Source organism: Athene cunicularia (genome assembly GCF_003259725.1).
Source record: "Athene cunicularia isolate RWA chromosome 8 unlocalized genomic scaffold, athCun1 chr8_part1, whole genome shotgun sequence".
Taxonomy (NCBI): domain Eukaryota; kingdom Metazoa; phylum Chordata; class Aves; order Strigiformes; family Strigidae; genus Athene; species Athene cunicularia.
The window spans coordinates 17,407,018-17,478,655 of NW_020799109.1; the positions used below are offsets into that span (position 1 = coordinate 17,407,018).

Below are 71,638 nucleotides of genomic sequence, written 5' to 3' on the forward strand. Positions count from 1 at the left end.
ACTGGCTAGGGGGGGGGAAGGCCTGAAAATATGGTGCAGAAATAAAGAATATGAAGTGATTACATGTTTTCAAAGTTCTTATGGTGCTGTATTCATTTTCAGAATTAACAATTCTTTCTCCTCCTTGTACGCAGTGGCAAATTCTGGGTGTGTTACCTTCATAACAGCTATGCCTTTAGAATCTGGAACTTTTTTTTAAAAAAAAAAAGTGCTGTTGGGGTGCAGGATTATCTTTAGAATAAACAAGGAGGGTGGTTTTGGTGATTCCAGATGTTCCAGAGCTCTCTGCTAACAACTGGCTTATTTATGTAATGTGGGCAAGAAACTTTATGCCAGTCCTTAGATAAATGGGAAAAACTTGCTTAGTTCTGTTCTGCATACCATTCTTATTTCTCTTCCCCAGAAAGAGGAACATAACCCCTTTTATGATAGATTTTTTAAGACCTAAACTGTTTACATCACTTACATTATTAGATCTGAGATTGAATTTGCTCTTTCATCATTGTGATGCATATTATCTTATCACTTCAGTTTTTAAGTAACATAAATCCAAAAGCCTCTGAAACTATTGTTGAGAATTTAGGAGGAATGCAAATTTACTGTGTGGCCTGTTGCTTTTTTACAAGCATAATATGTAAAAACATCCACTGCTTTTCTACTTCGTGTGTTTATTTATTTGGGAAGACTTTGCAAAACAATTAAGTGGAGTATGTTTTAAGAGGATGTTCTCTTCTTAGACAGATCTGCATATGACATGACTAGATTATTTCTTCGCTAATTCTCAAGTAGTGTAGGCTAAAATTATAAGACAAATGATGACAAAGAAGTGTCAGCTTTTCTTAAAACTAAAAGACAAAAGTACATTATTAACCTCTGAAGTTGTAAGCATGTATGCTGCTCACAACCTGTCCGGAGCACATGGGGAACTATATTTGCATAATGAGGTGGGGAGCCGGAATACAGCAAATTAGATTCTAGCAAAAGATTATAGAAGACAGTCAGACTGAAGGCAGTGTTTCAAAGACTTGTGTTGAAAAGTACCAAAATAAGCATACTACACAACATTTTAAAATCAGCAAGGCCTTTTTGTAGGACATGTTCTAAACTTAGTGGCAGCAGTAGAAAAGTAAAAATACTGTAAATTGTACATGCCTGACTACTAGTGTAGCATTCTTGAACTGCTGCCCATTTAGGACTCTGCAATCTCCTTTAATGGAAGCATGTTTTCTTCAATATTTGAATTTGTTTGTTGTTTATTTATAAGCTCATATGAAACTGGTGTTTTAGGCTGAGAATGACTAGATGTTAAAAGTTATCATTTGCAAATTATAATATCTGTATAATTAGAGATCCTCAGGAAGATTATTTAAATTTTGATCTTGAAACTTAACCCATTATTTAATGATTTTTCTTCAGGTTGCTAGGATTTGTGTCTTTGGTCTCTCCTCTCCTGAAGAGATGGAAACATGACGTTTTGCTATCTAAAACAGATAGTGCTTTAACATCAGAACAAAATAATTTATTTCAGAAGTTTTTTTTAATTGTTGTTCTCTACTTCTTTACTCATGCCATTTAGTCTGAGTCAAACTAAGTATTTGCCTGTTGGAAAAAATGTAATCAGTTTTAACTATTCATCTTTATCAAGTTGATTCAAATACGAGCCTCTACACACAGGCCACTTCACAAAGTAATATCTAAATCAGACTTTTTTCCTTTTCATTTTGTATGTGCATTTTCAAATAAAATTAGTATCTATGGCAAGGTGCATGGCATTCAGCAGCAGCTAATTTTTGTTTTGGGGGTCAAGCTCCTTTCTTGAATTCTGTCTTTTGTTGTAACATACTGCAAAATGCAGAAACTTTTTACGACTGTTAATTTAAATGCTTAAGAAACTGGTGTTTACCTGTGTCAAGATTCTGTACAAGACAATTAGTGAATATATTCTCAAGCTTTAATGGAACTAATTCTAACAGACTTTTAAAAAATCAAAGCCCTTAGAAGTTTACCTGCAGGAGGAAAAGGAACATCATTCTGCTGTAGAGTAGTATTCAGTATCATCGTCTGTTTTTCATATTAGCAGCCAGCACTAATATTAAAGTGTTCTTTTTTTGAAGTCTTTCTTTTTGATGGGAATAACTCAGTGACACAGTCAGGGCAGCAGCTGCCATGCATGTGGGAACTGGTTTCTATAACTCCAATTTGAATCTTGAACCAGATGACCTTCATTATGGAAAAAAAGGCAAGGGAGATGCAAGTGGTCTCCCATTTTTGTAACTCTTTCATTTCTGTAATATTCAATACTGGTTTATGGACTCAAAAGTAACATTTCATTTCTGTAGCATTTATCTGCCTTCCCATCTGTTGCATTTACTTGAATTAATTTAAGGTTTATATAGTACTTCAAGAAAACAGATTTTTAACTTACCAACAGGCATCCATATTCTGAATTTATTCACATGCATTTTCAAAACTATGCAGGTGAACTATTTTCTTCTTGAATTCCATCTAGCATACAATATTTTCTGCAAATTTCCTTCACTAATTTTTGTCTTGGACTTTACTAACCATATATGTTGAAAATATCTGATGTTTCTAATTACTTGTATTAATTTTTCCACTGTTACAAAATGAGCTGCCTACTGTTCTGAACTATTTAAGTGTTTCTTTATGGTAGTGAATATACTTTAAGCTTAGTACATAGTCAAGTACGTCTACTGGGAATTCTTGCAAATCTGAATTACAGCAGCAATGACTGGGAATGATCAGAGATGCCACTTCCTCCCTCAGAGTTAGCAAAAGGAGAAGGAAAGGGCTGGCTGTGGCTCTGACATCTTCAGAAAATGGGGAGAACCTGTGTCTAGGCAGAAGCATTGACTGTACCCTAGAACGTTTATAATAATGCCAGTTCATTGCATTCTGGCTAGGTAAAACAGTAGGGAGGGTGTGAAAAAGAAACCAGTAATGCTTAGAGAAGTCAGTGTACAGTTGAGAGGATGCTAGACTGAGTTAACTATAGTATCTTATATTGGAAGATGGTGTAGACAGATGGAGACTGTAATTTTGTGTAGTTTAATTTCTTTTTCTATTATAGAGACTGATTTTTAGTTTTCTCCTGTGACTCTTGACATCTCTAATAGAATACTTGAGAGAACCTTAAAAAACACACCCACACCACCACCCTTTTCAAATACATCTAGGAAATAGCCACGATCCCCTAAAATTTAAGTTTCTGTCAGAATATGCTAGTCTTTTTGATCAAGTAGAAGAAGCTTGCCTGCTGGTATTTTTCAGTCAAAAGTTAAGTTTGTCTATTTTTCTCCTAAGGATGACATGCTTTAGATTAGATAGCTCATTATAGAGGAACACATAGTAGATACTCTTGGGAATGCAACAGGTTAAACTTCATCCATAAATAGCTTCTGACTGCAGTAATTTCTTTCTTTAGCTTAAAGGACTTCTTCATGAAGGTTTTGCTGAATGTCATATCTAGAGTATTTTTTCCAGCTCTTGGTTATTAATAAAGCAGAATAGTCTACTTCTGTTTATCATAATTTTCATGCTACAATTTTGATTACTAACAAAAGGTTCTTCTCAGCCTGCTGACTAAAATGCTTCTGAACTGGAATGATATGGAAAACTTTTAGCTTTGAATAAGTGTCTCAAAAGTTCTGAGCATATCAAAATCAGTTACACTGGAATATTGGCCATAAATAATTTCTAGAATGTTTTAAAATTGTAAATGTGTGTATGTGAAAACTGCTGTGTATATATGCCCTGTAAAATAGGGTGAGGCTTTTAACATTTAAAAAATTGATTGATTTGGGATAGACGGAGGTTAGTACCATGTTCAAGATTCCATTCACATGATTGGTGCTGGAAAACTCATAGAATGCATGTGTAATCTTACCCACTCTGAAAAGGAAGGGCATTGAAATCTCTAACAAGTATGCCTCACTGTGGGCTTTCTGAGTACTCAGCAGTATAAAAAGCAAAGTATCATTCCCCTAGTTTAACGTAGTTGTAAGGTGAGAACTTTTGACCATTCTTGTGTAAACTTGGGTTTATAGCATATCCTTTAAGATTTACTTTTATAGACACACCTATACATGATGCATTGAAAAGCTCTTTTATGCTGCTTTATTTCTGTTTTGTTACAGGTCTCATTGGTGCATTGGTTATTTGGAAACTGATGCTTCCTATTTTCAATTTAGCTGATAATGAAACTGTGCCAGTAACCAGAACTAGATGGAAGACAGTCCTACACAAAACAGAAAACAGCTTACTTGGGAGATGGTACTGAGACTGGACATAAAGAGTAAAACATAAATGAGCGTTAAGAAATCCTTCAGCTAAATTCCTAGACTTTCATTCAACACTTCTCACTGGCAACTTCATCTAAATGGCAAGAGGTTTATTTTGGGTCATAAGAAGGCAGATTTGGATTACTGCGGGTCAGTGGGGGATCAGGGCTACTAAAGGCTTAAGAAAATATAGAAAGTTTTTAAAAACAAAAGATTTAAGCAGATTTGTATTTTGAAATGTAAATGCATTAAGAATTTTTTGTAGTCCACATAATCAGTAAGTGAAATCACCTGCCTCTCTTTCATTGTTATTGCATATAAAGCAGTAAAGTCAGGAAGTTTTTCTTTTTGCTTTTGTTGTAATTTAGGACAGGCTTCTGTTTCTTCATGACTTCTCTAATACCTAGGGAGTTCGTAAATAGAAAATGGACATTAAAAGCCAGTGAGAAATTTCCTACCATATTTTAAGGGTCAGAGAAAGAAGGGTTGCAAAAGCTCTATTGAGATGTATCATAGCATGTATTAGTGATGCTCCCTAAAAGTCTCAGACAAATGGGGATGTGAAGTAATGCTTCTATAAATAACTCTGTGTTCATCCATAAACTTTTACTGGAAAGGCATGGAATGAGATGCCTGCATCTCTGCAAGTGGAATTTTAGGTGTGGCAACACTTATCCCCAATAGTGAAAAGTGATATTTTCTACTGACCACCTGTACAGATGAGGAAAGGATTTAAGGAGCTTTTCCATCTTTCTTTTACTGCTGGAGATGAAAACAGCAACCGCATTCCCAGCTGGTTGGATTGAGGGTGTGAACTTAAGTAACTTCAGATCTAATAGCCAAAACTACTGTGAAAGAGTTCTCAGTCCTAGAGTATAAAGACATAGTCCCTTGGTATATCTATAATACAAACATACATCCATTTCCTCTGTTAACAGATTCAGCCACCAAGCTGGGCAGCCTATAAGCTGTGGTGAAGGCACTGTTGCACGGTCCTAGAAAGCAAAAAAAAATTGGTTCCTTCACCAAGATCTAGTATGTAGCCACTTGGCCTGTTGCCTCATAAAACAGATGTTGGTATTATCTCTGATATGTATTGCTGCATTTATAATGTACAAAATAGTTGGCTGCTAAAGATGATGTCTTAATTAGAGTGGAATGCGGACTCTCAGCTCTTCCATTAGTTTTGCAATGGCTAAAAATAGCTCCTGTAAAATACAGTAATGTTAAATGGACTAACATATCAGTTGTCTGTGCTGTAAACTGGAATTGCCAGAACCATAGAGATACTTTTTTTTTTTTTTTCAAATCAATAATTATCCATCTTAGAAAGGGAGATTCTCATATATGGAGCACTTTGTTGTGCTTTTCAGATTAAAGAATTAGTGTATTGTTCTTTAACAGTGTCCTGACACTTACAGAAATCCCTGTTTACTAGCTGAGGATTTCTTTAACATCATTTCAATGATGTAAAATTTTTAACCTGCACTGAAAGAACAGAGAAGGCCCAAATTGTAGTGACTTGTTTTTGTATTAAGGCATTTTAGCATTCTTCTGCAGTTTAGTTAGAATGTATTACACTTTGAGTACCACCACTTACAGATCTGGCAATAGCTGATACTGTAATTTGTGGATGAGCAGAATAGTCAATCAGTTGCATTATCTGAGACATATTAATGCCTCTTAATTAGGTAATAATAGCTATTACTAACTCATTTTTATAATAGAAGTAAATCACCTTACAAATGGGAGAGGACCTTTTTGTCATTAAGTATTAATAACTGTGGTTTGGGTTCCTTGGTGTTTTGATATTTCTGCATAGTGATTAAAACTTCTTCACAAGGAGAAATTTAACCACACATGTTTGTCTTCATTTTAACATTATGACTGTTGAAAATGTATAGTTGCAACGTTAACTTTACATTAAGGTAAGTATGTTTTTTGGATACATGCCCAACAAACTTATCACCTTTGTACAGTGTGCATTGTGTTCTAGGAGGAGTTATCAAAGTCCTAAGGCATGATTGTGACTCATGTCTGTTGACTTGACCTTTTTACCTTTTGAAAATCTCTTCTACCAAATTAAATATCATATCCTGTAGCTTGGATAATATAGCAGTATTATTTTTTCCAACATCTTAAGATATATGTGTAATATTATTCTGCTCTGAATGTTAGACAAAATTACATAAATATTTTATATGAAAAAAACAATAGAAGTATTTATATTGGGGTGACATAAAACAAAATTGTATTAACTTTCTGTAGCAGCAGAACTGCTTTATTTTTAGGTGCTTGCTTTAACACATACTTCAACAGATACCTTACTAGTTATGTTTTATTTGGGGAAGGGGGAGAGTGTATACCTTGTTTATCTCTTGTGGACAGATTACTAGTTTCTTTATTACTAGTACTTAGAGGCAAATTATCCACACAACATTTGCATGACCTTGGCTTTATCTTAAATAATTCTGTTTCTTCAGTAAGCGTTTCAGAGCAGTAAAACAACTGCTTGCACCCATGAGTGCAAACATAACTACAGAGAAATCAGTCAAGTCAAACTGGGACAAGTCTAGTGATAAGAATTTCTCTCAAAAAGCCCTTGTTTTAGTCTCTAGCAGTAATTCAAATGAGTATTAATTTCTAAAAGAAACAGATACCATGCATACCTATTTGTAGTATTTGGCAAGAATATTAAAATATACACTTTATTTTAAAAGTACATACTAAAGTATATATTCAAAAATAATTCTAGGCTGTTAGAATGAAATTGTTTATATATTTACATGGTACAGAAAGTTACAGATGTTCCTATGAAGAAAACTAACTCCATGTTTATTTGAAAGCGTTTAAAATAACAAAGAAACAAAACCACCCCAAAACTTAAATCTTTCAGTGCTTATTTTTGCTATCAGTTTTAAAATTTAGGGGTTTTTTTTCAAAGTAGTCTCAAACTGTCAAACACACAAAAATAATTTCTCTGCTATTTACAATTCTTCGTATTTTTATTTGTGTAATGGGACACTAAGAATTTTTCCCCAAAGTATGTCTCAAAAGAAGACTAAAGTTTCCAGATCAAATTTGGAAAATGCAAAACAAGACTGTGCATGGAATTCCTGTGTTGGCAGTAGGAGATATGACACACATGCATGTTCATTTTTGCTGCCTAGTCCAGTACGTTAAATGTACAGCTCCAGTTCAGAGTCTGTGACTAAGAGACCTCTTTTCTTAAAATATATTGTGCTGCTTTGAACTTGCTTCTTTCATTTACTGAACTGTCATTTAATCCACCATTTCCTCATCTTTTAGAAAGGAGTGTGTGTATTTATCACATTATGAATACATGCTGTGATAATATTACAGAAATTAGATGAGAAATTATCATTTCACTGCTTCTACTGCATGTATCTGGGTGAGGCTGCATTTTAGGGGGAATTACTTCAGTCGTCTTGGCACACTTCTATGATGCATCATTATCGGAGATGCTTCCAGCATGCAGTATGGTATTAACAGTTCATAAAATCTTTTGCCCTTTTTCCCTGTACCTTGAAAGAGCTCATTTATATTTTGGCATTTAATGAGCTTCTGCTACTGTGTGTGGACTGCTTGAGACCATATTCATTATATAAAATGCAGTTTTCTTCTGAGTATGTTTCTTGTTATACTAACTCAGTTACTGTAGCACCACTGGTAATCATTGGTACTTCACATGCACTTAAAAATTACAAGCTAAATTAAGACACCAAGCTCTCAGAGAATGGAGGAGTGGCCTTGTTATAGGCATAATTTCATGTGCTGATCTTGTTCCTGGACACATGTAAATAAAATCATGACAGCAGGCCACATTCATCATAATGGAGATTTGTGCTGTTTCTTTCACTCATCTGAAAGAGGATAAGATTTGTTTCCACTGTGCTGGGCTCCGTTTGAATTTTTTGGTTGGGAGTAAGAACTTGAAGTTACAGATAAAAGTTTGGAAACTGCTGAAGTGTCTGTAGTATGCCTGTTGCCAGAATATCTAGTCGCGCTTCTTGGATACTGTAGACATCTGGTGATCCTGGAGTCAGGTGCTCATTGCTTGGGCTCTGCCACAGCCTCCGTCAAGTCCTCATGATCATGAGAAAGGTGATTGTGGGGTTTTTCTTTTAACATCCTATTTCTTTGCAAGCTTCCTTACAGGTCCTTCTCCTAGCATAAAACTGTCAGGAGCTTCTACAATGAGAAGTAGCTGAAAGCAGCACTTCTTAAAATGTTTTCCTTTCCTTCCATGGTGAAGAAATCTCTCTCTTATGCCCCTTTCTATAATCGATGTTGACACAGAGCTGCACCGACACAACTTCCAGTTCTGTCAGCAAGTCCATGCTGCTGTTGGAGCACCTTTTCAGGAGTGTGCTCTTTGCGTTAGTAAATGCTGGTAATCAGGGATTATTTGTGCCTAGAAGCCTACATGTTAGCAAGGAATACCCAGGGAAATTTTACCTATTTAGGTGCAACGTTCAGGCTGAGGCAGGCCACACAGCTTTTCATACAGGTGCTGTAGGACTGAGTGCTGTGGCCCAGCAGCTTTTGTGTGATTAAAAGCAAATATTCCTCTTGAAGTGTTCATCAGGGCCACAGCTGAAACTGGAGAGAGGGGCAAAAGGAACCATGTGACTGAGAAATGTAGGTTGGATATCTCTATTTTAAGGAATACTTTTTTTATCTGTTCCATCTCTTATAGATGAAGCCAGGCACTCACTGTTTGCACACAGGAATTGAACCCCATTTAATCAGTGTCCTACTTGAATTCATCCATGTATAATGCCATCCACTATGGACGTTTGTGCCTTAAACAGCCTCTTGTTACAAAGCAGAGAGCTGTGACTTAGATTAAATTTAAATCCTGATTTGCGACATGTTAGCACAGCAAACTAATGCCAAAATCTATTAAGCCTGCAAGGGTTTTTTTTTTTGTTCTTGACATTGGGTGAATGCTGAGATCTTGACCACAATCACATTTGCTTCTGGGCAGGAGGAAATAGTCCATGTAGTTCCAGTAATCCAGACAAGCCGTCACATCTGGTTTTATGAATGACTTCAGGGGGGAAGGGAAGTTTGCAATTGATTAACATTGTTCTTAAAATCAAAGGCTACTGTAGTTTCAGGAATTACTATAGAGAGCTTCAGGGACCTTGAGAGTTAGCTCAGAAAAACTACTTGGGTTTTTTTTAACCTTTTTTTTTTTCTAAAAGACTATTCAGAAAATTATACTAAGTGACGTAATAGTTCCAAATCTGTACTTCCAGCTCTTCAAAATGAAATGAAAAATTAATAAACATTTGGTCTTTCTGGATTAGGGTAACTTTTTAATCATACATAAGATGAAAATCTATTTTTATATTTGAAATGAGTATGCTTATATTAAATGGCCAAACAGGCTTTCTTACTCTTTAGTTGTCTATTATCACCTATTTAAATGGCTGCTAAAATTCAGGAGCATATAAAAATGAATGGTAATAGATTTAGGAAAAAATATATATAGTTTTGACATGGTCCTTTTTTTTTTTTTTTTTTTAAGGTAGGTTGAGTGTGTGCTAGTAGCAAGTTAATGTGAAGTGTAAATAATACTGTGCATGAGTACTCAGCTGTTAAGCGTGCTATAGTTTAAGGCTCCACTTCCTTTCAATAACAATACCTACCATTGCCCTATTCAGTATTTTCAATGGTAAATACATGATATAAGGCAGTGCAGCTGTACTCTGCTTTTAGGAGCAAGTCTTTGGGAGTTATCAATGCCCAGGATTTTAGCATTATCTTTTTATTCTAAGAGATAGCAATTTGAGAATCTCATTTTGAATTGGAAATCATTCAGTTTACACAACTTAAGCAGCTTCTCTGATTTGTTCAGATTCATGGTACTCTCTTCTATCAGCAGTACCATCATTCAGCAATTTAGACATTTTATTCTTAAATGGGAGTTTGGGTGGTAAGTGCAGTTTGGCAAGGTACTGATTATTTGGCTCAGAATTGACCTGAGGGAAAAGCACAGGGCCCCCATGCACTTACATAAACAACATCACCACTGTATTTCACCACATCAGCCAGAATAAACTCTGTGCATTATTAAAAGACATGCTCAGACCACTACCCATTATTTTCAGCAGCTATACTTAAAACATTTCCCAGGAGTACAGAAATTGAAGGGTGGCATCTTGAATTCATCTATGTAAATAGATAGTTTTTGAGCCAGCAATCAAAGTGAGGTTGAGTCATTAGGCCATTGCAGTAGGAAAGCTATATATGTGGATTCCTTTTCCTTTTTTTTTTTTTTTTTTTTTTTAATTTTTTTTTTTTTTTTTTTTTTAAAGCAGTAGTATTTAATTTGTGGTCTTTGATAGTTTATTGTTGTAAACATAGTTTCAGTTTCATTACATGCTAAAATGTTTCAGAAATCTCCAGTCTGGCTCATAAACATGTATTTTCCTATTGCGAAGTATGCACCACTGCCTCTAACTGCTTTCCATACAGCCCAGAGCAGGTTGTTGGCAGCAGCACCAGGTGCCTGCTGCCCTTTGCTGCTGCTGGGGCAAAGAACTAGGTCAGCCGCTGTCTGCTGTGGCGCAGGGGCAAGAAGGGTGCTATGCTGAGTGGTCCAGTCCTAGGACCACCCAACAAAGATTGGCTCCTCTCTTCTAACCAGCAGTCAAAGCACTACCAGAATTTAAAAAGAAACTGAGAATCAATAATGGGCTGCCCATTCTTTTGACTTAAGTTTTAAAGCAGTGAGGCCTGTTCTCCGTTTTGCCAGCCGGAGTGGTTTAGTCATTATCTGCTTCAGAGCATTTCCACTCTTAAGGTACTTCATCTTAAATGATTCTAGGAGGGAGACCAAAGGAAGTGGCTGTGCAAAATCCATTGATGGTTTCTTGGCATAGAGAAAATTAATTATTTCTTCAGTCTTTGCCTGCTTGAGCAGTGCAAAGGAAAGGACCTGGGCCCTGCCTCCAACTGTTGTTTCTTTTAAAACACTTAATTTTCAGGTTGAGGGGACAGAACACCTAATGGATGTGAGGCTCAACCAGGGAGGGAATTTATCCAAATGGGGAAAATAATTTTTTGAAAGAATGTTCATCTCTACTTAGAGACTTGTAATAGGTTGTCATCAAATAAAGCTGGAATATCCTGTGTTTTAAGTCAGTTTAAAAGTAGAGTTTGAGTTTGGCATTTTGGGAGGCATTTTTTTTGAAGAAAAAAATCTTAATTCATTTCTCTTACTCAGCTATTAGATGTTCTGTCCAGTTGTGGCCATCTTGACATTATCTCCATTTTAAAATGGAACTTTGCTGAGACAGCTCATCTCTACAGCATGAGGATCTGTCTCAAACTTTTGTTGCATCCCAGCAGCAAAACATGTCAGCATAGGAGCAGAGCAACTTTGATTGCAGAACACGCTCTTCTTGCTCTGCTTTCACAGTGACCTTCGGGTTCACTGAGTGCACAGTTGCCTCCTTGGAAGACTGGTTAATTCACAGTAGCCTTTGTACCAGGTAACACCTCTAGGTGACAGGATACTTTTAGTTCAAAAGTATAATTAACTCTGGATGACAAGAGAGATAGGAACGTCATCTGTGGCGTTTGGGGGGATTTAAAGATGAATGCTTAAATGCACAGGCAATGCAACCATCTTTCAGTGTTAGCATCCACACTGTTGAATTCTTAGCTGTCTCAGAAGCAGATGAAGACTGTATCCTGAAACCTTTAAGTCCAGGGACAAAGATGCTGCTGAGACTGCTCAAGCTGAGCAGAACTTTAACTTAATTACCGGAAATTTGGAATGCAAATTACTAATGATCATGGAGATTTAATTTAATTGAAGACTTGTTAGAGACTCTGTATCTGGAACAAGGGCTCCAAAAACCTGTTTATGGAAGAGCACAACATCCCTTTACCAGGTGGGATGTAGGGCTTGTGGAGGGATAAAAACCTCCCCTGTAACAAAATACGTTATTGTTCAATAGATAAACAATTAACTGAAGTCTCTTTTGGAAACCCTAGTCAAGAATATTTCTGAATTATTTATATGTTAATTACACTGTTCTGTTTGAGAAGTGTACATTCTTGGCATAATTTTAGCATACTTCAGGTGCTATTGGAATACAGAATAAAGGTTTTCTTTTGGTTTTGGGGTTGTTTGGGGTTGTTTTTTTACATTTACTATTTGTCTTCTGTAAACTGAAAAGTGTAGTATCATGCTTTGAAGGAGGTAGATGATGAGATTATTTCTAGGAGGCTTGCAGAACAGATGCAAAGGCTTATGGTTTAAAAATACACACTTTTTTATTTACAAGCACTGTTTTGATCTGTTTTTAAAGGCTAAATAGTATACTCATCTTGAAGCTTTTTTTACATAAAATTTTGTTTTAGAGGGAAATAAAATATCTGAATCTAATTTGGATGTACTTAAATAGTTTGCTATACAGTTGCTATATTAATTTATTTTCAGTTTCAGTTGTTTCTCAAAATGAAACACTCAACACTTGGTGGTTGGTTTCCTTCATTATGGGTATTAACCTTTGTACTAGTTGCTCATCACTATTGATTATTCTTTTTTAAAAAGTTGATTCTTTTTATATGCCTATATATGGGAACAATGTCATGTATTTCCCAGTACTACTATTAATAGCCTCTCTACATATTATTTTAATCTGCACTAACAGAAGTGTACTTACAGGAATCACAAATGCCCTTTAAGTATTAATTTGCAAAAATTTTTTTCCCCTTTTGTTCCTTACTCTGTAATTTTTAAATTGCTTATTTGTTGTCTTTTTTGCTGATAGACAAATTCTGTGGCAAGATGGTGATTCTGACTACTTTTAATATTTAAGAATATTGTTAAATGGATAGAAGTGTTTTAATAAGAGGGGTTTAAAGATGATTTACTGAACTTGTAAAATTATAGTTGAGGACTAGTACATTGGATCTTGCTTACGGAAGGCAGTATCATTGTAATGTGTACAGATTTTATACTGTGACCAGCATTATCTATCGACTTGTATGGCCCAGGCATAACCTTCATGATTCTAATCTCTCCAAATTGTTTCAAAAACATAGAAGTCACTGTGAACTATATCTAGAGATCATATGTTCTGGGATATTCTTACAGTTTATTAGCCCAGTGCTGTACTACTTGAACTTCTTCCTGAGTGTTTTCTTCTACTATTTCCTCTGCTGTATTGTTGGTGTTTCCAACAGCAAAGTGATGACAACTAATTTTACACCCAAAACTTTAAAATTTTGGATCATCCCTTCAAATACCTTACTGTCCACCCAGGTATTTCAGAAGTCTAGGCAATTTCTTCATTGTGTTTAAGAAAATTTACTGAAATTTTGTCTTTTGGGTAGTTACATACAGATCAAGCCACACATTTAGTAAATACATCCTGAATTATGACTGGATCGGATTCTAAGTTCAGGAAGGCCTTTCTTTGATCTTCACTCACTCTAGCTAAGACTTCTGGGTAGGACCTAGTGTCTACTCATTGTATAGGACACACAGGGAATATTATTACATATGTAGTTAATTGTATTTGTACTTTATTGATGTAGGTTCTATAACATGTCCTTTAAACTCTTCTTGATACGTAAACATATGCTAGGCACAAGTATTATCTCATAGGTACTGGTGGTCTGAAGACTTTACATCTCCTACTCCCTTATTACATCAGCTTCTATTCATCACTGCAACATTTCAACATTATTTCTTTTTTTTTATTTTTAATTTCAGCCTAGCTTGCCTGCAGAAGAAAGTAAGATTATTTTTTCATGTGAAAGGCTTTACTTGAGGGATTTTTTTTAAAAAAAAATATACAAAATCTATTTTCCAGTAGCATCTTGACAAATCTTTATAAAGATGCCAGTATTCCTTTAAACATTTGCAAACATCACCAAGGTTTTTTAAACTATTTTTTACAGTCTTTAAAAGGAATTATTCTAATGAATGTACAAAAATTCATCATAGATAATAATTGTTAGAAGTTAGTCTTATTTCCTATATCCATTTGGTCTATTAAAACACACAATTAAATCTAGAAAATTACAAATGTGAGTCATTAGCTCTGAGGCATATAACTGCCAGGCAGGCAGCCATAACAAATCCAGAAGTATTTAAATCTTTTGGTGTTAAAAATAGACATAGTAAAGATGTCACTAAATTTAAAATAAATCTGTTGTAAAGTGTAACTCCAGTTTTAAGGTGTAATGTCTTGTGAGATTTGTTGCTTTAGGGCAACATGCCTGTAGACCCATGGTTAGTAAATGGTCTTACAAAGTGAGTGCTTAATATACAGAGGCCTAAAGCCTAGTCCTTTTAAGTGTGCAGCATGCGTTGTCAAGAAACAGTGTTTCCTGGTATTTATATTACTGTTTTTCTTTCTAGGGGGATGCCAAAAGTCTTCTAGCCTCTGAGAATGTGAGCACTGGCCAAAAATTGGACTTTTCAGATACAATGGTACAGCAGAAGCTGGATGAAATAAAGGACCAAATCAAGCGGGAAATAAGGAAGGAACTTAAAATCAAGGAGGGAGCAGAGAACCTCAGGAAGGTCACAACGGATAAAAAGAACTTGGCATATGTGGATAACATTTTGAAAAAATCAAATAAGAAGTTAGAAGACTTACACCATAAGTTACAAGAGTTAAATGCACACATTGTTGTAACGGATCCAGAAGATGTTGCAGGTATCATACGTTATTCTGAAATCTGTTTTTCTTCTTAGCTTAGATAAGCTCTATCCCATTTCACTTGAAAAAATTGCTCTGGGAATGAGCAAATCCATAGCTGGTGAGTTTGTTACTTATGTATGCCTATTTTTTGAGTCACAAATAAGTGTCCAGTCCCTCTGAGTTTTAAATAGTTTTCTGGGGAGCACTGTATTTCACAGACTGTTTGATGGTTCTCTAAGGCTTAACTTAACACATACCAGTTTTTCACTTTTAGTTATTACTATATTAAAATATTTTCAAAATCACTAGGATTTCCTAATAGTATTTCCACTGTATAGAAGCAAATTTCAGTAGCCTGCCCAGTGACTTTCTTCATGTTACACTGTAGGCATCATTTTTATTCTATGGGTAAAAAAATTACATTTATACTTAAAAGTTTAGGAGGTTGGTTTGGGGTTTTTTTAACTTTAACTTGTTTTTCTGTTATGCTATTTTTCTGACTAACTTATCAAAAATTTCATACTGTGGCAATGATTTTTTAAGTCTTCAGGCTTTTCCACGATAAAGCTACCATTTTAAAGACACTTCTGTGATTCTGTGAAAACAATTTAGAATGGTCATAATTTATGGTTTTAATTAGTATTTTCTGTGGCATGGCAGTGAGTCAGTACTAATTTTGAATGTATTTTTTAAAAATACCGGGCCTGTATTTTAAGATGGAATTTTGTGAAAATTTGTGAAAAACAGATTTCAGATTGCACAGACTCTTAGCAAAACAACTTGTTAATAAGTTTATTAACTTGGCAAAAAGTTAATGAACGTGTACAAGCCATAGAAGGTGTTTGTGAAGTGAAAGCCAAGCCTTAAGAAGCTTAGGCAGTAGAATAAAAGACTGCATCATCCTTGTGAGGAAAGCTTGATTACAGTGAGAATTTAGGAAAATACTGGCAGGTGATGTCAGCGATTCATACTATCTGACCCTGTGACAGGGTCAAAAGTGTTGCAGTGTCCGTGGTGGCCTGTACAGTATTCTCTGTATTCTCTGCATCCTTTGCCTTTGATCTTCATGAGATACAAGGGGCAGAGGTGTGGACAGCAGGAACTAGTGAGGCAAAGTAGTTGCTGCAGCATGGAATGGGAATGAATACAATAATGCATGCTTCATAGATAGCCACTGGGGGTTTAGTAGGCATGAAGCATTCTGTTACATATTGGCTAACATTTATGAAAATCCAGTTCAGTGTTGACAGTAGTGTGGCTTTTAAAGGAATGGGAAGAGTGGAACAGAAAGAAAAGTGTATACAAACTTTGTATAGACAGAATATAAAAATTTATGTGGACATGAATTTTGTGAAGTTCATCTAGTAGTAGAACCTGCAAAGTAGATGAGCACAGAATGCACTTGTTGAAATGCCCCCTTCCAGTGTAGCATTTTAAAACTCTAGCACGATGAATTAATGAGCAATATTGTCCTTGTGCATGATTCAGGGAGTGCAGTAGATCTAAATAATGTTGTTCAGATCCTTAGTACACTTCTGAAAAGGCCAGCAGTGCCCATTGCTTTTGTGAATAACTGCTAGCAGCCAGGCTTATTTTGCCTTGTGTTCAAATATGGGAGACTATATAAAAGGCTCAAGGGATAAAAGATAAAGGCTGATAAACTTAGGCGCTTCTACCCGCTTTTAATGCATGATTAACTTAGTACTATGTTTTTAACTTTCATTCCATTCAAAGTGTTATGGGTAGATAACTTTGAGTCTTACTTAATTATTGAAATATGCAAGAAAAAACTTACTAGTTCTGTTAAGATCTTTATATTCTCTGTGTAGTACAAGATCCATTTTAATAGACTATATTGCATAACCTTCTGAAAAAAAGTAGTCTTTTAAATTCTTTTAATATTTCTTTTTAGATCAAAGATCTACAAGCACTCACCCTCAAATTGAAACGTTTGAATTTTTCATACTGTTTGCCTTGTAATTGGCTGTCTCCTTCTTCATTCATGGTCACTAATGCATGGAGGGGGAGTGCTATCAGTAAGCATTCTGTCCATCATGAGACTAATGGGTGCAAGTCATCGAGGTGATACTCTGATTTTTAATACTGAAGTCTTAGGTTTAATTTATGGTATTAGTGAGCTTGACCATTGCAAAATAAGGTTAGTAATATAAACCACACCAACTGTGTGTGTGTTTGTGTGTGTATCTATCTATATATGTTCAGCAAATACATGGACACATAGCCCTAAAGATGACTGCCAACTGATAGAAGATACCTCCATGGAGAGGTCACAGGTATCTCAGTTTGGCAATTCTTGATTTTACTTGTTATCAACAGCGAGTTTAATATCTGTTTAATATGGAAGCTCCCCAAAGAAGTGCATTGTTTCCAGAGATTAGCTTTATTTTAAGTTATAACTTTTGACTTTAGCTCATGTTTGACCTTTTCCTGGTCAGTAATGACAAATGATTTAAAAGGGAGAAGGAAATATATTGGAAATTTTTAGATTGTACAGAGCATGAATGCTCTGAAAATAAGGTAAAGAGAATTCAAGAGCTGTGGGAGTCAAGATCTGTGTTTTCTTTATGTACTTTAATATTTTTCAGGGGTGGCCCTATGTTTTTCCTTGTCTTCTAGGCTATATTGTATAGGTATTTGCAGGTTCTAAGTAGCGAAGTCAGGACTGAGATCCATTGAGAAGTAACACTGGGAGAATCATTGCCTACAGGCTGATGATCCCTTTGACCTGTCAGACCTGATTGCTGAAAATTTTTTTGACTGTTTCTGTGGACTGATTGACAGGTCATTGTGGTAACTTGGAAAGGTCATTTAATCTTTCCTTGTTCCTGTATCTGAAAAGTGGGTGTGAACATGTATTTGTAAAGTGCTTCAGATTCAGAGCTGAAAAAATGACATGCAAGCTGTTGTGACTCTTACTGTTGCTTATGGTATCAAGCAGTAACTTATATTACTTTTTTGACAAACCACTAATTTGTAGTGTAACTTCTTTGTAAACAGCACAGTGTAATCGATACATGTTAAAACCATTAAATGTAGTGTTAATGAATCTACTGTAGAAAAATGTGGTTTAATAACTTTCAATTTCAAGCAAGTTAAGATGTTTTTATGGTAGTTTACCTAAAGATGAAAGTATTTTTATGTCCTAATGCCACAGGAAATAACTTTCACAACTATTTGAAGAACTGGTATTAAACCTTAACCAAAAAGTGTAGTTTGCCAAAAAGATACATTACTGACTGAGGGTAAATTTGGCAGTGGATGTATGATTCAGAAACAACTTTTAGCGTAACATAGGTTTACTTTACATTATGGGGTTGCTGGTGAATCTAGATTTGTTTTAGAAGTGGGACTTTGTACCCAGGTCTGCCCTTATCATGCCATGTATTAGTCATACTAGGAAGCAGAGTTTTAAAATTTGTAGGTCAGCACTTAAAAGTGAAGCAGAATGCAGCAATACAAAATGAGTAGGACAAGCCTAGTGACCATTACTGCTGAAAATCTGAGAATTTTACTTTAATGTATAACATGGGGATGATTACTTCAGTCTTCAAGATGAAGAAATTTTGTATCTTGAAAACATACTTCTATACAGATAAAATTGATATTCTTTTCATGTGCCTAAAAAGTAGCAGTAGAGCTTGTGGGGTTTTTTATATGACTCGGGTATAAGATTGAAGTAGCTTACCTATAGCAAGTCACTGATTTAATTAGGCATATAGTTGATATGTAGGATATATATAAATTGATAAATTAATCTGTTCCATAGAGCGGCATTAAAAGTGGATAGGGAGGTGAGACGATAGAAAAACCTTTGAGGGAATCCTCAAGACTGGATAAAACATGGAGAACGTGAAATCAAAAAGACAAGTTCATGCCTCTTCCATTCTCCTAAGTAACTTCTGAGCTCTCCACTTTATATCAAATTTGGCTGTAGGGGTCACAAAGAAAATAAATAATTTTGTTTAAGAATATGACTAGCTAGATTGTTTGGGAGATTTCTTTGTCCCTAAAAATGACTAGGTTAATCTGTTAGACACCAAAGTGTCTATAGAAGACCAATTACTGGAAACTGGTAGAGGTAGCAAACAAAATGGTAAAGGTAGTGGCTTTTTAGGCAGCAGACTCCACCTACCAGGGACATATCCATAGGAATTTCCTGGTAACTTTGGAGAATTTTAACATAGAATGACATTAATTGAAGCGATTTGAAACGATCTCCTGTCACTAGTTTAGTAGCTAAAATTAGCCAATATTGAATTGAAATTCAGTGGAACTTGAAAAGTTTCCAGAAAGTCAGTGCTTGATTCTCTCTGAGTGCAGAATGTACACTGCTGCCTTGGACTTACTGATGGCTTAGTTCAAGTGCTGATACAACCATCTAACTCCCTGAGAAAAGCCTGATGATGCATCTTTCTTTCCCCCTCCAGCAGTGCCTAAACACGCATCACAGGTATTTCTGTTGGGTATGACACTGATGAGGCTAACTGCAATTAAATATCCTCAAACAAGATTAAAATTAACTATTTACCAAAGGGCACTTGCTGCTAATTGAGTAGCTTAGCAGCATGCTGCAGTACCATCTGGGAACCCAGATTCAGAAAGTTACATGGGATCCTGGATTTCACACTGAGCTTTTGAAGAAACAGCCTACCTAGCATCTGGGGAAGAGTCCCCAGAGGAATGAGCATCAATCTCAGAACAGTAGAGTTGTGTCACTACTCTAATAAATATAATTTAGATGGGAGTGCTGGTAAAAGGCAATTTGAAAGCAAGAAGGTTTTGCTGGTGAGCACTGTGTAAAGACTCAAACTGTAAAGGTTTGCAGAAGAGCAAAGATCATGATTAAAATAAATGTTTTGGACTGAAAACTGCCATTGTCCTGATGTAATCCAGACATTTAAAAAGAATAAATCAGTTAAACTATCACTGTTAACTTACTTTTAAGTCTTATATTTTTATGAAAAAGAATATCGCAGGTGCTGGGGAAGCAGTACTTCAGCTTTTCCAGCAGCTTGGGTGTTTGGTAACAAGCTGCACAAAACTGCTTAGTGCTAAGCAACAACATTCATAATTGTTCAGCAAAAATAATGTGCTAATTACTTGAAATGAAGTCAAGTTCACTTGAAATACATCTGTTACTTCACTTGATATTCATTGTCAAGAAGAAAATGCCTAGGGGCACTAATCCATACCCTAGCAAAGCTCTTGCTGTCCTGTACAAAGTGGGACTTGAATGCATCAAAAATGGCAAGTCTTGGACTGGCCTTATTGACGAACAAACATGGCAAACTGGAGAATCTCTTATTTTACCCAGTACCTATCAATTTGATATGAGTATATTTAACTCTTGTTTAACTTTAAGCATATACATAAATCCCATCTATTGTAATTATCTGGATTTATTACTTATTTATATTATGAAGATGACCAATGAGATTTGAGCCCCTCTGTATAGTGCTTTACACAAACAGATCAGAGATAACTAGCCATACTGAACTGATTACAACCTTAATGGACATTACAAAGAGGGAGGGAAACAGCTAATACAGATGTAGCTTGTAGTGCTACTGCTATGATTGTCAGTGCTTTCCATAATAGGACCAGTTTGTCTGGCTGATTTAAAACTTTAATCTGAATTCTTCTATAAGAAGCTGCCTCAGGCTGCTTACTGAATTGTAATAGAGTTGGGGGGAGGAGAAGTCACTTGGAAGCCGTTTCTGGAAAGCTGTTGGTAAAACTTTTTTTTTCCTTAGGAAAAAAAAAAAAATTAAAATCTTTGTTAGGAAACCATATTGTTCCATGCTTGAGAGTTTAGTGAGGAGCTATTACGCCTGAAGACAAAACATGATTCCTTCCTAACAATTAGTCCATACTACAGAAGAGTTTCCTCTGTTGCTGGTTACTAACAAAGCATATAGTAGAACCATTTAAACTAAAATAGTTTAGGTCCACAAGTGCAGACCAACTCTTGAGATGACCCAGGTAAGTGATGTGGCTACACCTTCACAGTGCAGACACGCAAAGGGAGATAATAACAGCTACCTGGGCAACCTGAACTGTGGTATCTCTAATTAGTCCTTGTCTTGCAACTTGAGTGTTGTTCTTATGCAAAGGAAGACTGCTTGTGTGCATCTTTAAAAGCTGTGAAAACAGACTTCAGGAGCCCCACAGTCTTCCCAGGGATCATCAGAGGGATCTTTAAAGTGGTAGAGGCCTACATCATAAATCTAAAGTTGGTAAATATTCATTTATACAATTAATCTACTTTACAAGGAGACTTGACACTGACTTTCAAGCTTCACGTTTGTTCTAATTTTGAATAGACTATTAGGTGAGGGTTAGTTGAATGTGAAGACATAAGTGAGAGGAAAGCATGTTGTTAATCTTTGTTTTATTAATAACAGATTTAAGGTAAAACTAGTTCAAGTGCAGTTTCACGGAGAAACCAAGCCAAAACATTGAGGAGGTGAACAGAACAGATGAGGAATAACACAGATTTTAATTATTTTTTTTTTAAAAAAAAAAAAAAGGGGGATGCAGTACGAGTCTTGAAATGGTTTGAAGTGGAGAGTGAATTAGCAGCAGAGGAACTTAGAACTTCTCCTTACATTAAATCTGTATGTAGCATCAGCAAAGATTGCAATTTAGAAGCAAATTACACAGCAAACTTGAAAGTAAACTGTATTAAATCTCTAAAACTATTTATCAGAAGCTTCTACAGAAGAAATATAAAATGGCAGATAAGACATGTGCTCCCCATAACACTTCATAATTAATCATTTGTAAGTTACTGGTGCAATGCCTGTGTTTTCTAATAATTGAGGACTTCAGGAACTTGATCCATCATCCTGGTTTTAATTCAAATAAAATTAATTAAAATTGGAAAAAAAGACTGTACTGTTGGTATTGGGTAAATATTATCTTCCAGGAGACCAACTAATGTCATTTGCCCATAGAGAAAGCACTATCTCGTCGTTTGGGTAGAAGAAATCAACGACAAAAAACCATTATTATGGTGGACATAATTTATCCTCTTTTACAAAAAGTTTGAAAGAGAAGCTGTTGGAGAAGATAATTAGCTAAAAGGACAGTCATGTTAGAAATAGCATTAGGAAATAGTCCAGTGGCCACTTATTTTCAGTTCACTAACAGTTCATGTTGCAGAAGCTGAAATGTGAACCGGTGATTAATAGACTTTTCTGGAGGAGGATAGAAAAGTTAGTTTGACTATATAATTTTATTGATAAAACTAACTTGCATTCCATTAAATGAATCCAGCACAATGGAGATCTAAACACAGTAATAGTGCCAAACGGAAAAGCTTTATCCTTACCAGAAATCACAGTTTTTCAGTAACCTGTCTGCCTATATATCCAATTATCCCAGGATTCTGTTATGATTCCAGAGCAAAAATTGTTCAGCTTTATAACTATGGAAACCACTTATTTTATCTATTCTTAATTTTGACATAAATTATGTCTGCAGTGTTCACCGTAGAATTGATGAGGATCTACTTAATATCTGTATTTAGACTACGTCCATTAGTATTGAATATTCTTGCCCAAGTTTGCTTTTAAAACGCTTAGATTTAAAATCAGCAGCGTAAGAAAGCTTCATGGAAAACTACATTTTTAATTGACTCAGGATAGTCCAGAAGAAATAAATTTCCTTTGAAACAAAAATAGACCTAGCTGCAAACCTGCCTGTTCTACCACTCCTGGAAGTGATTCATGTGAATTAGGACATGTGTAGGAGTCACTAGGCTTTTGTGAGGCTTTTCATGTTAAGGCGCATTTGCAGTTACAAAGTAGCTCTGAACAGGAGAGTCAGTCTTAAGTATGATGTTCCAGCTTTTTTAATCCATAACTTAATAGACTAGACTTTAGGGTGGGTTGGGGGGAGGGATTTGATTTTTGGGTTTTGTGGGGTTTGCTTTTTTTTTTTTTCTGCACACGTTACAGCTTACTTTTAATTCACAGATTGTCCTAGGACTCCTGATACTCCAAATAGCGATCCTCGTTTTTCTACTAACAACAGATTGATGGCCTTAAAGAAGCAATTGGATATAGAACTGAAGGTAAAACAGGGAGCAGAAAATATGATTCAGATGTACTCAAATGGTTCTTCAAAGGTAAGGCTTCAGAATGCTTAAAAGAACATGAAATAACTGTGGATTTTCATATTGCTGTGATGGGAATGTATAAACAGTATCCAATTTCAGTATTTTTAGTCTGGGGTATATTTCTGTTAAATAATTATGTCAAATCTGTTACAAATTACCATTTTTTTGTTGTGGTTTGATACCAACTCAAGTGATTGTTTTATCAGTTTGTCCACATGCAATTCAACCTAAATAACAAATCCAACTTACTAAATTTAGTACATGTAGTAATCTTTGATCATCTGTGATTCTTTAGCAGCAAGGCTTGATATGACACTGGTATCTGATGCTTTTCTGACCTTCACTAAAAAAAAAAAAAAAATCCATTAGTTTAAAGTTGTAAAATGCATGATAATTACACAGAAGGTGGCGTTTCCAGATATGCTTCTGAACTGGCCATCTAGTTGCAGTTGGAAGTAAAAAAATTTGTACCAAATATTTGTTTTAATACGATGTGTATAGTATTCTGATAGAGTTGTTATAATCTGCATTAGTACACATACACATAAAATTTTTTTTTACAGAAGTGTGGTATTCTAGAACTAAATAGTATCAAACTCAAAGGCACACTTACTTCTAGATCTGATTTTTAAACACATGCTTGCTTGCACTCAATCTCTTTTGATAGCAACAGAAGTGGTCCAAGGAGGCGGGAGGGAAAGTGTTTGCTAACTGCTTAAATGAGTTTGACTTATTACATAGTCCGAACTATGAAATAAAATTCCTCATACTCTAAGAATCCCTTAACTCAACTGAAAGACAAGCCAAACCTTTTAAATGAAACAAACCAACAGAAGGCAAAACCAAAGTCCAACAAATTTCCCACCCACCTCCTGCATCATATTTTATAAGGGAGTAATAGTTCTCAAATGAGAAAAAAAAAAAGGGGGGGGGGGAATCCTCTACTTACCTGCCCCTTCACCCTTCATTAGTTACTCATTACCTGTTCTTTCCATTTACTTTTACTAAATCATTAAGGAGATGAATTTCCAAACTAAGGGGAAACATAAATATAGATCTAACAAACAGTATATAGTAGCTTGGTTAGATGTTTCTGAGTCCAGACAATAGTAAATAAAATTTAAATGTTTTAATTTCTTAATTGACTGAGCCAACACCTCGTTAGGTCAGTGAACTTACTAAAAAGAAGTGTTTGACTTGAAGAGTAGACATCTGTGAATTGTGTTGCTACCCCTTATAATTGATACTAACCAGAAAGTGTTGGAAGGGAGCTTCATGCTTCTGAGTGAATTACTGCTAGGGACTGATGGAGAGGCAGATTACTTTGTATCTGCCTACTGTATGACTTTTTTGTACCTTGAAAAAATTATAGAGAATGCTGTTCGCTCCCAGAAAAAGTGAATTTAGACTAGATAGACTCTAGATGCCATCAAGGTTATTCTGTCCCAGCAGCACTTCTGTTGAACCAACTGGTACTTTGGTAGCCTTATCTGAAAGTGGCCTGTAACCTGCTAGCCTGGGGCAGGTGGAAGAAATATCTGGAGTGCACCTTATGACTAAGGGCCTGGGAATGCTGTCCATGCACCACAGTCCCTCAGCTCCTGGAAACCCTGGAGTCTGCATCCTCTGGGGCCATGTACTTAACATCGGGTACACTTAAAAATAATAATCAGCTGACCCAAATGGATCAAAAGACATACATGAATTATGTTCCTAGTAATCCCTCAGTAAGTAACCTTATAACAGCCTGAAAAAAACTTAGCTAAACACTCAGGCTATAATATTAGACACTGTTAGCAGGCTTTGATCAGACTAGGTAGAAAGGATAAATTCTGGCTTGCTTTATAACTGAGGCATGTAATTAAAATTGATGATTGAATCTTATATTTGCAATTGGTAAATGCTTTAATCAGCCTGCCAGATTGTATATATAGTAACTGGGCTGGGGAGAGCAAGCTGGAAAACACAAAAAGCATTGCCAGCTTCTTCACCAAACAGCATGGAAATGGTGCGTATTCATTCTCTCATGTTCTTAATACTCACTTCTGAGTTAATTTGGCGGGTTTAAACTGTAGGCTTGAGCATGATGATTATGTTATAAAAAGCAGAGCTTAAAACAACTCAAGTGTCTAGATGAGGTGGACAAAAGGGGCAGAAAATGCTGCTTTGTTTGAATCCAACCCCATTAATCCAGTAGTTGTTTAAAAAGCAGTTGCAGGACCCTCTTTAAAAACATATTAAAACTCTTTTGTGACTTTTATTCAAGGTCATTATGTGATCTAATTTCAAATTTATTGTATTATTTTCAGACCTAAATTTAATGGAAGGAGGTCATAATTTGTTTCTTAAAAATGAAAAAGCAATCTGTTAATAGTAATAAACCCATCATCTCATGGGAAGGTCTTCCCTTTGTCCTTACTCTACTTGCTTCAGTAACGTTCAGCTTAACCTATTCAAACTTAAATGTTTCTGAGATACTGATCATCTTTACTTGGACTTGTGTGGATTCTCTAAGATCCCACAAGACCTTTGCAGATCAGTTTTACAGGCACTGTTAGTTCTTCTGTACTCAGGAGATGCCTTGAAATACTTTGTATTCAGCCTCCAACACTAAAAGAGCTGCTGAGTAGAACACATCCATTTTGATTCCGAAGATGGGATTTTCTGTCTCTTGAAAGCATAAGGATATCTCTATAATCCTGAATTACCTCCATTCTACACATTTGAAGGGCTGACGTTGCCCCTGAGCAAGCAAACCCATGTCGGTAAGAGGATATGAGGAACAATCAAGAGCAGCAAGATCAAAAATAAGATAAAAGTGAAGATACAGACAAAGAAACACTTGCAGCATATTTATACATCAGAATGATGCATGGATAAGGTTTAATACAGGATTCTATGGCTGTTTCTAATCTTTATTAGATCGTATAGTCTGCTGTAGACAATCTTTATTTCAAAAGTTGACATTTGTATTCGAGTAAGCATTTATTTAGGAAGTTCAGTGCACTCATTAAAAAATTGGATAGCTGACGTGGAATCTTAAAATACAAAAACTAGTGTCATTTCTCTGACATATTGATTAATACTAAAACTTAAAATCATGAGTTCTGAGACAGTGCTGTGCAGAGGGAGCACAATTTCTCTGTATGCAGCCAAAGCCTTTTAATGTATATTTCTTGGTGTATCTACTCTGCAGAACATAGGGCAGCATTAAAATATCTGAGTAATACATTAGGCACAAGGTCATAGAGGAGCTCTATGAAGGTAAATTTTTCTTAGCATATTGATATTTCTCACAGCATACTTCATGGTGCCAGTATTTCTAGCTCAGGGTATCTGCGCTACACTGCAGTTCTTTGTCTTGGTTGTGATAAGGGGAAGAATTGAATTTCTTTAACTTCTTAAATAATTGATAACTTCATTATAAAATTAAAAATATAAGTATAAACCATGTCCATGGGAAAGTAACTTATTAATGAGGTTATAGAGTGGCTACAAAATGAGTTAACCAAAATACCTTTTGGGTGGTAACAAGTGTGATACTCCTCTACGCTGACTTCTATTAATTACTGTGATTGATTGGTACTGCACAGAAAGGACAAATAGACTGCTTTAAATTTTCTTGTATGCTTTTTTTTATTCTTACTGCAAGTCAGATCACCTTTAAGTTGTCTGGTAATTCCCAGAACACGTAGAGAGCGCCATGCAGCAGCCATAGAAGCACATGCACAGTTCCACATCCAAGAACCATTTGATAATCCATTCTAAGTCAGTACATTGTAAGTCAGTCCTCCATTAACTGGAGGACAAAAAATGACATACCTGAGAAATGTATGAATGGCTGGCTGCACTCCTGACAAGGAAATGGTATCTTCAGAAATGTTCTCTCCTAAGCTGCTTTTTTTTTTGTGTTACTGCTTTTGAAAACAAAAATCGGTTAGCTTAGTTTATTTAGATTAAAAGTACTGTACTTTAAGTTGCTGATGAAATAGCTAATGAAGTAACCCTTGTATATTATGTATCTATTTATGCAAGAAAATATTTAGCTTTGATTTGCTCAGAAAAACAGTGTGTGGACTTATAATGTGCTATGTAAGCTAATTTCATATTTCTAATTTCAAGATCTAAAATGAACTCAAATGTATAATGTACAATAATTTTTATATGGATTTAGTGTAGCAAATTTGCCTATTAGTTCTATTCATACAATAAACTCGAGTTATTCTACATAAGGGTGGAGGTATTTTGCACTTACTATCTTATCCTTTCTTTAGCATCAGCTTACAAAACATTAATCTACACATGTAATATTGCTAGATTGTGCCTCCTTTATTCAGCTTTAAACAGATATGGTTTCCATGCCTCACAGCCTTTAATCAACCAGAATATGCCTCTGTCCTAATTTATTTCCACTAGTATCCTTTTGTGGTTAGTTGGTCTGCTGTACCAAATGAACTACAAAAATTTAGTTCTTGCCCTGAAAGAATGTGTGTTTTGAAGATTTTATTGTGTTCCATTTCATGAAATGTTTATGATTTTAACTTTTTGTTTGTTTGTTTTAATAGGATCGAAAACTTCTTGCCACAGCTCAGCAGATGCTCCAAGACAGCAAGACAAAAATAGAAGTTATAAGGATGCAGATTCTTCAGGCAGTCCAGACGAATGAATTGGCTTTTGATAATGGTGATGGAGTCGAAAGGAAATATGAATCATTAATGTCGGAATGCCATGTAGATATGTACACATATGCACACAGAGTTATCATAAATTTCCAGTAGAAATGTTAGACAAAGCTTGCTTGAACCAAAAGTAATCAGAGACTAGGCATACCATTGTGTGATAGGATGCCAGATACATCTGACTTCAAGCAAAATACCTTAAGCTTAATGGAGAGAAATATAATCTCTCTTCATCATCCTTTTTATACCTTATGCAGTCCACTTTTGCTTTGTGGTCTTCATTCTCCCTTCATCCATGCTTTCTTTTGTCTTAACAATAACTAGTAATTTTCTTTAAAGCGTGTAATCTTTTCACTATCCCAAAAAAAAAAAAAAAATCAAAGCAGGTACAAAGCCTGCTGTCATATGTAAATAGATTGACCTTATTATGACTAATGGGAACACAGATGGAGGCAAATTTTTGCTGGTTTTATGGGTATTTAGGCTAGATTGTGTAGTAAACGACTATTTTTAAAATTACAAAAGAATCAGTGTTTTTAAAACGACCTGACTTGAAATAGTTGTACTGCATTTCAGAAATAGTTTTAAACTTGCATTTCTTTGGAAATCTTTAAATAAATTTTAAAAATACTCCTGAGCTACAATGGCATGAGTGTACTATAAAACTGTGGGCATATCGGTACATCTCTAAGTCTTGAACTTTATTCATATTAATTTGTGAGTATTGAAGTTGTATGACAATGCTCATAATCAGGGCCTGGATATATCCTAGATAATGAAAAACCTCCTTGCGTGTGCGTTTTATGTGGGGTGGGGTTGATTTTCTTTGTTTTTACATTTATGATACTTCTGACTTAACACAAGGATTATGTTTATCATTTGTTTAAAAGAAAGGTATTCAAGCTAGAAAGGGCTTTTAAATGTTTTTTGTGTTCCTACTACTCTTAGAGCTTTAAACAGGAAGGAATATATCCAGAAAACTTCCTAATTCTGCTTAGGAAATCTAAACACTGCAGGAAGTAGACATAACTGCAGTTAACCCAACCCATTTGGGGAAGGCAGTGTATGGGACCTCTTACATTCTCCTTGCTGGCAAAAGCCAGAGTCCCTGGGATTTTGTGTGAAGCAGGAGAATTATCAGAAACTGATTAGGGATCTACTTAGCTACAGAGTAGTTTGAAAGATAAATCAGAGCATGGTTCAGAAATGTGGAAGTCTCAAAGCCTCCTTCTTGACAGCTAAATGATGTTTGAGACATTTGGCTTTTGTCCCTGAAGCCCTCTGAAGACATGTTCTTTTTCCTCCAGCAATTATAGCTCATCAAGGAGTAGGACCTGTTTATTGGATTGAGGCCCTGATCAATTATTTCTCCTTCAAATGCAGATGCCTAAAATTTCATTGTTTCTTTTATGACATACTTCAAGCTTTTTTTTGGACTACCAAATCTGCATCTCTCACTTTTCTTTTTTTTTTTTCTCCCCTCTGTTTATATGGGTGAAGGGTTAATATTAAAGAAATCAGACATCAGCATGGTGTTCAATGAAGGTTGTTTGTTTATATCTCTTTACAGCAAAACCTGTGATAAGCCCTCTTGAACTCCGAATGGAAGAATTACGGCATCATTTTAGGATAGAGTATGCTGTAGCAGAAGGTGCAAAAAATGTGATGAAATTACTTGGATCTGGGAAAGTTACGGACAGAAAGGCACTTTCAGAAGTAATTTATGTCATTACAATTTCTGATACTTTATTTTAAATGCTCTTTCTTTCAAGGAAAAAAAAATATTTTTTTTTTAATTTTAAAAAGGCGCAAGCAAGATTTAATGAATCAAGCCAGAAGTTGGACCTATTGAAGTATTCACTGGAACAGAGATTGAATGAACTTCCTAAAAACCATCCCAAAAGCAGTATTATTATAGAGGAGCTTTCATTGGTCTCTTCACCCACATTAAGTCCTCGTCAAAGTGTAATATCTACTCAGAACCAGTATAGTACACTGTCCAAACCAGCAGCTTTAACAGGTATGATTTATAGAACTTTTTTAAAAATTTTATTAAATGGCTTAAAACAAGTCTTTAGTGCCAAGTTTATTTCTTTCTGAACATATTTCACTGTCATTATTTTCCTGAACAAAGGCATTTAGAATTTCCAAGTGTCTGTGCACCCAAAAAATGCAGATAAGTTTATTTCTTTATTGACTTTTTTTAATTATATTGAAAAGGGGAAGTTCTGTCCTTAAGTCAGTGTGGAACAATATCACTAGCGTTTACCTAACACCTTTCATCTTTAGATTATCAAGCACTGAGGTGCGGAAGGGTTAAGTGACTTGCCTGTGTCATACAACAAGTCAGTGGCAGACCTGCAGATAGGCACTCAGCTTTTCTCCCAGTCCCTATTTTACCCACTGGACCACAGTGGCTTTCTAGAAGGTGAGATTTATGCTACCAGAACATGTGTTATATTTCTAAACCAAAGAGGGAGATCCTTACAAACAAGCATGGAACTGTTGAAGCCCCTATTTATTGGTGTGAATTATTTTCCTTGCAATTAAACTTGAAGATTTAAAAAAATTTTTTGAGACTTAGCCAACAGAGAGGGAACAGTGCATTTATATATAAATGCAAGACTGAGGAACTTCTAATATGCTGGGTTCAGCTGGTATTACTGTCCTTCATTTGGAACTAAACTGTTTCAAGAGATGAGCCATACTTTAACAAAGCTCTTGAACTCCCAGTGTTCTTAAAGAAAAGCAAATACTTTTGACTACTTGGGGGTATGGCACAAAGATGATCGGGGGGCTGGAGCATCTCCCTTATGAGGACAGGCTGAGAGAGTTGGGGTTGTTCAGCCTGGAGAAGAGAAGGCTCCAGAGAGACCTTAGAGAGGACTCCTAATGCTTAAAGGGGGCTACAGGAAAGCTCTGGAGGGACTCTTTATTAGGCACTGTAGTGATAGGACAAGTGGTAATAGTTTTAACTAAAGGAGGGTAGATCTAGATTAGATTTAAGGAAGAAATTCTTTACCGTGGGGGTGGTGAGACACTGGCACAGGTTGCCCAGAGAAGCTGTGGCTGCCCCCTCCCTGGCAGTGTTCAAGGCCAGGTTGGACGGGGCTTTGGGCAACCTGGGCTGGTGGGAGGTGTCCCTGCCCATGGCAGGGGGGTTGGAACTGGGTGAGCTTTAAGTTCCCTTCCAACCCAAACCATTCTGTGATTCTATGTTGCTTTATTAAATTTATGTAGTAAGTGGTCATATAAGAATTACTAATACAGATAGGTTTGGGGTTGGTGGTGTCTCCTAAAAATTTTACATATAACTATTAAACCAACTATTAACAGAATGTATTACAAAAACAATCTGTAATTCAAATGTTGCTGTAATTATGTGTAACTGAAACCAGAATTTAGTTTTGAAGTAGTGTAGTTATATTTTAAAACAAAAAGAGGAACTGTTCTGCTGAGCTGTGATGATAATAAAATGGAGCGAGTCTACTTGTCTCCCATTTTGCTTCAGTGAGACAAGCAGCAAAGGGTAAAAAGCATTAGGACCTCAGCCGAGAGCCCTCGTAAAGTTGCAGAGTGATAAGGGCAACTTTATTTAGTCATATGAAATCTCAAATGATCGGTGACCATGGGCAGGAAGTATCATGCCTTGTTTTTTTTATTATTTTCCTGTAATAAATAATCATGGGTCACATACATTATAGTGAGAAATAATTCCTCTTTAAACATGATTTACTATACATATGAAGCTTCTAATAGGAATTATAAAAACAGAGCTACATGCTTGTGAAGTTCTTAATAGTTTCACTTTCATATTGGCAACATAAAAAGCTTTTGTATTGAACTAGATTTAAATGAGCGCTGTCTTTGTGTTTTGCCTCTAACACTTTGTGAAAAATAGATCAGTGCTACTGTCATACTTGAAGTGCATCAACAGAACTTTGATGCACAGCCAGTTCTTAAAGAAGATTAGAGTCGTTCTGCTGATTAATTTCTTCCACCCCCCCACCAGAGTTTGGGAATGAAGTATTCTTTTACCTTTTAACCATTTTCGGGATCCAGTAGCATCTCTTTGTCTTCATAGCCTAATGCTTAGCTGTCACCTACAGCTGGTAGTTCCGTACAGGACAGGATTTCTTCTCACTGGTTTCTTGGTGTCTGTTCTGTGGGCTATAATGCTGCCAGACCATTTTTAGGTCATCTGACTTAAGTTTCTCTTACAAAAGAGTACTTTTAAGTTCATAGTTAAGTACATTTGCTGTCAAAAGAACACTGCATTTATGAGCTGCATTTCTAGATGACGGTATGATTATGAACTGGCTAATTTTACCACTTCTGTGAACTTCTAATAGTTAATTTTGTTAGTGATGTCACAGTTTTACAGATGCTATCTTGTACAGGATGAGTTAAGCCTACTGTTCTTGTAACTATCTGTGGTATTCAGATGTTTCTGTGCTGCTGGAGGAAACTCTCAAATTCAAACAGCAACATCTATGCTTCATTTGGTTAAAGATATAGAAGATTTTGAGGAGTAGCTTCTTGTCTCAGTTCTTACAAATCCATATTCAGTCAAGATGGAGCAATTCAATGATTTTAAATTAAGTACTAACTCAGATTTGAATTCAGCATGCAGCAGGCAAATATGATTTCTGAATGTATCTTAAACAAATCTGTAGTCTTCATAGTCAGTGTGTTCAATTACCAAAATGATGTACCCAATATTAATTGGTTATATAAAACTTGTGAAAAAGGTTATTGTCCCATCTGCAGCTTCCATCATTTTAATAAAAAACTTAAAATTTATTATCTTAAAAAATGAAATAGCTTACAACTTGAAACCGAATCAGTTTGGTTCTCAAGTGAAGAAAACAAAGATACTTCTGAAACATGGAAGAAAAACTTATTTTCTGTTATTTTGGTGAATTGTTGTTCCTTCTAGAAGGTTGAGTCCACATATTGGACTTTTAATGCTTATTTCCAGTGTATTTGTCTGTCTTAGATCTGTCTTTTGATTTCATCTGGTATTTCTGTTATACCCTGCGGGGGTCAGAATGTGAGCTATTGCCATAAATCAGTCATTAGTCATTCACTTTGTTTACTTAAGAACAGAAATCCTTCATAAATCGTTGTCTATCTTATTCTAGGTACTCTGGAAGTTAGGCTAATGGGCTGCCAAGATATTTTGGAAAATGTCCCCGGTCGATCAAAAGCCACATCGATTACGCTACCTGGTTGGAGTCCAAATGAAGCCAGATCATCTTTCATGAGCAGAACCAGTAAAAGTAAAAGTGGCAGTAGTAGAAACCTTCTGAAAACTGATGACTTGTCCAGTTCAGTATACTCTTACTTATTTTTATGCATACCTTTTGTTAATGTGCATGCCATGTTCTGTAATTTAAAATGCTAAACTGGTTTGAAGCTTTAAATTTACCTGTTTCTTCATCTGTCAAGTTTTTTTTTAAATTAAAAAACCCCACAACCACACTATTATGCCCCATAAGAACCAATTAAATTTGAGATGACATTTTTAAGGGAAACTTACTGGAGATTTTTTGTTTGTGGAAAATCCTCTTAAAGATTTAAACTGAGTTTGTGTACTTTACTTACAGATGAAGTCTGTGCTGTACTGAAGCTGGATAACACTGTGGTTGGTCAAACTAGCTGGAAACCTATTTCCAATCAGTCATGGGATCAGAAATTTACACTGGAACTAGACAGGGTAAAAATGTGGTTTTACTTCATTGAGAGCTTTAGATTAATTTCATATTGCTTTTTTTTTTTTTTTTTTTTCCTCCATCTTTTACAGAATGAACTCCCTGGGCTTAGGCTGTTATGCTGGGCTGCCATACTCGAAATTTTAACTTTTCTGGCCTACAAACTGACATAGTATTTTTAGCCAAGAAAAAGAGAAATGGTGCTTACATTTTTATGAGGATCATAAACTTCTCATTATTTATCAGTAAATTGTAATATCAGATATAGTTTGGTAATTTGGTAAAGCTATGTCATAGAATTTTTACAGTGCTTCTGTAAAAGTGTTCTCATGTGAAGCTGATCAATTCTTCAGGAATAATAAATAAATTCACTAATATTTCATTCCTAGACCTTTAAATGTTATTTGCAGGACACAACTATCTAAATTATACTTGATGTTTCTTTCCCACACCTTTTGAAGATAATTTATGTCCTACAGGTTTAATCAAGAATTTGGTTTTTAGGTACCTGATAGTCATAGTATTGTAAGGTACAGGGTTTTGGTGTTTTTTTTTCTATCAGTGTTTAAAATAGATTTAAAATTATATTATATGTGAGGAGCCTAAATGTCATCTCCAGTATATGGGGGGAAAGCCATCTTCCTGGTTTTACTCTATGCTCGCTGAGCCCCACCCCTCCAAGCCCCAAACCAAATTCCTTCCATCTAGGAAGGAAGCAGTTTTAGACCTGTCGATAGAGAAATTCAGGTTCTGGTTAGTATTGCAGAACAAAACTAGCAGCTGTGGAGTCCTGAAGCCTTGATTATTCTCAGATTAAGACTAAAACAAGTCAAAGTTTAGTAGCTGCTCCTACCAGCCTAGTATGTGTTGTGTTCACTGTATAAGAACAAATTATTAGAGGCTTTTTGGTGCCAGAAAAAGACTTTGCTTCTGCTGGCCATGACCATGCATTCTTCTGTATTTGAAATGCACATTCCAAACACCATCATTTTTTTTATCTGTTGCTTCTTAACTTTTGTTTCTTAAAACCTACAGCTATCATATATAAATTGATGCATCATGATGGAATTAAACTATGCTAACTGAATTTGGTAATATACATGCTGCTGTTACTTTGTATTGCAGGACTCTTCACGTTTTGTGACAAGCTTTTTTAACAAGCATATAGATACCCTAAAAACATCTAAATACCACTGGCAAGATATAGTAGTAGTTCTTGTTAAAGTTTTTTGTCCCTCTTTATTACCATGTTACAAAAACTATCAATATTTCTAGAGATACTGTATAAAGTCTCGCATCATGATGCATATGCTGCTACTACTATGTCACTATGCAGTCATGAAATGCAATTGATATTTGTAAACAACATGGAAAACTAGTAAAGTTGAGGTTTCTAAAAACAGATAAAAATTTATTGTTAGAGCTTGAGCTAAAATATCTTGAACTAGCACTGATGTTACACTGACTCAAAAAGTTTGGTGACTGTGACTTTCTCCTACTCTTAGGGGAATTTGTTACACTTATACTTTTATTTGCACACTGGTGATCACATCTGAACTGTAATGCTATGATCATCAGGGTGAGAGCTTGCTTAATGTGGCTAGTTAGCCCTGGCACTCCTTTAAAGCAACAGCTCTGCATCTGGATCCTTGAGTTACTAGATCTTGTGACAGAGTTAACTCTTGCAGAACAATTAGCAGTAAGTAATTTCCTGTGTGTACATTTCCTGTTTTAGTCACGTGAATTAGAAATCTCAGTTTATTGGCGTGACTGGAGATCTTTGTGTGCAGTGAAGTTTCTGAGGTTGGAAGATTTCCTTGATAACCAACGGCATGGCATGTGTCTCTATCTTGAACCCCAGGGCACTCTGTTTGCAGAGGTAAGGGTGTTTCTTTGACTTGAGCATACTTGCAAGTATTATATTGCAAAATATTTTTTAAAGTTTTTTTCTGAAACTTTTAAGAAAGCATTTTGTTCTGAAACTTGAATTGTAACACACATTATTTGAACTGCAGGTTACGTTTTTTAATCCAGTTATTGAAAGAAGACCAAAACTCCAGAGGCAGAAGAAAATTTTTTCAAAACAGCAAGGTGATTGTTTAATATAAACATGTAAAAATTATACAGATCTGTGATACTATTTTATACACAGACCTTATATTTGCCTGTGAATAAAGCTGTTGATAATGAAGGATTTGGTATTACATTTAGAAATGTTTTGTTTTAGAATTCCTTATTATGCATTAGCATTTAATAGTGAATAATTAGAAATAGCTAAGGAATATGACAAATTCAGTTTGTTCTTAATAAACTATAAACTGATTAATATGAATTTTTTTTTAATTATAGCTTTTGGTAATAAGCAAGGAAATTACTTACACTTTATTGTCTTTTTTTTTCACAATATCCACAGGCAAAACATTTCTCAGAGCTCCTCAAATGAATATTAATATTGCCACTTGGGGAAGGCTGGTAAGAAGAGCTATTCCTACAGTAAATCACTCTGGCACCTTCAGCCCCCAAGCACCAGTGCCTGCTACTGGGCCAGTGGTTGATGCACACATTCCTGAACTAACACTGCCAGCCAGGTAGGTGATACTTTTAAGAGCAAGAGTAACAGTGAGATGCTTATACCCTCATGTGTGTAATGTATGTCAAATCTGTTTATTCTACAAGACTGTAGACCTTTCAGTGTTTTAATTTTGGACATCCATTTTATAGACAGATCTACACAGACAAGATTTGCTTCAGGAGAAATCTACAAAATGTGCAGTTTTGAGTTGGTTTTCATACTATTAAAACAGTCTCTGCTATAAACTGAGGAGTTATTTATTTTCTTGCCAGTGACTCTCCTGTAGCCAAATTGGACTTTGAACTTGAGCCTGAGCCTCCACCTGCTCCACCCCGTGCATCTTCCCTTGGGGAAATATGTGAATCTTCCTCTGAGATAAAGGCTTCTGATGTGCCATCTCAGGCGAGTAACTTTAAGAATTTTGAGCTATACAGTTTAACAGGGTTGTAATATTGGCATCTTTATGATGGATTTCTTTTCTATTTCAACATATGCTCCCTTAACTTACATATACAGAATTGTCTTGACAGAACACTGCAATTACTCTTGGTGGCAAACTGTTTCAGTAGTTGGTCTGTGTCATTGGTTCCACCACAGAAAAAAATAAAAGCCAAAATCATTAGAGTGTTCAGGAAAAGATGGTTTTATTGACAAAGCAGAATGACTGGAGCAGGAGGTTTCATCAGTCTGTTAAAAACTTGCTTATCTGTATCATAAAGTATACCATTTTAGCTTAGATAATTCTTATGTTAAGAATTTCATATGCTTATAGTCAAACTTCTGCATTCGTTTATTTTCACAATCAGTTTAAAATTTTCAGACTTCTTTTTCTTCACAGGATGAAGTAGCAACTTTTGATTTTGAAAATGGCAGAAATAGTATTGTCCCAAAACTTCAGCCTGAAATAATCTGTCAGCCTGATGCTCCCCATTCAGACATAAAATACACCAACACCCGAGAGCCTGAAGATAGAAGGTAAAAATGCAGTAGTTCTGCTCTTGATCTGAATAATATTTCTTAAAGTTAACAAACTAGAAGATTTTTGACTTTTTTTATTTACACAGATCACAGCAAAGATTTCAATTCAGTCTGAAGGATTTCAGATGTTGTGCAGTACTGGGCAGAGGACATTTTGGAAAGGTAAATTTCAAGAAACTATATCAAATGTCAAGGCTGTATCAAAAACTAGATATAGCTCTTAAATGAATTGCTTATCTTCTGTTTTAGGTGCTGTTGGCAGAGTACAAAAACACAAACGAAATGTTTGCTATTAAAGCCTTAAAGAAAGGAGATATTGTTGCTCGTGATGAAGTAGACAGGTCAGTTTGTAAAATATGTTATATCAATTCTATAAATCATGTTTTCTTCCTGCATGCAACACAGCTATAAGCTTTATCAAACAGTAATTAAATTCAGTGAAAGAGCAAAATCAGTTGTCATCTCCCTGCTAACAGCAGATGTGTGGTCCTCCTTCCTGGGCAAGGAAGGAGCAGTGTAGCTCAAGAATACAGGTTCATTTTAGTGCGCCTCTTACAATGTCTCTACTACAGCTCTGACTTGAAGCTGATCCTTTTTTTCCATTTAGGTTCTCTTGCAATTATTTATTCTAATTACTTGTTTCTGTAGACTTCCATCACATTTCAGGAGGACAGTGACTATGTTTTCTTTACTGGAAGAAACACCTATGGTGGTATATATTAACCTGTGACATACTGTCGTACTTTATCCATCATGTTTTCCCTTAAATACTGTGTATACTCCACTGTTGTTTTTTAATCTGAGCCCCAAAACTCATATTCTTCTTTGCTTGGAAGTGGTAGTTACAAAACTATCTAATTTTAGTGCAAGAAGGTGCTTTCACAACTGTTTAATAGTGACTATATTGACTTAACTTGCCAGGAGAAAGATAACTGTATTAGTAAGCTACAAATTAACCAGTTGTCTTAAGGAGAAATAATCTGGAATTACTACAGATAGATGTCTATAATATTGGTACTGTTTTTCCACTTTCTGTATTGTATACAATTAAAATAAAAATATATTGAAGCTAATGTCACATGGTATTAATGCACACTTAATGCAAGTCTGAGTATTTGGAAGGAAAATTGGCAGGGTACAATTTTCATGGACTGCTAGGTTTCCTTTTTTGTTTGTGAAAGTAAATGTAACTTTGTGGAAATCCTGGAATCAACTTCATGTGTGTACAAGTATTGTAACATCTCTCTTGAAACAAAAAATGGTCTTATGTTATCCTGAGGAAAAAACATAAGGTATAAATTACCAGTAGTTTTTGAAAGTTGAAAAATTGTGGTTCAGGATTCAGCTTTAAATTTTTACTGATTTTCTGTTTTCAGCTTGATGTGTGAAAAGCGAATATTTGAAACTGTGAATAGTGTAAGACATCCCTTCTTGGTGAACCTTTTTGCTTGTTTCCAAACCAAAGACCACGTTTGCTTTGTAATGGAATATGCTGCTGGTGGGGATCTTATGATGCACATTCATACTGATGTCTTTTCTGAACCAAGAGCAGTGTGAGTATCCATCTCTTTTTGTGGCGTTAAGTGAAGGGAGTTTTTTTCAGTGGATAAGAAGAGCTAAGATCTTTATCACCACTCCACACCTCTCCATTATGTCACTTCAGTAAATTCTGAAGTTTTTTAAAGGGTCAGAGATTCTAACTGGTTTTGTTAGAAAAAGACGTGCAGGTTTAATGTGCCTGAATCTACACTCGATTTAAAAATTGCATATTAATATTTAATGTTTAAAATATTTTTAAATGCTAAATGAAAAATTAAAAGAACAGACAAGGCTAAAGAATAAGCCAAATTATAAATCCTTCAATGCCACAGCTGTGGACACTACAGAAAATTTATCCTTCAGGCCAAGCAAACACACTACAGCTCAAAAGCTGCAACTTTAAGCATTTTTGCCTCCTGGCTTTAAAACTCTTGACCTTGTATAAAGCTAATCGATACCTGAAAAAACAATCAGTAATCTCCAGAGGATGGTTAATAAAAAAGATCAATAATAATGGATTTGACATTCTGAAAAGCAAGACTAAAGACCATTAAAATTTTAACTTTTTCAACAGATTCTATGCTGCATGTGTGGTTCTTGGACTTCAGTATTTGCACGAACACAAAATAGTATATAGGTAAGTAGTCACTGACTATTTCCAACAGATTATTTTCAGCTGTTCTGAACAGTACTGAAGAAACATCAGTGATGCAATTTTGTTCTCAAATGTTCATTTAGAGATTTGAAGCTGGATAACTTATTGCTGGACACAGAAGGCTTTGTGAAAATTGCTGACTTTGGTCTTTGCAAAGAAGGTAATGGCCTTTAAATTTTATTTCTAGGGGAATTCTATAGTCCATCTTACTCTTGACTGTTCCTTGAGACTTTCGGTCTGCCAAATGTGTATAGTGTATACTTACCCTGTATCATTTGAAGGAAAAAGCACATCTCTGATTGTACAAATGTGGAGTTAGAAGGAAGTTCCTTAGTAGGGAAATATCAGGAGCATCTGAGCATAGCCCTGTTTTTTTAACTTAATTGAAAAAAAAAAAAAAAAAAGTGTGAACATCACATTCTGGTTCTTACTTCATCATAAGTCTCTATATTTATTGAATTAATTAAAATAATATTTTTGAAACATCTTTGCTTATTAATAAGGCATACTGTTGCATTTTACAAGTTAGCAGAAAGAGCACTAGGCATTTTTCCTCATTCTAAACATGTTGACACTGCAATGAAATCAAATACCTTTATAATCCATATCTCACTTTCTTCATATGATCTATTTTTTTAATTCTAAGTATATGGAAATGATATGAAAAGTGTACTAGAGGTAAAATAGAGAAATTTATTCCCAAAGGGAAGCTTAGATGCTAGAAAATTATTTTCAAACATTCCACTACTGGCATCTACCTTCCAAATAAGCCATGAAATAGAGGTAGCAACAGAAAGCGTAGTGTCTTCCCCACAATGGGGTTTGAGAAAAAGATCTGGAAAGGTCCATTTCTTTTTTCAATTTGTATAGCCTGTCCTCCATATCTTTTCCTTTTAGAAGGCCTAAGAGGGAATTTAGTAAATTTGGTAGGTGTTCAAACATTACTGTTGTCCTCAATATCCTAGGGCAAGTCTTGTGACTTACAAACAAATTCCGTAAATGACAAAAGGCAACGAGGACGAGGAAAGCTTTGGCTCACTGGTTACTACAATAAATGGTTTTCCTAAGCTTTCTGCGGCACTTCTATCTGTAGTTTCACATCAGTCCTTGTGGGGCTGATGTCCCAAACTGTGCCCCTCTTGCAAATATACAGGGCTTATTTTGCTCAAAGTTGTTTCACTACACTCCGTGTTTTACTCTATTGTATGTATTTTCCCACTAGAGAAGCATCCATAGTAGGCATGTTTGACTAGTGTGCCACATTTTCTTCTACTAGCTAGTGGAAATATGGAATAACTTTGTATCTTTCCAAGCAAAGATAACTGGTTGACAAAGGTGGAACTGGAAGGTTAATTTTGTTCATTGCATATAGTTAGGGATAGAAAAACATAAGACTGAAGCACATATAGAACAAGGGTGTGGGAGGGAGGAGTGGGGGAATGTCTTACCACCTTGGCCTGAGCTCTCAGGACAGGCCCTGGAACTACAGTATCAGCTGAAGTTGCTCTAGAGAGGTTTTACTCACTGGCGTAAAGTGTAAAGTGGCAGAAAATACTGCTTGCTTTTCATTAACTGTAACTTTTCAGGAATGGGATTTGGAGACAGAACAAGCACATTCTGTGGCACACCGGAATTTCTTGCTCCAGAGGTGCTGACAGAAACTTCTTATACAAGAGCTGTAGACTGGTGGGGTCTTGGTGTACTTATCTATGAGATGCTAGTGGGTGAGGTAAGTTCTAGTAAGATACAATGGAGTCATAAAATTAATACATGTTAACAAGGTTACAAAACTCAAGATACCAGCCTGTCAACATTTTAATATGCCCTACCTGTCACAGTTGTATCAATACAGTATGTACAGGCATACCTAGTTTTACAGTGAACATCTTAATGTGTTTTATTAAAAAAAAAAAAGTATTAAAAGCTGAGCAGCTACTTACCTGATACTCGCTGCTAGGAGTTGATGAGTCATGTCATGAGCTTGAATTATCAAAAACTGTGGAAGTGAACAAGTTGTAGCTGGTCCAAGATTTAACTTATACATTTTTGCTTTATTTTTAATTTCATTATTATGCCTTAAATCAAATTACAGTAATAGCACATTAATATCAGTGTCTTTAAGCATGAACACAGCACATCTGATTTTGGGGAGCTCAGTTTCCAGCACACATCTGTTATCATCAAATTTAGATGTGTACAGCTATAGCAGTCTTCTGCTTTCAAATGCTTTTGGGGAGAAAATAAACTCCTTAACTGCTGTAACTTGAATGGAAGTGAACTTTAATGCATAAAACTGGATAGTAGTGAAAAATTATGCCACCTTTACCATGTGAATTACACATGCACTAAAATAGAATGCCCCGGTTCCATGTAAATGAGCTAGTACAGAGAAATTACTATTGAATAGGTATTTATTATTGCAAATATTGTTTTACCTTCTGGTCTATTTTGTTAGTTTCTCCCAAGTAGCACGGTGATGGCTTACATGCTAAAAAACGGAGAAAAATCACAGATTTACTCACATTTTTGGGTTTTTTTTCAAAAAAGATGATCATTCAACTTCCTCTCAGGTAAAAAGGGACAAAAAGCTTGTATGGTGTTGCCTACATCTGTCAGGCCACTTCAAAAGAGTCTGGAAAGTCTTGAGCTGTGATATGCTAAAGATACTACAGAAACACATGACACCTGACCATGTTACTTGTGAATGGCAGCTGTCCCAAAGAAAAGCTGATACATCTTTTCCACATTCCCTGTATATCTTGTGTCAGAGTTCAAAGCAGATCCCAGTTTTAGGTGTTTCTACTTCTAAAAGCACATTTTTTAAAGCATAGCCCTTCAATAATAATTAAGGGATAATACCAACTTGCCTTACTTTTCCATCTTCCTTATGGAAAACTACCATATCTGTTTTGGGGAGAAGGAAGACTTCATTTCAGGGTGTCTGATTCCAAACTGTCAGCTGAATATATGTTATTTTCAGTTGTAAGAGACTTTTAAGCCTGTTTAATAGTGGGGTTTTTTATTACTTTCATTATAGTCTCCCTTCCCTGGAGATGATGAAGAGGAGGTGTTTGACAGTATTGTAAATGATGAAGTAAGATATCCACGATTTCTGTCTACAGAAGCCATCTCTATAATGAGACGGGTAAGAACATAAGAATATTAGAACATACTCCTCTTACCGTTTCCTCTCCAACATTAAGGAAAGTAATTACTCTTGTGAAGAACAAAATACTTTAAGAACCTATGCTTGGGGTTTCTTTTCTACAATTAAATTTTAACTTGCTTCATTTATGCTGCTTATCACCTTAAATGAACATTGTTAGTGACATACCACTTTGTTTCAGGAGAGAGATTTTCTTTTTAAAAAGTAAAACACTAGAGGCTGTATTTTCTCCCTGAACTATGTTTCCTAGTTGTATCTAACTAGAGAAGTTCAGCTCTCTTTTCCTAGCAGAACACTGCTGCATTGACAGATTTGGTAGATTAACACTGTCACATGAATATTTTAATTCAAAGACTTCTAAATCTTTTTGGTTTCATTCCAACTGGGGCAGGGAACACCATACACATGGCATCTGCAGTCCCATTCTTGGCGAGGAACAGCTGGTTTTGTTCACAACTTCTTAGTGCTATTCCTTAGTGTAATGCCTTTATCTATAGATGCTTGAACCTAAGTTAAAAGCGTATCACAGTTGGTAGAAGGGCATCTACTGGAGGTGATTCACAGCCTTTGGAGGCAGCCTCTCCACTGAAATGTCTAGCACGCAATTCAGCAAGGTGCTGCAGCATTTAAATTAAAGCATGTCACAGTAACTACTCTGACATAAATAATAATAGCATCAATATTCTATAGCTTAAAATTATTGATACTCCCAGGGAGAGAGTAGAGAAAGAAGGAAGAATACAGTATTTTTTGATGGTTGCATGATGAGTAGGTAACCCACTCTGATACTGAGCACTCCACTTGCACCAGGGGTCTCCTCACAGCACTGTGATTCACAGGTGGGTGCATCTAACTTTGGTGTTAACTAGAAAACCTTGTATTTCCTGGGTGTGTAGAGCAGCATTCAACCCTCTCCTGATAGCCCAACTGCTGTAAAATCACTGGGCATAGGAAACAGCAGCGTAGTCTCTCTTCTGAGCCAAGCTAGAAATACAAGCTTATGTAAATCCTGTATCTTCTCCAGCACAGAGCATATTTTTCCATATCTCTGTGCTGAACCCTGGCCCCACCAATCACCTCAGGTACCAACACTTGGTGCTACAGACCTGCAGTAGGGCAGATGAGCCTTGCTTTCCCTCTGGCAAGAGGCTGCTGGTGGAACTGTGCTAACAAACAGGTTCAAGCACCTCTGGAGCACCACTATCTCGAGTTACGTACATCTAGAATTCTTTCTTTGAGGACCAAGACTTTTCTATAGGTCAGGCAACTTGAATTTCACTGTCCACCTAATCTTGGTGTTGATTCTTATACAGCAGCACTCTTCCTCCCTCCCCCTAGCCCTGAATTTTTGCACTGAAATCTTGCATATTTTGTCAGCTGCTACGAAGAAATCCAGAGCGGCGTCTTGGAGCTGGAGAGAAAGATGCTGAGGATGTGAAAAAGCATCACTTCTTCAGGGTGAGTATAAACTAATATTATTTCTAAGGACATGAAGGAGTAGAGATAGGAAACTAAACAGCAGATGATTTCTTTTACAGCTAATAGATTGGAATGCTTTACTGGCCAAGAAAGTGAAGCCTCCTTTTGTACCCACCATTAGAGGACGAGAAGACGTTAGTAATTTTGATGATGAATTTACCTCTGAAGCACCTATCCTCACTCCACCTCGGGAACCAAGGATACTTTCAGAAGAAGAGCAGGAAATGTTCAGAGATTTTGATTACATTGCTGACTGGTGTTAACTTCTAGACACTGTGAAACCCCAGCTGACTGGCTCACAAGAATGCCTCTCTCAGAAGAATACCAACCCTTCAATTGCTCTCTGTGCCACCTGTAGCTTCTTTTTTTTAAGTCACATGAAGATCCTTTTAAGTACTGTTTTAACACTCTTGTGAAGAGTGGCCTCTTTTGTATATTGTTTTTTATCTGAGCACTGGAAAGCAGGTCTGTGGAGTTCTTAAGCTGAGTTGGTGAACCCAGGCTGTACTCAGCCTCCCACACATGGGCACACATGGAGCTGCACTGTCTCTCTCACTCTTTTACAGCAGATAACATCACTTTTTTAGGTGTCTGCCTTAAGTGGGAAAAGCAGACTTTGAGCTAGGTAATCACTTGTCTCTACTCAGCCACACTGAAATAGAAGTTTGAGATACTGATGACACACAGAACATGGTTCTAGCTGGAGAAGGCAAATTATTTCAGTTAAATATCTTGTGCAGTCTATAAAACTACACATTTCTGTGTACACCATCTTGTGTTCTTAAAATAATGGTATTGAGAACAGATATGCCTTGTTTTGTAAATTTTCTATGGTATTTATTAGGAAAAATGTTAAATGCCTTGCCTTTGAGATAACAGTGTAAGTGCTTCCATTACAAAGAAATCCAGAAAAATCCAGAAAGTTTACCAAAGCCACTTGCCAAACAGTTTTGCCTTCAAGCTTTTTAAGCATGGCTTAAAACCCTGGCTGATATGAAGAATGTAACAAAGGTGTTGCTCAGTCTAACCACAAAGAGCAAAGCATATTCATTTCCCAAGCCCATCCACTTCTGTACTCAAACTCATGCCTTTCCCACTCACCAAGTGAACAGATAAGTTAACCAGTCTGTTTCTAACCACCTAGATCATCCTGTATCTGTTGTACAATATCATATCACTTCTAGAAAACAAGAATTTTCAATGTATACATGCTGTGAACATGTATATTTGGAAGTTGTAATGTATTATGTCCAGGCAAGTAATTTAATTTTACCACTTCATTAATTTTAACAGTGGCCAAGTGAACAACATAGAACTCAGAGTGAAAAAATATTCGTATATATATAGGCCACTGAACTCCCAAACATAGATTGGCAGTTACTGAGGATAAAAGCAATATGTTGTAACAGAATGTATAAATATTTTTTATAAAATCAGTGTATATTTTATAAACCCCTTAACACTAAAAGCTGTACCTCAAAAGCTGAAAAATAATTTAGACCAGACACTGTGCATACTTGTAAACCAAGACCTATTTTTAGCATCTGGTGTTCTGTAGGCAAACATTAATTCTTGGAAAATAAGTTTCCCACATGGTCCTTGGCTCTAGCCCCATTCAGAACTTGATTGCATTGGTGTTCTCACAGGTTCATCCTAGCCAGGAGTTTGCTGTTTGTGGGCAAAGACAAGGAGACTCAGCACTCCAATTTATTCATAATTTGTAATTTTATTCATTCAAAGAAGAAGTCTGTTACCACTTGAGTGTGCAACGTTAAGCTGGTTGTTTAAAATCATGATGCTGGACGGACCTGCAGGGTCAGGCAGGGAAGAGATTTAGGGAGGCAAAAAAAAAATTACATATGGTCTAAGTCAGGCATCCCCCCCCACCCCCACAGGAACAAGGCAGGCATCTTCACCAGTGCTACCAATCATGTTTGGCAGAGTGAGTCAACTTTTCAGCATTACTTGTCTCCAGATTCTAATTAATAAGAAACAAATTATGTTCCTGTATCTAGCTGAAACCAATACTTTTGAGGTACAGTCAGCTCACCCTCTTTGGTTCCCAAATATATATATGAGCATCTAACAGGGTGCTTAATACTTACAAAAATATCCTCAAAAATACCTTTTTGTAACTACATCTTGTACAGAAATCTTTTTTTAATCTAAGTAAATCACTAAAAAAAATTAAAAAAAATTAGAGGGCAGGGTATGTTCACCCAGTTAAGCTGAAAGAAAGCACTAATTTTATCTCTGTAGTTTTTTAAATATTTTTAGGCAGATTAAGATTTTAAACCCTAGATTGTAAATATATTTTGCTATACTTTATCTGTATGTGGCTGCTCAAGCACTTTGTAAGGAAATTAGGATATTTTAGAATGGTACACTATGCATTAAAATGAAATGTGCCTTTAACAAATGTCATTCTAAGTGTTTTGCAGTCATTAATATCACAAATTAAAGTTTTAAATAGAGTAATTTGTAAATTGTGTCCCAAACATGATTTTGCTGTTTCTTGAAGTGACTTGTCATGTTTTCTCCACAGGTAACATCAGAAAAGAATTTGCAGTCAGGAGTGGACTTACAGAACCCCAGTCTCTTAGTGGTAGCTCAGTGTACTTCCATTCATTTTTTAAAAAACCAAAGTGATTACCTCTGAGCACACCTCCTTTCTGAAGCTGAAAGTTGCCTCCTCTTGCTTGGGTGAGCAGTCCTTGTGCAGGGAGCTGGAGATCATGTCTCTATTGCAGCCCAGCAAGCTTGGATCAGCATTCTCCCTTCACAGGCCTCCTTCCAGGGTGGGGGGAGACAACACTCCCTCCCCCCTCCTGCTTATTTCTTCATTGTAGTCTCTTCCCCCCCACACCATATAGGAAAGCTCTGGAAGCAAACAAAAACTTATACCCAACCCACAGCAAGCTTATTACTGAAGCAGAGAATGAAGCTTTCTTTACTGAGTGCATTTAGGAAAAAAATCTTTATTCTTATTAACAAACTGAAATTTCACCTAAGGCCAGCGCCTAAAGCCACTTAACTTCAACACTTAACTAAGCAATCATTCCAGAAAGGGCTGGCTCCAAAGGAGGACGCAGACAGGTTCAAAGACCTACTGAATTCACATGGGAAGTGCCTGTAGATACTGCTTGTGCTCTAGGCTCTACTTGTCATATAGCCTTTGCTACTGCTTAGCTAAGTAAACACAAGGTAATTAGCTAACACAGGCTGCAGAGCTGCAGCCTCCTCCTCCCCAGCTCACCCTGCAAGCCCCAGAACTGCTGGTGCCCCATGCACCCAGTGCCCAGCAGTGCTCCAGCCAGGAACACGGACTTCTGTAAGAGAAGCCAAATTCCTTAACTTCATCGAAGCAGCTCACTAAAGGGGTTCTAACTGCCTAAAAATGAATTCAGTTACACTTTTTTTTTTTCCTGAAATGCTTCACATTAACCATAGTCTACTGGGACCAGTAGTAACTGGTTTTTAGAATATACAGACCCCTTCAAGCACAAGTCCTGGTTCTGCCTCTTAGGGCTGTGCAGTACTACCCTCTTGGCACCAGCAGAGGAACCAGAACTGCTTGTGGAATCACAGGAAGAGGCAGAGTCAATCCAGGATAGTATGTCCCTGCCTCCAGAGCTTTGCACAGATGTACTGAAACACCAGCCCAGCCTTGCTGTATGAAACAATTTCAGCTGTAAACACCACTCACCTGTCAAGTGCTCACACATACTGCCTAAAAGCATCTAAGAGAGCAGCATTATTGTAAACATAAGTTTCAGCCATTTTTAACCTGCATGGGAGTAGATTTAACATACTGATTGATGCTGGAAAGTACCTTCACAGTAAAAGAACTTTTACCTCTGCATTTCCAAACGGTTAACTACATTAAGGGTCAGGCCCTGCCTATTCAAAGCATCACACCTTCTCCCACAGAGGAGGTAGAGTTCAGAGCAAGACAGGGAAAGCCTAGGTAATAGTGTTACAGCAAAGTTTAAGGAAATATATTAGCTATTAGAGTACAAGCCTTACGAACTACCAAGAACACCACTTTTAACATCTACAGCCAATAGCTTCAGTGGTGTAACAGAACTGTACAGCCTTTGTTATTAGAAAAAAAATGTTGAGCTGCCACCTTTCAGTAGTCTCAACTGACAGAAGAGGATTAAAACTGAACAAGCAAGAAAACAGTGAGCGCTACTGACAATTGGTGCTATTCACACTGCAGAGACCAGATGTGTCACAAGCTGACCCCTCAGCTGTTCATTTTGCTAATTAAAATGAATTTGCACCTGTGATACAAAATTAACTCAGGAACCAGAAGACTCTCAGTTAAGTACATTTGTTGCTTTGCACACAAAGGGACACTGTCAGAAGGAAGCTAGTTTTCAAAGCAGTTCATTTGGGGAGGACTGAATAACTTCTGGCCTTTGCTCCTCCACACCTGGTGCATCATTTCAGACAAGCAAGGGCTCACTCAGAGTATCACAGTGCCAAAAGCTTAACCACAGGCCAGCCAGACTGCAGGCTGCACTCAGGTCAGAACATTTAACAGGAACTTCTACCAGAAACATTTTCTACCTTCCTCTGTACAATACCGAGCATCAAGTTGTAGAAATTCAACTAAAGTCCTTATGTTTCTCTTTAGCTGCTTTGTCATTATGTCAAATTCCCAGAAGCAGAGAGACATCAGTGAAAATCAGGGAGACTGTGGCAAGGGTGTGACTAATCCTTTCACAACAAATTTGGAAATCTTCAGCAGCAGTTGTGCAAATGGTCAAACTGCTTTTCAGCAACTGCTTGCATTCTGGGTTAAGTCATCCATACTCTACTCTACAGCTTACTACACATACTAAAGCCACGCTAGAGATTTTAAAATTGTCGAGAAAGTGAGCATTTAAGCAGCCTTGTGACTCAGTCCACAAGTTTGAAGCTAACTCTACCATCCTATGGACTGCATTCCAGTTCTCAGCATGTGGAACAGTATGTGCATGTCAAGTTGCAGTCATAGTCACAAGATGGTAAGTGTTTTTGGAAAACAGTTTATTTGGGAATTACATAATATTTTAAATTTCCAAAATACATCTTACTAGATCCCTACAAAAGAAATCTAAATAAGTACAACAATATGAAATTAAGTTTGTTGCAAGATTCATTAAATATTTACTTTCACTAATATATACATACAAAATGCCACACAATGAGCTTGTTTACCCTTGGAATGTGTGCTGTGTTCCAGCAGTTACGCTCCATCTCCATATCCTCCAGTTCCACAACATGAAGACTCAATATTAACACTTGGTACATCCTTTATTGTAGGCAAAAATCAAGTTTGTTGTTGTTGGGTTTTTTGTGGTTTGGTGTTTTGTTTGGTTTTTGTTTTGTTTTAAAGAGAAATTACAAGTAACACACTGCAATTTCACAGCTGTGGTAGTTTGTCTACTGGTGTATCAAACTTGAAGTCTGCTGGGAAGAGATCTGGAGCTCGAGGATAGATCAGCCTGTACGATTGTCTAATCGTAACATCAGCCACACCAGCAATATCACCAATTTCTAAGACAAAATGCAGATAAGTGATTAGTTTTTACTTTTGCCATTTGCACTGAAGAAACCAGCAAGCATAATTTATCAAGTAGTTCTATAAACTGCTTAATTCATAACTCTCCCAAAAGCGTGGTAAAAATGGTTTTAACCATGGAGACTAATATTTTGCATGCATAAGTCTGTCTTCTCACATGCCATAATTCAACTTATGCTATCAATCTTGAAATAATATCAGTTTCAAATTGGCAGAGGGCCAAGAGCACAAAAGTCATTAGAAACATCTACTGCAAACTCTACATGTGCCCAGCAATATTCTAATAAATCATCAACATCAGGATGTTCATTTTTATGATTTAATTAAATATAAGCAAAAACAGCAAAAAAACCTCAGGCATAGACAAAAAGCAATACCATCAGCTAAACATGAAATACATTCACCTTAAAATGCACAGAGAAAATAGCCCGATGCACAGAGCACTGTTTAATAAGCAAAGGAAACACCTGTCTGAGATGCACAGAAACTTAAAATTTACAGAATTTAAACCTTGAATTGCATGAAAGCCTTCAGCATTGTCTGAGGGCACTGAAGGAGTATGGAGTTATGTCTGTATCCATGGCAGGCAGATGTATTTTGTTTTAACAATCACTCTTAAGAGACATAATCCAATAGCTCAAGGCAAGCAAGGATGAAGGCATTGTACTGCTTGGGCTCTAGATCACTCGCATGCGCAGGAAACTGCCAACATGATGAAAGTTCCAGGGACAGAATAGGCAGTGATTAACGTAGAACAGAGCACTGCCACCTGACGAATAAAGGTTATTCTTTACCTAAGATCAGCTCTCCACTAAGAAATTGTTGGACTTTTAACATTTCTGATCTGGACTAAACACATCAAGAGAGCTCCCACAGCCAGCTCCTAGCACTCGGATCCTTTTGTACACCAATTACTAACCACCCCAGCCTTAAGCTCCCTTCCTTCCTCAGGCGCTATCCCCATATAAGCCGGAGTCTCTTGAGCCCTAGAGGCTGATCCATGCTGCTCTGAAGCTCAAGAACAGCCCTGAACACTGCTAGCTTCTCAAGGGCTACCCTGCCAGAAGATCTGGTGATCTGTGGCCAAGCCTGCTGTCCCACCTCTTTCCGTCTTTATCACAGCCTCACAAGCAGTCAAGGAATATCTTCTAACTTAGGTGATCCCCCGCTAGAACAATTAAAGACTCTGTAATCTAGAACTGTAACACTACCTGCAACTGGCCCCAGTTTGCATCTGAAGTATTTTAGAGTAGCAGAACACACATGTGCTCATGTGAATGCACTAGTCTATTGCATTCAAGAATCCAGCTCCTAGTGCCAGAAGGAAGTAAACACAGTTTACACTGAGCATGGCCAGTTAACTCAGTTTTCATTCTGGAGAATGGGAGATCCTGGTTTGGTCCTTGCCATATGCAATTAGACATCATCCAAGTTTACAATAACACTGAATTCTCTTTCATGCAGAAAAACATGGAGGAAAAAAGAAGAAAAGATGTTTTACCTTTTTGTGTCCTTTTCTCAGCAGAAGCTTGTGATGCCATGTAAATAGCTGCAGCTGCTACAGAGATAGGGCTTCTGCCAGGAACCAAATCTAACTCAACAGCTTTACGGGCAATATGTGTTGCTGCCATCTGTACTTGTTTGGGAAGACCCAGATTAGAACAGAATCTTGACATGAAGTCTCCAGTTGTAATCAGATCAACGCTGGTTTCAAGTGCTTTCAAAATAAGTTTAAAACACCGGCCTATTTCCTTCTTTGAAATCCTGGACACTGCACATATTTCTAAACAAAGAGTAAAAATTAAACTTTAGACTTGACATCATTTGCTCCCCCAAAATAGTCAAATTTGATTCTCAAAATATCAAGACCCACAAAGAAGGCTGATGTCATGAAGGCCACCATCACTGAATAAGCTTTGCACATTTGTGAGACTTCCAAATCACTTCAGTCAGTGCATGTTTCTTGTAAGGAGATAATTAATAGAGCTTGCTTAGTAAAGGAAATCTGGTACTCAATGGCAAAAAAAAGTTGTACCCGTGTCAGGGAAAAGTTGCACATATTTACTGCAGAACTGTTGGTTCAAATTCAGTTACAACAGTCTTCATCCACTACCTTTTAAGTTTCACCAACACTCAGAATGACTTTCAAATGCTAAATTATTTTCAGTGGATTATGACAAAAAAATCCCATGCCTGAAAGCCTACTCACTTCAGGAATATAACAAGTTTCCAGATTCCCTCCTATCCTTCCCCCCGAAACGTGAGCTGTAGCTGTGAACAACCGATCCAGCAAAGTCCAGGGATAAGAAAGCCAACCTCCTACAGAGACAGTAACTAGACCTTTACTTCATAGCAAAATTGAATCTGTATCACTGAAAACTTACCTTTAAACGTTCTTGGAACACCTTCTTGCCTACAGGCTATGTAGAGACAAGCAGAAGCAATAGCATCATTACTCCTTCCCTTCAGGCTCTTTTGCTCATACACTTGCTTGAATAAATTATTTGTTCGATCCTTCAAAGCAAAAAGACTAAATTTAATTAACTCTAGGCCATTTAATTAGCAGCAGTATCAAAAATTCATGTGCTCATTATATTATGCTAACTAAGTCAATACCAGAACAATTTAAGGAAGAAAGACATGAACTTACAACTATATTTCTAGGAAGGTTGATTCTGTCTGCCATGTTCGTAATTTCTTTAAAAGCATTCATCATTGCACGATCAGAGCTGCTCATAGTTCTGCGATTTTGGTACTTTGAATTCCCAAATTCATCAAAACTTGCTGCACCTGTGCCCTGAAAAATTTTTATTGTCAATAAAACACAAACAACTTTCTTCTCATGTCAAAAGCAAACATCTTTCAGCTTTATACATCTTAATTCAAGGCATTCAGTTCAAACAGTTACACAAATAATCATCACTGAAATAAATCATACAATCGAGCACTGTTCCAAACATCAGGTTCTGTACTCTGCACATCTCAAATCGTGTTCTGATTTCCAAGGACCACAGATTATGCAGAGATTTTTTATTTCCTAATGTAACAATAGTTCAAAGAATAAGGTTACTAACATGTAGCCAGTGTGTGCATCTCAATGCTTTTGTCACCAATGTGGAGGTCCAAGATTAGATTTTATGCAACCCATATGTCATCTGGGCTGCATCTGCACTGTGGCAGACTGACGAGTCAGAAAAACAAGATTTTATGGCCAACTGGAGACCAGTTGTTACACTGATAACTCAAATATGAAAATGAAGGCATCAAGGAGAATATCCAAACCAATGACCTATTCAAAACCAATTTGATACTGTGCCCTGCTAGCAGGTGCAAGCCTTAATTAGGGCAAAATGTAAATATCCATATATTCTGTCTTTACAGGAAAACCAGAGACCTCCTAAAAGAAAAGCTTGAGATATTAGAAGAACTAACTCAACCTGGCAACTTCAAAACAAGCTTCTAACATGGTTGGGGGTTTTTTTGTACCTTACAACTGATAGTGCAAATTGCACACTTTAGTACATATGCAATGAATTTTGCCCAACTAAGAGGGCCTAAAATGTTTAGGGTCTTCAATTAGCCATCAGTCTGAAACATGTCTTCAACAAATAATGCCATGTCAGATTAGTCATAGCTGATGACAACATGGCCTGTAAGTTCAGAAGAGCAATGTCTGTAATTTATATTGTCTACTTATGTGTTTGCTGTCACAGTGTGTGGGGCCATGAGTTCTTTTAGGCAGCAAACATTTCTTCACAACAATTCCACATCATGAGTAGAAACCTGGATTCCCTGAATCAGCAAGCCCTTAATCCTTGCTGGCACCTTCAAACAATTTATCAGGGCAGGTGCATCCAACTTCCATTGCAGACAGATTTGGTCATTTAAACAAGCTGATACTGTGGCTGCTGCAGACAGAGACTACTATTTTGCCAAAAACATTAAGCATAAAGCAGATCTTGATCTATGACTAACTGCTAACCTGACTATTCACATCCAGCACTTGCACATAGTTCTCAATTTGAGGACCCAGCAATGTACCAGGATGCCCATGTGGTACGAAGCGGGGACAGAACACAGCAAACAAAGGGCAAACCACACCCTGGCACCACCTTATTCCTCTGAGTTGCCCAGGAGGAGTCAGAGCTTGTTTCTTCTTTCCCAATATATGTTCTTAGGAACTCCCATTCTATTTCTAATTCTATAGTCTCTCCCAGGTGCACATCTACATTTAATACACGATCTCTGGCTGACACTAATAGCACTCACTCTTGACCATTCACTTATACTGTTTCACTTCCCTACACCCAAGGACTCCAATTACACCCCATTGCCAATGAGCTCATACCTCTAGCGTTGAGACTTGTATCTGTGAGGCACACGCACTTTTGTTACTGCTGTGGAGAGCAAGGACTCCAGCACAGAACCCTCCCCTGCAAGCTTCCCTAGTAGACCCTTGAACAGGCTCTATGACAGATGCTAGATTCCAAGATCATTCTTGGTTTTTTTCTACTCTTTCAAACATCCTTTCAGATGAAAGGACCAGAAATGATCCTGACACCAACGTAGTGCTGGGCTGCTCCAAAGACAATCCTGCTTCCTTGACTAGATGAACACCTCCAACTGTCCAAAGGTTCCCAGTAAGGTTTAAAGGTAAGCAAAGAGCAAGAATCAAGTACATTAAACTTCAGGCCACAAAGAGCACTACAAACATATCTGCAACACTAGTCCTTCCTTTCAGAAACTATGCCAGAACAACTTCCCTTGGCCCAAAATATACATGTCCCAGGTCAAAAAGCTCCTTCCCAGCCATCACTCATACCCCTGTTGCAAGACATCACAACATTTATGGGCATCACAGCCTCCTAGACTAACACTATGCACAAACACTTAACAGCAACTGCATGTGCTCAGAACCCTTTAGATGACAGAAAAGTGACCACATACAAATGCCTATCAACCCTGACAGCAATTCCCTGGTCCTTGTTTACTCAGGCTTCATGCCAGGGAGTCCTTTACCAGGAAACACTGCTCTGTCCTGTGGCCATCAAGCATTCCCCTTCACCATAGAGATTTTCTCTGTTCCACTCTACAGCACCTAAAAGATAGGGGGGTTTTGTAATGGTTCTCCTTAACCTCTCATTTTTTACTTTCTTGCCAGTACTTATGGTTACCTTTTCCTTTGAACATTTGCTTATGTATATTGGAACTACCAATACAGCTACAGGCAAACACCCTGTCAATATGAGCACTCAAAGAGCCATACCCAATATACAGCTCCACAGTGAGCTGACCCAGGCTGGATGCCAGGTGCCCACCAAAGCTACTCTATCACTCCCTTCCTCAGCTGGGCAGGGGAGAGAAAATATAATGAAAGGCTCACAGGTAGAGATATGGACAGGGAGAGATCATTCACCAGTTACCATCACAGGCAAAACAGACTCAACTTGGGAAAAATTAATTTATTGCCAATCAAATCAGAGTAAGATAATGAGAAATAAAACAAATTTTAAAACACCTTCCCATAGCGGTGCAGGCAGACAGAGAATGGGGGCTGTGGTCAACTAACACACACTGTTTCTACCACTCCTTCCTCTTCAGGGGGAGGACTCCGCAAACTCATCCCTTGCTCCATCATGGGGTCCCTCCCATGGGAGACAGTTCTCCACAAACTTCTCCAGCATGAGTCCTTCCCAGGGGCTGCAGTTCTTCGGGAACTGCTCCAGCGTGGGTCCCCCACGTCCTTCCAGCAAACCTGCTCCAGCACGGGCTCCTCTCTCCACGGGGCCACAGGTCCTGCTAGGAACCTGCCCCAGCACAGGCCTCTCACAGGGTCACAGCCTCCTTCAGGTGCATTCACCTGCTCCAGCATGGGCTCCTCGCTGGGCTGCAGGTGGAGAACTGCTCCCCCATGAACCAACCTGGGCACAGCTGCCTCACCACAGGCTGCAGGGGAATCTCTGCTCTGACACCTGGAGCACCTCCTCCCCCTCCTGCACTGATCTTGGGGTCTCTCACATATTCCCACTCCTCCCTCTGGCTGCAATTACTGTTTCACAGTTGGCTTTTTTTTATCTTCTTAAATATGTTATCCCAGAGGCGCTAAACTAATGGCCTTGGCCAGCAGCAGATCCATCTCGGAGCCGGCTGGCATGAGCTCTGTCGGACATAGGGGAAGCTTCTGGCAGCTTCTCACAGAAGCCACCCATCACCCCCCTGCTACCAAAACCTTTCTACACAAACCCAATACAAGCTCATAACTATAAAAGGGTTGGAAAATACTCTTCCATCTCAACCGCTTAAACCACAGCAATTCTCCCTGCATTTGCTATTTAAATGCACCATCTACTTTCCTTCTGGAGCCTTCAATTGACAGACAATGCTTTACTGCTTCTACCCTTGGCAACCATGTTATGAGTCCCTTTCCCCCTTCATGGAAAAAAAAAAAAAAACAGAAGTCATACAGTTTTAACCTAAATCAAAGAGACTTTAAGAATTGTGTGTTTTACTGTTGTGGCCTTTATGAAACATCTACTCATATCTTTACCAGCCCAGCAAGAAAGGTACCTGTCAAAGTCAGGAGTTCTACCTGCTTGGCTTTCAAACAGAGCAGAAACCTCAAGGATACAATCCTGTAAACAGCCTCAAAGATAACTAGAGTGAGAAAACACAGTCCAGTAAACACTGGTAATCTCTGAAGGGGCTCAGTGGAGGTTAGGTTTACAGTGCTGGCAGACAACTTTGTACCCGAATATAGCCCCTTTAATAGCAGGAAGTAGAAGTATCACCAACATCATCTGCATCGTTGACTGGAAGTTATCCACAGTACCAAGCAATGCCCCCAGATCCAGCAGTCTTCTTGCTCAGTATAACCAGCTCACTATAGTCTGATGGATCCTTTCTTTTTCAATCATCAGCCCTTGGTATCTCGACACTGCTTATCAATATCCCACTTCTGGATGCAGGCCAGGCAGTCTGACAAGAGCCAGCTTCCTTTCAGAGGCATCTGATCAAAGGGTAGGAATTCTATACTAAAAGATTGCATTATTTTCTTGTTTCACCAACCTAAATTTTGTTGTAGTTGCAGTCACTACAAAAAGGAATAGATTAACTACAAAGGGTGACAGAATACAACTTTTCCCAAGACAAGGTAGCAAAACTTAAGTTTTATTTTAGATTCATAGAAAAGAGTTCATTATATGAAGGCAAATCTAGAAGCTGCTTGTTTAGTTATTTTTCTTGAATTTTACATGAGGATTTTAGAAATAACTATAATATTATGGTAATCAAGTCACAACTAATGCCAGACATCTCACATCTCCAGCTCATCTGCATTGTCATCAGATCAACTGCAGGACACAGTATTTACTTTCAGAGAGATATAGTTGTGCCAGTATCCTAAGGATCTGCCCGAAGAATGCAAACCACTTCCACCACAGCCAGCTATGCTATTCATTCTCCTCTGCACAGACAAATTAATCTTTCTTCCAAAGCAGGCTGTTGCTGCCTCAGACAGATGGGTCCCTTAAGTACTAAAACCAATTAGGAACTAATCCCTTTGCATGGGCAAAGCGGCCTCTTTTTTGCTGCATATACAGATGACATACCCCCAGCAGAAAGAGAACCCAAAGCAGCACCTCCTGGTTTCAAAAAGGAAAGAGTGACAAACAATTCTGTGAAACAGAAATGGCCCCCTTCCTTTACTATTTCAAGGCAACAAGTCATCACCAGAACTTTATTGTTGTAGGTAAGTGGGTCAGACTCCACTTCCACCTACATTGCCCAGTTTACAATAAACCTCTAATATTATGTGCCAGGAGAATTATCAATGTCCTTCTGTTTTGGATTTTCCATGACACAGGTTGTCCTTTGAGCTTTTTTGGTTTGGGGGGGTGGGGTGGGGGGAGCGTTTGTTTTAAAGATTCTATTATCTGCAGCTCTACCTCAAGCAGAAAAGAATACCTCTCTCTTCCCTGTCCCACATGAAAGGCTAAAGCAATCTCTGGCACACAAATCTGGGGTCCACTTCAGGCCATTCTAAAATTTGTTGTTAACAGAGAAAACACTATCTTACCCTGCTTCATTCTCTGGAATTCATGAAAGCCATTCTGCACTCCATTGGATACTACTTATCTTCATGACTACACCAATTTCATCCTTGTTCAACCACTGCGCATATCTAGGTTAATCCTCATCCCAGCCTACTGCTGGCAGGGACTTCAAAAGACCGCTTGAGAAATACTTGGTTTAGTTATTCTTGCTGCAAAATTCATGCCCTTTCTGCATCTTCTGGTATAAGCCATTCTCTTCCTTCCAAATGACTGAGGAAAAATGCAGTTCCTGATACAGAGTTCACGTCAATGAGCTGACATCCCAGAGCCTCTGCTCACAGGCAAGACAAACACAGGAACTCTTATACAGAACACATCGTGATTTGTCAAAGAGATTCCCTACTTCCTGTAGAAAATAATGCATCTCTTTCGTGATTCCTCCCCATGCAAATAAAACATCCACAGTAGAACACACTGCTCCCTCTACACTCACCAATATGATCCTGGTAGTTCCAGTACTTGGACATTTTTACTCAGAGTTCTCAGGTTAAATCGTGCCACACTGACATTCCTGCATCTTGTCTTCACTGAACAGCACTCTTTGCTACAGCAGGTTTGGTCATGCCTACTCTAGGATGTGCTGGTTAACAGCAAAACTGTTTCATTAGATGAATGTCCATCTCTGAAAATTTTTAGTTTTCATTGAAAAACAAACCTTTCACAGATGTTTCTCTAGGTCTTGAATTCTCTTACTGAGGTTGCTACCCCTCTTATTCTAAATGAGGCTCTGAACCACCAGAAAGAAGAGGGTTAACAGCACAATTCCCTGATCACCTGGATACATATTCTACCTTCAGCTGAAATAACTTTTGTCTTTTCCAACATGCAGGTTCTAAAAGAGCTCAGGGTCATCCTACCTTAAACTGAGCTCCCCAAAACAAACCTTGTATGTACAGTCCCAAAAGGAGACAAGTGTGAACCTGAAGCAAACAGTCAATTTCTCCATCGGTCTATAAAGACTATTTCTGATCTTTATCACAGCTGACTAAATCAGCAACAGAAATACAAGCCCTGAGAACTACAATCTTTCTGGATATATACAGGTGACATTAAAACTCCACCGCCTTCTACAGCACTGCTTCACAGAGGTACTTCGCAATGCCAACATTTTAATGGAGCAGTGTGGAAATTTGTTTACCTGAATGAACTCCAAAAGCAACCATAAGGCATCCTAAAAACTAGCGGGCAGCAATGCTTGGAGTTATCCAAAACACAAGCATCTACTTGGACAATCCTTTTAACAGAAGATTTCTTTTTACCAATAGTGAAAGATTAGCTGTCCATATCAGTATTCACTAGTCAACTTCATCTCTTTGAACAATTCTTGGTATGGTGCACACTCCCCTATACACACCCATACATATTTAGGTATGTCGACTTCTTCATCCTAGCAACATTACTGGAAGAAAACTTCTGAGGAATCCTAGGCATACACAGCACAACACACAAAGCAGCAATACATGTTTTAATAGTTATTTATCAGCAACTGGATCACCCTTCATGAAGCATTCAAGAAATCCACAAGAATCAATTTGGATCTTGCAGTAAAAAAAAGTAACAAAACGTACAACAATTAAAACTTACCTGGTTCACTACTTCATTAAAGGGAGTGCATTTATGCAATTAATCTTGCTTGCTCTCTCATGGGAAAAAGTAGGATATGGCTGTACCACTAAATTTCAACTCAAGTATGCACTGAATACTTTCTTCCGGAGCATTCACACCATGAAAGAATTCTACATTTAGTGCTTTAACTGGAAAAACATGTACAACATGCATGTAGATCTCTAGGTCTCCAATATGAATCCAATATAGATTACAATAACTGACAGTTCAAGTTGGGCAGTACTAGCTATTGAGACCTCAAAACTAAGTATCTGTTATTTCAGAATCATCTCAAACACGCATGCTAAACCAGTGTTTCTTTAAAGATTGCAACATCAGCTTTTCTATTTATAGCAGCATACCAAAGAGTGGCAAGTAACCCCACAGCACTACAAACTATACTTCTGTTGAAGAGGTCAGCCCTTTCCTGCTACCCCCAGGAAAAAGCCACATTTTACACATCACTGAAGTATAAGAGCTCAGTTTAGACAAAATGTCTTTGTAAATACTGTCTGCATAGTTTCCCTACGGACATACAAACATGTACTTCACATAAGAACACTCAAACTTAGTAAAATTTTTCATTTTAAGTGTTACCTTGCCAATCATTGTACTCAAGTCGCCATCACTCAACAGAGGATTTTGGGTATCCCCAACTCGAGATGGATCTTTTGTAGCTTTGTCATTGCTGAAAGTTCTCCACTCTGACCCTACGTCTATGACCCGGTCACCTAAGTTTACAGAAAGCAACAGTCTGCATTAATATAATGTTTTGAAATATTTCATGAAACAGCAAGTTACACATCTGAGCATTATAAGGCAGCAGTCTGTTGACATTCCCAAACAGAACAGTAACTTGCAAGACAATATATCAAATTGTTTAGGATTCACAAGTTAAGTTGAAGGCAATGGAAAAAAAATGCCACTAGAGAAATACATCCAGAACACAAAGAATTACAATTATCCTTAAGAATATCATGTCATCTTCAATGTACAAAAGGAATCAAGACCTTGATTTCAAGCTGGAGGTCATGGTTGCCTACAGTTGTTCCCAGCGTTCAGATAAATTAGTAAGTTATTGTAACTTAGCAAATTCTCTCACATTTGCCATGTGTTCAAAGTGCACATGCGAATTATCTATCATACACAATCTCATTAAGCTGTAATAAATCACTTCTATGCATGAGCTCCAGGTCCTTGGTACTCTGAAATATGTCACCCATCAATCAGATATAATGACATTTTGCAGCTCAATTCTTCTTCTTGAAGGGACATCTGACCCTCAACTCCATTTATGATGCTTGACAGTATCAACACACGTATACATATACACACAACTATTTCTTCTTAAACTCTACCTACCTTGTTATATTTGGAAGAGTTTAAATACAGATTCAGAGAAAGCAGAAAAAACGCTAAACCCACATTCTCTGCAACAACTTTCCTTGTAGTCCTCTATTCAAATTAACTTTCATCTAAACCTTTTCTACAGCAACTTTTCAGATTGAGAAATAACTCTAACCAACATTCTGATGCAGGCAAAAGCCCTCCAGTAATCACAGCAGTACTATCTTAGGGGGAAAAAAAATCCACAACAAACAAAAAAAACAAACACATCCCCCTTGCTGTCAGCAGTACAGTTCATTTTATTCACAGTTCTGGTAAAAGCTGCATCTGAAAGGTGTTGCCTCCAGAGTAATACCAGAAAATTTTTAAGAATACACATACAGAAAAGCACAAAAAGAACACTTTTTCTAGTGTTTTGCAGCAAAGCAGATTATAGCTCTGTATAAAGTATCAGAAGAAACTTCAATATAATTGTCACCCTGCTTCGTTAAACCTGAGGAAAAATTCACTACTTTCATCAGTGTTTGTGTTGTGAAAGAAATGTCTGCAAAACATAAGTAGCATTGGCTGCAAGAAAAGTTTCCGGTACAGAAGCCTTAGTATGAAACCACAGAGGCTGGTTTAACCCAGTGAAAACGTAAGGAGACAAAAAGCACTCCACAAGCAATGGTAATACAAGAATGCAAGATATGAAGCTGGAGAAAATAAAGGAGCAATGGACATATAGTGGTGCAACTGCACAATTACTTGGGGAGGGGGGGGATATTTTTAATATTATTCAAGGAATACACTTGAAATTGAAAGCTGTGAATGAACCATAAGACATGACCACAACCAACAAGAATAAATTTAGGTTAGAGGTGTTCTCATCAATATTTGCCAGACATGCTCACATCTATGTTCCACCTTTATTTACTGCTCTAATGAAAACCAAGAAGGGGAGGGGAAAAAAAAAAAATCAAAACCAAGAAGGTTAAGTATATAGCAGAGTAAAAGAAGGCACAAATCCATTCTTTCTGCTGCAAAGGTCTCCCCTTCTTGCAAGCTTATATTAGCAGACAGAACACTCCTCTAGCTCCTGGACTCTCTGTAAATACTTGATTCAGTAATGCTCCTTCTATGGCCTAGCAGTAACATTAAGACAACCCCCCAATACTGTTTACAGCATCTAAAAAAAGCAAAATGTACTTAAAATTCTGGCATGGTATAAATAGAACACTGAGTACAGGGCAATGATGTAATATTTTTTCCACACAAGTGGGAATGACCTAAATGACTCACTCAGGGATCTGCCTCTTGTGAGTTATGAACCATTCCTGCTCTAACAAAAAAGTGTTATATCACTGCCTGCTTTGGCAAACATATTACAAACAGAGGATTGAGACTACTATTTCAGAGTGAGAAAAGATTAAGTAGAACAAATCACTGAATATAAAGTATTTGTGTAATTAAGATGCAGCATGCAAGCCTTTTTACTTTGCCAAGAGATCTGCTATTGCAGAAAATAAGTTTTTCTGTATACTCAGTGTCTTAAAATACACAGAGGTCCTAGCAAGTGCACTCCACCTTTCAAAAGGCTTCTATAGAAGTGCGACAAGCTAGAAATATTAACAAAAACGGAACAAATAGACCAAAAGTTTTCCACAGATGGAAAATACATCCCATTTGACACACACAAAAGTGTGGCATTTATTATTTTCAATGCTTTAAAAGATAAAAACTACTCTGGAACTGTGATGTTAGTATAGATGCAAATAAGCCCCACCCTAAATGATCAAAACAAAACCTTAGAATACCAAAGTCAGTCTTACAAAAAGCAGTGTATGGAATCAGTCTTGAAGACTGGTCCTGAGTTAACATTACAAGTCCTAAACTGAATTTGCTGGGTCATACACTACTGATTTGCTTTCCCCTGAAGCACCCGGAAAAAAAGGCTGACAGTCAAACACCGGAGCTCCCAGTAAGTGCCTTATAAAATTGTCCCTGCTTTCTCACACTGTTATTATACTGGTTTTGGCAATGGTAACGAGCCACGATAAGTATGGGAGTAGCCGGATATTCCCTTCATTACTTCCTTTTGATGAAATCCTTTTGAACAAAAATAAGCTTCACTAGACATGGTTACATTAGACACTCCTTTACTTAATTTTCATCAGACTGACAAATTCATCTCCTCAGCTTCCTCCTCTGAAATACATATGAAAAATGCAGTTTACAGGACCAAATCTTTATGGAACCCATCTCCAGACCAATGTTCTGAAGCATCCTTCTGACCATACAAGTTTCTCTTCATCGCACCATTTCATTTACCATTCTTCCAGTATTCGGTTATTCTTTAAAATACAGTCTAATAGACTAATACATAGGCTCTAGTGGAAATACACACTGCAAACTTCACTGACTCAGGTTACCTACCATCTGAAAAGCTCATTTAGTAAAATGCAGAACTGTTATTCGGAACGGAAAACCTCAAACCAAGGTTACTTTTCTTCACAACTGCCAAATGCAAAGAGCATGCGCTACGGAAGTGCAAGAGTAAACTCAGGTCAGTATCAAAACTTTGAACAGCCTTTAAAAGTTAGCTTAAAACATCTACACATCACCAATTATGTATGTTTACTCCTCCCCAAGAATAGAAAGTGATTTCTCAAAGGAAAATATTTTCATTCAACAAGCCCTGAATTTGCACTTACATATTTATAGAAAAATAATAACAGCTATTTTGTTACACTCCAATTGCAATTAACTCATAATACACATGTACTTTATTCTCTTTTCACATTTTGTATTATCTGTTATATGAAGGCAACATAGCTGCAAGTTGAAGATGTTTAATCAAAACAAGAAATAGAATGAAATTCAAGACTCAAGTAATGTTATCCAGTCTTGAAACAGTTCTGAGAAGGTATATTCTTGTCTTTTTCAGAGAAGCTCTAAGGTTAGCTGTACATTGCATCAAATTCTATGTATTGTTAACTAATATTTTAATCTTAACATAAATATGGTAAAGTTTATTTGCATTCTGAAGTACCAAAATACCTACTGTTTCTACAGAATGTTTTTCTTACAGTTAGTTAAGGAATCTGCTGCCATCTAGTGAGCACATATATTTTTAACTAAAAGCATTTCACACCGCCAATTTTTTTAAAAAATATATAGAATTACAATTAATTTCAGTCAACTCCTTATTAACCAGAGTAATGAGGTGCTGAAACAAACTACAATAAAAAACCTAGGTAGTAGAACACAAGCTGAAGAGAATCATGGGGACATGTAACCACATAGAGCCAGGCTGAACTGAACCTTCTCTCTTCCAGACTAACCTAACAGTCTTAGCTCTCAGTTTCTCCTCATATGGAAGATGCTCCAGTCCCTAAATCACTTTTGCAGCCTTCTGCTGAGCTTGCTCCAGCAAGTCTCTATCTTTCTGGTACCAAGGAACCCAGAGCTAGACACATTACTCCAGATATCTACTCCTCCATATTCTATTTATTACCTTATGCACTGCCCCATACAGTAGTACTCAGCTTTATAGCTTCCAAAATATAAACTCTTTTTTTTTCCCCGTTTTCAGCTTTAGAACTTCTATTTAAGACCAGATATATTGAATGTTATCAAAAAATAAACTCTTGAGGGGAAAAAAGAAAAAAAAACAACACAATTTTACAGTTAGAGCTTTTTCTACAAAATTTCCAGCCTTCGGTAAGATAGCAATATTATTTTCAAGAAGCTAACTTGTTTTCAATAAATTGTCAACACCACAAATGCATCATCACCAACAGCAACACGAGCCTATCCACAAGACTCAGCTGAAAACAACAGAACCAGAGCAGGCTTTGAGATGTTAACCAAACAAAAATGAACAAAACCCACAGAAGACTTTGACTAGTTTCCAGACATCAACAGCATCATACCAGTACCAGCAGGCAACTATGGATTGAAACACACAGTATAACACTGCCAGCAAATGACTGCTACAACAACACAGGCTTAGCAGCTCTTGCATATCAAAATGATTACAAATATAGTAGGATTTCCAAGCTTCCTAAACCATCGGCTTGTAATAATTTTGGAGGAAACAAATGAGTAGAAATGTTAAACAATCTAGTGAACAAGTCTGGTTGAAGTTAGACCTCTCGAGAACTTGCGGTCTTTAAAAGACAAACAGCTCAAGTACTTGCAAAGGATGCTTCAAACGACAGAATCTCAGTGAAAAATGTGTCTGATCTACACTATATCACAAAAATAAGAGGCTTTGGACTCTTCTTCCATCAGGAGTTCAGATCATTTCTAGCCCTTATTTGCCCTAAATCACTTTGCCAATCTGATAAGGAAGTAAAAAAAATATTTCTGAAACAGGATGATTCAAAATGTTAGTTATTCCACTAAATAAATTTAGTACTTCAACTAATGGAAGCATACTTCATAGTGGCGCTCAAACACCTCTGGCTCCCAGCCTAGAACCCACTAACTAGAAAATTTCCACCCTCCAAAAAATTTCATGCTAATAGCAGTGCTTATTACAAAGCCTGATAAAAGATGCCACCTCTGACATCTAAAGTCTAAGTCTCCACTGTTACAAGCATTAGTGCTGAAACAGCTAGAACCATCACCCTCGTCTTTAAAGCTGTGTGGTGGTTTAAACCCAGCCAGCAGCCAAACACCACACAGCCACTCACCCTCCCCCATGCCCAGAGAACAGACAATATTGTTGGAGGGGTAAGGTTAAGGACACAGGCTGAGATAAAAACAATTTAATAACGGAAATAAAATAATTATAATAATCATAGTAATAATAGAAAATATGAGTAATGCACAATGATTGCTTAGCACCCGCTGACCAATGCCCAGCCCGTTCCTAGACGGTGATCCCAGAGAAGAGAGAATCCTGAAACCACAATCCCAGAAGCCAGAGTGAGTTTCCCAATTGACCCTTAACAATATATTGAGCATGATGTTATAAGACATGGAATATTCCATTGGCCAATTTGTGTCTGTTGCTCTGGCTCTGCTCCTGCACAGCTTCTTGTGTACCTGTGCACTAGCAGGGCATAGATTTCGTAGCAACAACTAAGAACATCAGTGTATTATCAACATTCTTCTCATATCAAATCCCATACTAAATCCAGAACACAGTACTATTCTAGCTACTAAATAGGAAGAAAAAAAAAGTTTTTATCCCAGCCAAAACCTGGACAAGCTGAAATGGGTTAGATTTAAAACAGACTATTTGAAATGCTTCTGAAAAAGGCTATCAAGTCACTTTCTTCATATTACAGACTCCCATGTGCAAATCAAGCATCCATGAATGCTCATGCAAGTGTCAACTATTCAGAATTTCTTTAATTATTAGCATCCTTTATAATTAGATTTTCCATGGATGCAAAGAGTTTTGTTTGCAAGGACTAACTCATCAGACACTTTCTAGTTCTCTGGACACCAGGTGCAGAAGCAGTAATCAGATATAAGGTACCAATACACATCCGTATCTAAAGATTTTTGCCTATTTAAGCAATACTTTAAATTGAGATTTCACATTTTAGTTTTAAATGTTGATAATACTCTCAGAAAGTAACCATAAACATACACCCAAATATGAAAATATTTTTCAACATTTTGAGGTATAAAGATACTAGAATAGACATAACTGCATAACTGCCCTCTACTGGATCCAAGTCAGAAGTACTTGAGCACCTTCTCCATTTACAGGACACTATCAACAGCTGGAAAAAAAGGTTTTCAGAAAACAAGCATCTATGTACAGATGCAATCAATCTTACCCCTAATGACAGACATCCTGAGTAATGGACTGGCCATCAGAGAGGCAATCATGAAACCCCCTCCTCCTTGTCTCTTGCATTGTAGAGAAAAAAATATCTGTGGTGTAGTTAAAACTTACCTGTTCTTCATAGATCAAAACTGAATTTAAGATGCACCATTTAGTTCTTAAACTGTTCAGATGCATTACCTAACAGAATAGTCTGACAGAATTTTGTAACAGCCTCACTGCTGACCACAAGCTATTGAACATTTTTCAAAAAAATTCTTTAACTGAACACTCAGGAAGAAGCAGAACATGGAATAAACATCTGAATACAGGTCATCTGATTCAAAGCTTTAACAAGTTGATACATGTCCAAGGATTCTCACTGAAGACAGACTTCCGCTTTAAGGCTATCCAAAAACGACTCCATACAAGAGCACCGTTCTCCTCTAAGCTATATCTGCCCATTGAGGCAGACAGAGATAACCCATTAGAGAAAATCACTTACAAAATACTGAAAACAAACATCTCGATGCTCCAACTCCTGCACACTAAGATAACATTTAATGAAGCTATACAGAAGTTTAAGGAAAGTCTTTGCTTAGAAAGGTATTCCTACCTAGCTGAGATGCTACACAGCTGTACATGCCACTAGACTCATTCTTACCCCCTCTGAAATTCAGCTCACCACCCCTGCTACATCAAGAAAATTCAGTGCTGTGTATTCCACTATGATTCTGCTTTCTTCAGCCCCTTCTGGCATATCAGCTGACTTCCAGTCTTTTTTACTGCCTAAAAGGTAGCAAGCAAAATATTTACCTGTCAAAAAAAAAGATTTACTAGCCTTGTGTTCTTGAACAAAATGCTTCTCCCTCCACCAAGTCTGTCTGAAGAATGAGATACAGTCAATGTTTTCAATGAACATAGAACTAACTACTTCTCCAAACCTTAAAAACTCCGTCCGTGAATCCTCAAGCCAGCACACAAACACTTACTGTACCACTTATCTTAGAATGATTTGAGAAAAAAATGTACAATAAAACACAAGATTTATGACAGCAGATAAACTTGGACATAGGCGTGTAAAGTTTCAGATGCATGTCAACCCAGATTAGTATCAAAATTCCATGGATAATTTCAATTTAGGTCTCTGACTGCCTTTCATGCAAATGGCAATTAGCAGGAGGAAAAGTTAACAAGTTGGAAACAGTTACCATGAAAAATGGAACACAAGCCAACCCAGGAAAAGTAACAGTGAAAAGGCAGATCAGAACATTTAGTAGACTAAAGCTGTATTTTGAAGCAATATTAAAAAGTCACCAGCTTCAGTCATGTTGACACTAGAAGACTTAATTGTTTTAATACTGCACAGCAAAAAAGCACGGTTTACTTGAAACAAGTGAAAAATACTGTGCAAAGAGAAAGCAGCATACTGGATTTAACTTCAAATTTCAATCTTATTGAAACACTACTGATTCAGAAAAGACCAGAGAGTAAATCTCTAAACCAAGAATACACTGTAACTAAATAACAGAAGGTACATGAAGTGAGATTTCTGATAAACTCCCAGATTAGGGAGTGTGTTCTTAAAAATGACATGTATCAAACAAAACCTTTCCCTCGTCTTCAAAAGCCATAATTATCTTAAAAAGTTATGAACTGATCAAGATGGGCTTTTCTAAACTTTGGTTCAACTTCTATGGCAGCCACACAAAGAGCTGAACATGAACAAAACTATTTTTAAGCAATAACTTATAAGTCTGTTACCATTATTTCAGGAGGAAATATTGTTGTGGACATTTGAATTGACATTTGAATAAATTACAATTAATTTATCTTTACCAGAATTTATGCAATTTAAACCAGACCTTCTTTTAACAAAGAAAGTAACAAACCTCCCCCCGGCCTTTTAAATGGCTTAATAATCTTGAAATAGTTACTCAAATTTCAATATTTTAACATTTCTTTTAATAAGTTATACAGAAGTTTGCTGTTTGCAGAAACAAAAGACACATTTTAGTCACCTGGCTAAATAAGTAATAGTTCTGCTGTAACTTATTAAATCATTTGATTCATTCTAACAGCAGTACAAAAATTTTTAATTCAGCGCAAGACAAGAACCAAAACAAAATCACCACAGTCTAGAAGAGAGGGATATAAAACCCTCTGAAATATTTAACATCACTGAATGAATCACTTGAACATGCACCCTCAAAACAGAGGATTTTCTTTTGGTTATGGCATGTTGTCACAGTTTAACCCCAGCCAGCAACTAAGCACCATGCAGCCGCTTACTCACTCCCTCGCTCCTTCCCCCTCTCAGTGGGATGGGGAGAAGAATCAGGAAAAAAGGGTGAAATTCACAGAGTATGATAAGAACAGTTTAATAACAAAAATTAAATAAAATAATAACAATAATATTGATGAACATTGAGAAACTTAAAGCCTTAACTCAAGATAAGCGCTACTTAGCAACAACTAAAATATCAGTGTGTTATCAACATAATTCTCACACTAAATCCAAAACACAGCACTGTACCAGCTACCAGGAAGAAAATTAACTATCCCAGACAAAACCAGAACAAAAGTCTACAAAAACTTAATAGAAATGAGAAACAGAAATTAAAGAATGATCATAACACAAGCATGAAAATCTTCCCATGTAAAAGGAATAAAGATAGTAAGATGCACAATAAGATGCTCATCCTAAAAAAGATACATATAAATTAATATGGAGCATGTTCTATGACAACATGTTTCTTCCTCTCTCTCATTTCAACAAAGACAATGCCTAAATGGCCTTTCACACTAAGTATTCCTGTTTAGAAACAAAGTTTAGCCTGTGGAAGTTACTGCCACACGAACAGAGTAAAAGAGCTCAGCAAAATTCCAGAGGAAAAACTGCATATTTACTTTGGATAGTATTAAAAGCTTTAGGACAAGTAATTAATAAAAACAGGTGCTGGCAATGATATAAAGAGAAATCCTTCAGGACAGAAGATAACCTTAATGGGAAACTTGAGAATTTTTTTGTTAGCATGTTATTTGACAAAGAGCTTTTATTACATTTCTTATACTTTCCTGACTGAAACAACAGTTGTGATTAACTGGACTAGACAGCACAATATTCTAATTCAATATTACACCATATTTTGAATTTTCAATCTTTAAAGACAGTTTGATTCTTTTAATAATGTATGAAGTTACCATAAGACAGACTATTCAAAACCTTTTAGTCAACAGAAAACATTTAGGTATCAAATCAAAACCTTTTAATACTTGAATTATTATATACCAGTTTTGTGAGAAAACAAATAAACTCTGCATGTAGATTTATATGGTATATGGTAATTCATAAAAATATGGATAGTTACTTACCTACTACTAGCCCACAATCAGGACAAATCATATCACCAGCTCTGTAATCCTCTACTAGAGAGGTTTCTGGATGATTTGGGCAACTCACTCTTGGAAGTACATCCAAACTAAGGAAAAAAAGTTACAAGTATTAATTACTTTTAATCCAACAGGCTGTATATCCAAAAGTTCCTTGCTAAAAAGAACACTTTAATAATACAGAATTTACAGTGATTTGAGTGCTAGAATATTAACCTCGAGTTCACCTTTTATTTAAATGCTGTGACAATCAAGACTTCAGTTCACCTTAAATGTCAAATTTTGTAATGTATCTTGTACTAAAACCCCCTGAAATTAAACCATTAAAAAAATGTAAATAACAGACTTAAGTGTAGTCTCACAGTCTATCAGTAAATGAAGTTCCCCAAGAATTTAGTGGCAATTACTTCATTCCAAATAAGCATTCTCACTCATTGTAATCAGATCAATATTATTTACCAGATCCTTCATTCATAAATGAGTGCACACACACATTTCTAGAAAACAGCTGATTCTACCAGTTTTATTATTTTCATGTATTCAAAGAAAAAGTCCCATTTTAAATTAAGCCACTCATTAATTGAGAGATCTTAACTAAAAGCAATCAGCTCATGAAGGCGATTCTATGACAACTGTTTTTGATAACAGGGATCTATTTCTTTAACATCTATGCACCTCTTCAAGGGCTAGAGCAGATAGAAAAAACTTCCTATAAAGCATTAGCACTATTTAACACAACCGCTTTTAGTTACGGACTAGAGTAATAACCAATTGCTTCTAACCAAATGTCTTAAAAGTAAACACCTCATTCAAGCTACTAGTGACCGTTCAGTCATTTCAGAAGTAATAAAAATTTATAATTGGGGTCCATATATTCAAAGCCATTTGCTTTAGCTAAAAAGTAGATGGTACAGAAGTTGATCGAAAAAAAACTGTTACAAGTACCCACCAACCTCAATCTGACTGTACCAAAAAATAACTTCTAACCCTTTCAATTGTAGAAAACATCCTCTTAAAAGTTCAATTAATCTGAGTTTCACCCTTTCGCACTAGTCCATTATTTCAGTCTAACCTATATATCCCACCTTAATTTTTACTTTTTAGGTATTTCTGATGAGTCAAAAGAACAAAAAAAAAAAAAACAATCCCAAATATTTTAATCCAATGACTGTTCAGAAAAATATCTAAGACTTAGAATGAAAATTGAAAATCAACATCTCTATTAATATTAAAGCCTCCAGAAAGAACATGTACACATAAGACCGTCAGATGTAAATTATGTTCAAAATACTAAATAAAAGCTCTTTAAACTACTTTTCACTACTTCCAGCCAGTAGTTTCATACGACAACTGTTGACAAAGCTCGTACAGTCATCTGACATTTGGCATTATGCAAAAGGGTAGTGATACACTAAGCAAAAGCAAAAAAAAATTAAAAATCCAGAAACCTGAAAGAATACTGTTTTGATTCAGATTTTACCCTCACAAAACACTACAAAAATTAAGTGTTCTTATCTCAATTTTAACTCATTTATCTAGACATATATGCAGTACTCCTATGCTAAACCAACTACACTGAAGGAAAATGCACGGCACGTGTGTAAGGTCCATCCCAGCAAATAGCTCCCGAGTTGCAACAAGACTACTAAGAAGCACTCCCCAGATCCTAGGACAGGTTTAGCAGGAGTAAGAGTCACTCCACAGTCCGCTCCACGGGCCTGCCTTCATTCCCGACTTGAAAGAAAACCTCCATACGTCTCTAAGGAAAAAAAGACTAATTCAGAGCCCGAGACCCGTTTGGCCACTGCCTAAAGGCAGTTCGGATTTAGGGTGGGAGCCATAAAGCTTGTTTTCAAGCCCCGATAACCTGGCGCCCAGCCACGGAGCCGCCACCTCGGCTGCGAGGCGGCGCTGAGC

At 36.9% G+C, this 71,638-nt stretch overlaps 2 protein-coding genes across 2 annotated transcripts; one reads left to right on the top strand and one right to left on the bottom strand.

The window, feature by feature from the left end:
• The first annotated feature begins 14,716 nt into the window (after window positions 1–14,716).
• On the top strand, window positions 14,717–45,769 carry PKN2 (protein kinase N2). Its single transcript, XM_026853462.1, has 21 exons — window positions 14,717–15,016; window positions 23,002–23,153; window positions 27,710–27,827; window positions 29,394–29,539; window positions 29,630–29,843; window positions 32,968–33,153; window positions 33,433–33,542; window positions 35,273–35,416; window positions 35,553–35,628; window positions 35,951–36,125; window positions 36,382–36,511; window positions 36,948–37,084; window positions 37,174–37,249; window positions 37,337–37,428; window positions 38,464–38,640; window positions 39,201–39,263; window positions 39,365–39,441; window positions 40,868–41,010; window positions 42,319–42,426; window positions 43,825–43,905; window positions 43,986–45,769. The coding sequence occupies exons 1-21, from the start codon at window positions 14,785–14,787 to the stop codon at window positions 44,187–44,189; spliced, it is 2,841 nt and encodes a 946-aa protein (XP_026709263.1). The 5' UTR covers window positions 14,717–14,784; the 3' UTR covers window positions 44,190–45,769.
• Window positions 45,770–48,946: 3,177 nt separating this feature from the next.
• Window positions 48,947–69,841, bottom strand: GTF2B (general transcription factor IIB). The gene is made up of 6 exons (XM_026853463.1): window positions 69,704–69,841; window positions 59,812–59,945; window positions 52,149–52,295; window positions 51,883–52,012; window positions 51,000–51,281; window positions 48,947–49,473 (listed from the first exon to the last, which is right to left on the bottom strand). Exons 1-6 carry the CDS (start codon window positions 69,732–69,734, stop codon window positions 49,340–49,342), a joined length of 858 nt encoding a protein of 285 aa, XP_026709264.1. The 5' UTR covers window positions 69,735–69,841; the 3' UTR covers window positions 48,947–49,339.
• Between the last annotated feature and the right edge of the window lie 1,797 nt (window positions 69,842–71,638).

Bases quoted from the DNA above. Each gene is read 5' to 3' on its own strand.
- PKN2 (XM_026853462.1), top strand. From the start codon at position 14,785: ATGGTACAGCAGAAGCTGGATGAAATAAAGGACCAAATCAAGCGGGAA. The intron at 23,154-27,709 runs GTAAGGCTTCAG...TTGTTTTAATAG, and splicing joins ACTCAAATGGTTCTTCAAAG to GATCGAAAACTTCTTGCCAC. The intron at 29,540-29,629 runs GTAATTTATGTC...AATTTTAAAAAG, and splicing joins ACAGAAAGGCACTTTCAGAA to GCGCAAGCAAGATTTAATGA.
- GTF2B (XM_026853463.1), bottom strand. From the start codon at position 69,734: ATGATTTGTCCTGATTGTGGGCTAGTAGTAG. The intron at 51,282-51,882 runs GTAAGTTTTCAG...CTCTTTGTTTAG, and splicing joins TGTTCCAAGAACGTTTAAAG to AAATATGTGCAGTGTCCAGG. The intron at 49,474-50,999 runs GTAAAACATCTT...ATTTTGTCTTAG, and splicing joins TGAGAAAAGGACACAAAAAG to AAATTGGTGATATTGCTGGT.